The sequence below is a fragment of the Saccopteryx bilineata genome, chromosome 2 (genome assembly GCF_036850765.1).
Source record: "Saccopteryx bilineata isolate mSacBil1 chromosome 2, mSacBil1_pri_phased_curated, whole genome shotgun sequence".
Lineage (NCBI taxonomy): Eukaryota > Metazoa > Chordata > Mammalia > Chiroptera > Emballonuridae > Saccopteryx > Saccopteryx bilineata.
Window position 1 is genome coordinate 373,529,106 of NC_089491.1, and position 61,848 is coordinate 373,590,953.

The 61,848-nt window shown below is 46.7% G+C and overlaps 6 protein-coding genes across 6 annotated transcripts; all 6 read left to right on the top strand.

Moving 5' to 3' along the window:
- The first annotated feature begins 2,387 nt into the window (after positions 1–2,387).
- Positions 2,388–6,159, top strand: LOC136323583 (keratin, type I cuticular Ha4-like). Its single transcript, XM_066255428.1, has 7 exons — positions 2,388–2,855; positions 2,959–3,041; positions 3,554–3,710; positions 4,561–4,722; positions 4,816–4,941; positions 5,116–5,336; positions 5,712–6,159. The coding sequence occupies exons 1-7, from the start codon at positions 2,427–2,429 to the stop codon at positions 5,779–5,781; spliced, it is 1,248 nt and encodes a 415-aa protein (XP_066111525.1). The 5' UTR covers positions 2,388–2,426; the 3' UTR covers positions 5,782–6,159.
- A 7,163-nt stretch (positions 6,160–13,322) lies between these two features.
- On the top strand, positions 13,323–19,043 carry LOC136326992 (keratin, type I cuticular Ha3-I-like). Its single transcript, XM_066263674.1, has 7 exons — positions 13,323–13,675; positions 15,525–15,607; positions 16,387–16,543; positions 17,389–17,550; positions 17,644–17,769; positions 17,944–18,164; positions 18,917–19,043. The coding sequence occupies exons 1-7, from the start codon at positions 13,328–13,330 to the stop codon at positions 19,041–19,043; spliced, it is 1,224 nt and encodes a 407-aa protein (XP_066119771.1). The 5' UTR covers positions 13,323–13,327.
- A 6,826-nt stretch (positions 19,044–25,869) lies between these two features.
- LOC136323584 (keratin, type I cuticular Ha3-I) lies at positions 25,870–31,746 on the top strand. Its single transcript, XM_066255429.1, has 7 exons — positions 25,870–26,271; positions 28,090–28,172; positions 28,651–28,807; positions 30,196–30,357; positions 30,451–30,576; positions 30,751–30,971; positions 31,172–31,746. Exons 1-7 carry the CDS (start codon positions 25,924–25,926, stop codon positions 31,287–31,289), a joined length of 1,215 nt encoding a protein of 404 aa, XP_066111526.1. The 5' UTR covers positions 25,870–25,923; the 3' UTR covers positions 31,290–31,746.
- A 13,199-nt stretch (positions 31,747–44,945) lies between these two features.
- On the top strand, positions 44,946–45,498 carry KRTAP17-1 (keratin associated protein 17-1). The gene has a single exon (XM_066255431.1). It carries the CDS (start codon positions 44,946–44,948, stop codon positions 45,282–45,284), a length of 339 nt encoding a protein of 112 aa, XP_066111528.1. The 3' UTR covers positions 45,285–45,498.
- An 8,128-nt stretch (positions 45,499–53,626) lies between these two features.
- On the top strand, positions 53,627–55,447 carry KRTAP16-1 (keratin associated protein 16-1). Its single transcript, XM_066255432.1, has 3 exons — positions 53,627–54,081; positions 54,307–55,068; positions 55,159–55,447. Exons 1-3 carry the CDS (start codon positions 53,627–53,629, stop codon positions 55,445–55,447), a joined length of 1,506 nt encoding a protein of 501 aa, XP_066111529.1.
- Positions 55,448–60,700: 5,253 nt separating this feature from the next.
- Positions 60,701–61,666, top strand: KRTAP29-1 (keratin associated like protein 29-1). Its single transcript, XM_066255433.1, has one exon. It carries the CDS (start codon positions 60,701–60,703, stop codon positions 61,664–61,666), a length of 966 nt encoding a protein of 321 aa, XP_066111530.1.
- Positions 61,667–61,848: the final 182 nt, after the last annotated feature.

A 61,848-nucleotide genomic window follows, 5' to 3' on the forward strand; every position in this document is an offset into this window, starting at 1 on the left:
GAGAGGACTGCTTGGGCAGAGAGGCCACTGAAGGACTAATGGGGGACAAAGGGATTGGGGAACAGGGGCCCAGTGGGGACCAGAAGCAAATATTATGAGTGGGACAATGGTCAGAAATTAATCTAAGATTTCCTTCCCCTAATCAAAATCAGAGAAGCTTCTGTGCCCAGTGTTTTGCACTGTTTTTAGGTATTCAGGCACAGGAGTTAGACACCGAGTTGCTTAAATCTCAGCTCTGCCATTTACTGGCTGTGGCTTGGGAAGATGCCGAGCCTTTCTTTATCTGTGTTTTTATCTGTGAAGTGGGAATAATTTTATAGACCAAACTTATAGGGTTGTTGGGAGGATCAATGGAGAATTGTGCCGTAACACTAAGCACCTGTTTGGTACATACTAGGTACTCATGAAATGGTATCATCATCATCATCGTCATCATTTTCTTTATCATCATTATGGTCTTCATCATCACCATTATCATCACCATCATCCTCACTACCACCATCATTATTACGAAGACTTACACAGAAGTATGAGGCTGGAGGATTCCCAGAGGATGAGTAGAGCCCATTTCAATGCCAGGATAAGAAAGGAAACTTTGGGGGCAATACAATGCCATGAGAAGAACTTGTCCTCTTGAAGCACTACCCTAAACGAGAGAACTCAAACCACAAGATTAGGAACTTAGCAGAGAAGGTAGGGACCATGGACCATCTGCCAACTTCCTATTCTAGCCACCAAGTTGATGTTAAAATTTGCATTTTTGTTGATTAATTCATGCATATAGTTCTGTGCCCCTAGTGTTTGTAAGGTAAGTGAATGAGGTTTGATCACCATTGGGTTGGCATGGGCAACCTGTCTAGGTGTCAGTTCAACAAAATTGAATTTTCACAAAATTCTTCATCTGAGTCATCTGGGCCAACAAGAGGAAGGAATAAGGTTACAGAAATAATAATCACTATCACCCACCCCACCCCCAACAACATTGTACATAACTTGCACAACAAAACCATGAGGTGGGCAGCATTGTTATTATTTCAATTGAGGAGGTGAAGGAAACAAGAGTCAGAAAAGGGAACTCAGTTCTCTGAGGTCCTATCTTCGCTGGAGACATGAACCAAGGTCATTCGGCTGTGCCTTTGCTCCTTCTGCACTGCCTGTGAATCTGGACACGTCCTTCTTGTATGACTCACATTGTGTTCCACAATCTTTTGAGAATTCTTTCTTAACCATAATTTTGTTTCTGTGCCGAACGAAAAACAGAGTGACAGAAAATAGAAGGTGAGATGGGAGGGCTTCTTTCTTAAGATTCATTGTTGAACAGAAGGGAGACTCCCAAGGATTTGGAAGTGTCAAAGGGTATCTGACCCCAGAAGTGATGGAGAGACACACACTCATCTCAGACTGTGGCCACTTCTTAGGGATGATGGAGTCAAGCTGCATTCTTAAGTGCTGTGACTTGTTCTGGGAGCATTTCAGGTTGACAGAGCCACACCTCTAGGGATGTTTCATGCTCTCAAAAAGAGGATTAAGTCTTGGAATAAAGCAAGAGAAATTTTTTTACTTTTTCTATATATTTCTCTTCTTTCTCACCTTTGGAGAGAGTGTAGCTTCAGTGACTGTTGGTAAACTTTTCCTGAGAAGGGCCAGATAGTAAATATTTCAGGCTTTGCAGGCCATCTGGTCTCTGTTGCAAACACTCAACACTGCCATTGTAGAACAAAAGCAGCATAGACAATACCTAAACGAATGAACATGACTGTCTACCAATAAAACTTTATTTACAAAACGGCAGCAGGCTGAACTGTGGGCCGTAGTTCGTTCATCTCTGCTTTAGGCGCTATTCCTGCCCTTTCCACTGGTTTCATTTCCCAACCATAAACACTCAATTATTTGCAATCTTTCCATTATTGACAAACTCCTATAAGCCCCAGCTAATATTCTCACTGAGCAGAGCTCAGTTAGGATCCCGGCATCTGATCCTGGATGAGTTTCTGCCATAAAGACAAGTTAAACTGAACTCTGAAACATGGGTGCACTTGGGAGAAGAAGGCCACCAGAAGATTGTTTATTCCAAACTCTCATTCTTGGGAGTCTAGTGACAGAAGCTCCTGGGTGAGGAGTCCCAAACAGCTCCACCCCATGCCCTGGCTGTCTACCCGTCTGAGTAATGGGGAGAGCCATGTGCCGGGGTGATGATTCCGCCTCCTTTGAAGCCATCTGATGAAACGCTGATTTCACCAGCCGCCAGTACTCAGGAGGAACCCAGTGTGACACAAGATGAATGGAATAATTTTATGGGATGAGGAGGGACTCTGTGGAGGCATCTAACTAGCATATTTTGGAGAAAAAAATTACTTGAAGCATTAGGAAGGGAAACTATGCCATATGCCAAGCCCCCACCCACAATTTAAAGGTATAAAAGGACCATGGAGGAAGGAGAGCCTCAAAGCTTACCCACAATCCCGTGCCATCAGCTTCTCTGTTCTTCCATCGCCCCTCCCGGCACCATGCCTTACGACTGCTGCCTATCCAACTTCAGCTGCCGCTCCGGCTGCCCCGCCCGGCCCTGCGTGGCCCCCAGCTGCCACAACATCCCCCTGCCCGGGGCCTGCAACATCCCCGCCAACGTGGGCAACTGCGGCTGGTTCTGCGAGGGCTCCTTCAATGGCAGCGAGAAGGAGACCATGCAGATCCTGAACGACCGCCTGGCCAGCTACCTGGAGAAGGTGCGGCAGCTGGAGCGGGAGAACGCGGAGCTGGAGTGCCGCATCCAGGAGCGCTGCCAGCAGCAGGAGCCCCTGCTGTGCCCCAGCTACCAGTCCTACTTCCGGACCATCGAGGAGCTCCAGCAGAAGGTGCGGGGCGGGGTGTGTGGGCGGCACAGCAGCAGCTGGCTGGCTTTGAACAATAAGATGTGCTCATGTTCCAGTGGTCCTCACAGTGGGATCTTGTTTTCAGATTCTGTGCTCCAAGTCTGAGAACGCCAGGCTGGTGACGCAGATTGACAATGCCAAGCTGGCCTCTGATGACTTCAGGACCAAGTATGTTGAGACTTTTTGGCCGGGTGACCTCCAAGGTCCCTATGACTCATGGTTCTGTGGGCCTAATGTTGCCTGGAAGGGAAGAGGAAGCCATTTTCCCTTTTTGTTTCTCCTCTTAATGGCTGAATATATAAAATCAGCTTCAAACAGAGATCCAGATTCATATGCTCTCTGTTCTTCAGCCTCTACTGGTCTTTCTGGAAGGCCTTAAATCCCTGAATTCAGGGACTGAAATTAATTCCCAGAGAATGGATTGCTTTGGTGATATATTAACCAACAACACTGAGAGGAGAGAAAGACTCCCTCCCAGGAATCCCCATGGGCACCTCCTGGTGTTGGGACAAGTCAGGTCCTCCCCAGCCTATCTGTGCAGACCTTGAGGGACATGTGGAAGAGCAGGGATGGAGAACGGTGTCAGTTCAGAGGCAGCTAGGCCAATTCCATCCCGACAGAAGCTGGGGCAGGAATATGGGCTTCCTTCCCGGCTCTTCCTCTCCCCTCTGTGCGTGCAGGTACGAGATGGAGCATTCCTCTCGGCAGCTGGTGGAGTCGGACATCAACAGCCTGCGGAGGGTCCTGGACGAGCTGACCCTGTGCAGGGCTGACCTGGAGGCCCAGGTGGAGTCCCTGAAGGAAGAGCTGCTCTGTCTCAAGAAGAACCACGAGGAGGTGAGAAGGAAAAAATAACCCGGTAGGCTTCAGAGCTCATCCTTCAGCGTCAGGTACCAGGAGGCAGTTGCCGTCAGGATGCCTGGACTAACACGCTTCTCTGGAGAACTCAGGGTCAGCTCAGGGAATAAGATACCATGTCCACAGCACACAGTAGGGTGACCTGGGTGGCCTGGGCAGGGGCTGGAGATGCTGAGGAAGGATCTCCATGCTCTCTGTTGGTCACTGTGATGTCCTGAATTTGGTGAGGGGGAAAAAAAAATGAGACATGGCCACTGTCTTCAAAGACCTGACAGTCTAGTCCCTAGTCTGGGGAGACAGCCATATAAAAACATGATCTAATACTGAGGAGGCAAGTAAGTGCTTAGGTGAGATGCATGGGCAGCCCTTCTGGGAACAATGCAGTCTGCCTGAAAGGAAACTCTTCTCAGAGGCAGGTCATGGGAGGAGGGAGGAGGAGAATTTTAGTACCTGGGTGTTTCAGTCTGAGGCAGGAGGCTGAGCAGAGATATGGCAGTGGCAAAGCGAGGTATATTTCAGAACGACCCATGGATGGGTGTGGTGGGTATATGGTACCTACAGGGACATGACAGGAAATGAAGAGGGACATGTACATGCCCAGGAGTTGGGACTTAGTATTATAGGAAATGTGAGCTTGCTCCAGTTTCCTGGGAAAGGAATTGATGTGATCTCTATTTGGATTTATTTTAAACAATATCAGTGGCAGTCTTTGAAAATATCAGGATATTCTTTTTAGTGCATTTTTCGGGCAGGCTTGTGCTCACTTGACAATAGCAGAAAGACAGCAGGTCTGTTTCTGTGGGTTCACTCTTCCCCCTTCCTCCACCAGGAAGTCAACACCCTGCGCTGCCAGATTGGGGACCGCCTCAACGTGGAGGTGGACGCTGCCCCCACCGTGGACCTGAACCGCGTGCTCAACGAGACCAGGTGTCAGTATGAGGCCCTGGTGGAGACCAACCGCAGGGACGTGGAGGAATGGTATACCAACCAGGTGGGCATCTCGGCGCATGGCCACTCAGAACCCAAGACCCATTACGGCTCTTAGGGCAGGGCCTGATCCTGTGTGTTACCTTTGGTGTTTCAGACCCAGGAGCTGAACAAGCAGGTAGTATCCAGCTCGGAACAGCTGCAGACCTGCCAGGCGGAGATCATCGAGCTGAGACGCACGGTCAACGCCCTGGAGATCGAGCTGCAGGCCCAGCACAACCTGGTGGGTGTCGCTCAGACCTCCCGGTGACAAGGGTCAGGTCAGGAAATCAGAGTCACGGGGATGCCCTTGGGGTCCCAGTCTCCTTGACTCTTGAAGCTTGTGAGTTCTCTGGAAGGAAGCCTGTGGAGGCACCTGGTCAAGGAGCAGCTGTGTGACATCCCCGTCTTCCCACAGAGAGACTCACTGGAGAACACGCTGACGGAGACCGAGGCCCGCTACAGCTCCCAGCTGTCCCAGGTGCAGTGCATGGTCACCAACGTGGAGTCCCAGCTGGCGGAGATCCGCTGTGACCTGGAGCGGCAGAACCAGGAGTACCAGGTGCTGCTGGACGTGCGGGCGCGGCTGGAGTGTGAGATCAACACGTACCAGAGCCTGCTGGAGAGCGAGGACTGCAAGTGAGTATGAGGCAGAGGATTCCTGGGATAAAGTGGGTTGTGGACCACTCTCATGTTGGCCATATTTTCAACTCACCAAATAACACATATTAATCGAGTGTCTACTATGTGACAGCATATACGTAAGGTCAAAGGCACAGGGCATACATTCCCTGCCTCAGGGAGCTAACAATGGAGGGAATAATTTTCAAAGGATAATGTTTCACGTCTGCCCATCAAATGCAGACAGGCATTCTGGGACAGGGGGAAGGATTTGGTAACAATCACATTTGATTCTGACTAACTCGATCCACTGAGAATTTGTAGGTTGTTGCATCAACCCTTGGTGTTTTTCTACTCCCCTCCCTAATCTGGTCTACACCTGTGTTCTCCCAGCCTCCCCTGCAACCCGTGTGCTACCACCAACGCTTGTGGAAACTCCTGCAGGCCCTGTGGCGGCCCGTAAGCAGGTTCCTGTTAACTTAGACAATGGCATCCTCGTTGAAGATGACAACCAAACATAGAAGAGGTCCCCAGGTCCTGCCTTTGCCGGAGTTCAGGTGCCTTTAGAAACCTGTCGTGCCAGCTGTGATATTTCTAGACATGGAAATGCTTGCCAGATCCAACAAGCAAAGACACACCATAAAGTTCCAATGTCTGGAGAACTCCTTCCCATTGAAGGCTGAGTCTCTGCATCTGAAGATGTCCAGCTCCCTATAATTTGAGCTCCAGGTATTACTGTGGGGTGTTTCCTCTACCTGTCGTGTTTCCTGCTTTCCTGGCTTCCTTGGCATTCTCTGGAATGCAAGGAGGCTACTTCATTAACTTCCTAATAAACTTTATTTCCCTGGCATTGTAAATGTGTTTCTCATTCATATTCATACATTGTAAAGTACTTCTCATGGCTGTTTCATAAAAAAAACCCTTCATGAGGAGGATGGGATGAGTTGATGACTGACGCCAGCCATCATCTTCCACGGGTAAATATGGATGGGAGGGAGGGCTGTCCCCCTGGGAGGCTCCCGCCGAGGGAAGACCATGGAGAGAACCTGGTCTTCAACACTCAGACCCATCTTGCCTTTGCTGTGGGGTCCTTGGCAATTCTGAGACTCTTCTCCAAACCTCGCTGCTACCTCCCACGGTCACCCTCATCACTGTGAGAGTCTCTGCTTCTCTTTCTCCTACACTGTGAAGACCAGCTTCTGGACGAGTGAATTAAAAAGCTGTGGTACATATGCACAGCGGAATACTACATGGCTGTGAAAAAGAAGAAAATCTTACCTTTTGTGATGGCATGAATGGACCTGGAGATTATTACGCTAAGTGAAATAAGTCAGGCGGATAAAGACAAATATCATATAACCTCACTTATATGTGGAATCTAATGAGCAAAGTGAACTGAGGAACAGAATAGAGGCAGAGGCGGGGTCACGGGGAACAGCAGTCAGAGGGAAGGGGGGTGAGGGGACAGGATCAGAGAAAGTGAAGGGATTAATGAAATTACATATAATTATATATACATAACATGTAGATAACAGGACAGCAAATCCCACAGGGAAAAGGGAGGGAGTTAAGGGGAGGGGGACAAAAGGGGGATTAATAGGGGGCACGTGGTTGGAGGGTGAGGGTGTTATATTGAGTGGGACACTTGAATCCATGTTAACACAATAAATTGGCCCTGGCCGGTTGGCTCAGCGGTAGAGCGTTGGCCTGGCGTGCGGGGGACACGGGTTCGATTCCCGGCCAGGGCACATAAGAGAAGCGCCCATTTGCTTCTCCACCCCCACCCCCTCCTTCCTCTCTGTCTCTCTCTTCCCCTCCTGCAGCCAAGGCTCCATTGGAGCAAAGATGGCCCGGGCGCTGGGGATGGCTCCTTGGCCTCTGCCCCAGGCGCTAGAGTGGCTCTGGTCGTGGCAGAGCGACGCCCCGGAGGGGCAGAGCATCACCCCCTGGTGGGCAGAGCGTCGCCCCTGGTGGGCGTGCCGGGTAGATCCCGGTCGGGCGCATGCGGGAGTCTGTCTTACTGTCTCTCCCCGTTTCCAGCTTCAGAAAAATACAAAAAACCCCAAAAAACAAAAACAACAACAACAAAAAAACACAATAAGTTAAAATTAATTAAAAAAAAAAAAGACCAGCTTCTAAGGAGACAGCTCAAAGAGCAGCTGCTTTCTCCTCTCAACATCTCGGCTGCACCTGCACCACCAATATAGACACCTGTCCTTCCCTCCACATGAACCTTCAGTTAATTTCCTGCACAACCTGGTCCTCTCCTTATATCTCTGACTACCCGTCCACAGACTCCCAGTTAGCTTGGCTTCCCTTTCTGTCCCCAGTGGAGGAGACACCCAGATCCTTGGCTCTCTGTTTTCCTCTTTTCACATCCCTGTTCAGGAAGAACAAGCACCTCTATGCTGACTGATGCCCCAGTTTCATCTCACCTCAGCTCAAGGTCCAGGCCTTTGTTTGCTCACCAGACAGTGTCACTCGGCTTCAGGCCATCACCTCACACTTAATCGGACTAAAGCTTATCTTTGACAAACTGGTTCCTCTTGTACTCACTCACGCCCAGTACTTTGTAATCTAAAGACCGTTTGAATGCAGGCAGGTGTATCTCCTTACCTCCTCCCTCTCTTCAAGTTTACTCTTTCCTCTAGGTCTTTGCCCATATCTATAATCTTCTTCCATAACCTCTTTACCATTTTATTTTCTATAATTCCAAAAAAGGCCAATGTTCATTAAATCTCCTCCAACAAACACTGATCCTACCCTACCTCCCACTTATCTCATTTCTGAATTATTGAGAATCTCCAGTCTATCAACCACTAGCTGGATTACCCATTTAATGTGACGCTATCTGACCAACACAGCCACAGTCACCTGGTGTGTGTGCCAGTACCTTGCGGGGGGCTGAGAGCATCGAAATTAGTGAGTCGCAGTCCTGGCCCGGAGCGTGTTTAGAGTCTAGAGCGGATAAGACATAGAGACAACTGTTGCACACAAACCCCAGTGTGGCTCAGGAAAGAGGTAAGTAAAGAATGATGGATTTCCGAGCTATGAGGGAGCAGTAAGATGAGGTTCCGTGAAGGAGGGAGCACTCAGCCAGGGCTTTGAAAATCCAAATGTCCTGTTTATATAAAATTTGTCTACCTGTCTCATTGACTGTAGGCCCTTCAAGAGAGATAGTATCTTCCTCTGGTCAACACCTGGTCCAGACCATAGAATACTATACATGGCATAAACAGGGAAAGTATCACTAGTGAGGAATCATGAGGACATTAAAACGTTACATACTTCCCATAGTTCCAGCTTCCATAACCATGAGCGCATGTTAGCATAGTTCTGAGATAAAGCTTGATGGGATGTGTCTGGACAGATGAGTGTGTGCAGATCTGAGAAGAGGGGAAGTTCCCAGCACAGAGGTTGCCCGGTATGGAGATGAAGCAGGAGGTGAGTTTAGAGCCCCGCAGGCCACTTTCTAGCCTGGAGCAGAGGGTGAGTGTGGGAGTGGGAGATGGAACCGCAAAGCACTGAGGAAAAGTCACGTCTGGCAGAAAGAACTCTGAATGGTAATCTGTGAGATCTGCTTGGAAGGAACGTTAGCAGATGACAAATCAAACAGCTACCTGTAGGCTGCGTTGCTGTGAGAGGTCCCAGGATTTGGCGGGATTAGGTGACAAAGAAAGAAGATCAAGAAGATCAACCAGGAGGCTGGTAAAAAACAAGGACTGAGATGGGTGGAGGTGGGGGAGTGGGTGGAGCAAGGGCGGATGGATTTCAGGGGCACTGCTGGGCGTATGGAAACTGGCAGGCGGTAGGTAGAACAAGGGAGGAAGACGGGAGGAAACTTAAAGCTGATTGGATACCTACCATGGGTCCACATGAGTGAAGTTTTTGAGCTCGAGAAAATGAAACAAGACTGCATCTCCAGTGGAAAGAGCTGGAAAAAAGATGACTAGATTTGGGAGACACCAAGTTACGGAAATATAGTTAGAGCTGTAGGGGTTGCCAAGATTGTCAACGGGAAATATTAGCCTATGAAGGAGCACGGGGGAACCACGGTCAGAAATGACAGAGCAGGCCTGGGGCTCTCCGCAGTCCCTGACATGAGGTTCTGACTCAGTTAGCCTGGTTACTGAACACAGAAACGACAGCTGGTTAAAAGCAGTTGGAGAGGGAGGTGGGGGAGCAGCTGAAGTGACCCAGAAGTAAAAAGAGGTCAGTTTGGATGAGGGAATGGTCCGTTAGCATCCAGGTCAAAGCAGATGAGAATTCAGACAGATCCACTGGGAACAGCAGTGGGAGACCACTGGGGACTGTAAAGGGAACAGGGTCTGTGGGATGCTGGAAGGGGAGCCATATTTCAGTGGCTCTTGACGTCTGTCTCAAATCGTCAACTTGACAGTGACCTTAGTGCAAAAGTTCAAAACAACACATTCACACTAAACACGAAGCTTACTTTGCTTTATTCTCCGTGGACGAATGAAAATGCTTTAGCATCTGCTGCTTGCTTTGATCTGCGGGGCAGTCACAGAAACGGGTTCTCGTTCCTTCTGAATCCAGCTCTCCCAGAAGACTAGGACAATGAAGTGACACTGCCTTGAATCGTTTCACGTTCTTTTGGCTTTTCTATTCTAGACTGGGTAGAGTTAAAAACATACTGATGAACTTCGCATTTTTCTGACTTGGTTTGTCCCTTAAGACCCCTGTTGGGAATCCATTCTCAGTGGGAGTCCAGGACAGAGTCTAAGAGGAACAATGGTAGCTTGAGAGAGGGGGTGTGGAATGAGCCCCGAATCTCATTCTGAGATGTCTGCTCCTCTCTTTGCTCAGGACGTCTTACTACTGACCTGGCTCATTCTCTACGTCCTCTCCTGTTGGACCCTCATTGGACACCCTCTGTTAGCATCTTCTCAGAGCCAAAGCTACTGCGTTGGTTCTTGGTTTACTGTCACAGTTTCTCTCCTCACTGTACTGAGGCTGGTGGTTGATAACTTGGCAAAAGTCGCCTTTATGGAACAGTCTATGGAAGCCCTATATCCTGGTCTCATAAGCAGCTCTAACTGGCCAACATAATGGGCTGGTGTTGGTACTGACAGTGTTTCTATTCCTCTAATTCCCCAGTGGGTGACTTTTCATCTGTCTTGGGCATAAGTCAGATCTCCTGCTCTGATGTGCCTATTGATACTAGTCCCACTTCTCCTTGCCATTTGTACACATTAAAATACAATTAATTGACAAGTGGTCTAGTACGTCACTGCATTTCTCAGAGAACACAGTTGACATTCCTTATGGTGAGAGTGTCAAGTACCAGTCCCTGGGCATGAGGGAGGATGGTTTTGGCAGGAGAGGGGTGGCCTCCCACTGCCTTTAAAGTCCTGCCACAGGGAGGATGGCTGCAGCAGAAGGTCTGCCCTTTCTCCACCCCGTGGTTAGCTACCGCTGTGGAGTTGATGTGTAATCTTTCCCATGAAAATAGCCTTGGCTTCCATAATAAATAGTATCCTTAAATCTGCACAGCAATTTTGCTCACATCTGGAAACCAGTAGCCTTACCACGGCGTCTGCCACAATTACAAGGGCAGGTGTAAAACCTTTCTGTTTGTTAGGATTTGATTTGCTCATCATGTTTATGGAAGGGTCATTGACTACAGACAATGCCATTGTTCATGTAAAGGCAAGAATTTTCAATACACAGTCAGTGGAACAAATAAAAACCAATTTTCTTCCAGAATTCCTGGGAAGCTAATTGAAACTTGGCTCTTCTCTCTATGGACCCAAGTCCTTTCCACCATCATTATCTAATGACCATGTAGCTATGCAGTGGTCATGGACTTCTACTCAACAGTGGGAATAGTTGGGTTTTATAAACTCTGCCTCCCACTATTGAAGGTATAAAGATACCTATTTCTGGATTATCTCTTCTGACTGAGGTAGATGCTATATATAGTCATGGTTATAGAGAGTCCCATGGATATATGCACCAGTTTATAACTCAGCATGCCTTTCTTGTTCTTTAAAGAGTGCCACTGTCAAGATTTCCCCCTTTTGAAGCTTGGGGCATAGAAGAAGGGGAGAAAGGATAGAGAAAAGCTTATGAATCCAGCTATTTGCTTTATGTCATTTGATCTCCTGTCTAAGGGCTTCGGTCACTTTGGCACTTATCTGAAACTGACACACCCATTGCACATCTCTCTAAAGGCAGAGATTCAGGCAGGAGGGGCCGAGAGCTGTGGATCGTGAGCGTGGGTGAGGACGTCAGTCTCTTCAGAGCACACACTCAGGGAGACCACACATTTTCTCCAAAGCCGCTCTCTTTTATGAAAGTGTATTTGAAGCTCCATCTTGGAAATGACTTTTAGAATCCCCCAAGAAATCATACATGATTATTTCACAGTGACGATGTGTTTCTGACCTATTAAGGATGCTACTTAGTTTGGTTGTTTATCTCACTCACTTGGGGTTGGTTCCAAATGATATCTGGCTGATTCCAAAAACAAACACACTCTCAGGAAGATGAAGGTTTGCCTCTAATGAAGATAACAAAAGAAATGTCCCGGGCTTTGAGGACAAGTTTGAAGAAGGGATGACCTGAGTAATGGCTGTTGGAGGAATTCGCATGGAGCTTCCAAAAACAACTACTCGAAGGAGCAGCTTTCATATTTTGGGAACTGACAGATTAAACATAAACTCTTCATAGTTCTTACCTCTGTCTGGAATAGTACGAGGGCAGAATATCTGTTTGTCAAAATGTGTTGAGGGTCACAGGATGCCATCAAGCACGCACCAATGTGGTGGCTTTTCAGGGTCGTGTCCTTTGGAGAATGGGGCTCAGGTGTTTCTATGTCAAAGCAGCAGGGGTTTCCTTTTTCCTATCTTTTTTTTGGGGGGGGTATTACACTTTCCCACTTAGTAGATTTCCTTCCATTAGAATAAAAATGACCTTTTCTTCTTTGGCAGAGAAGAGTCTTTTTTATTCCTTGGCCCATTCTATTTTAGGAGGGGGTATTGCCTAGTAATAGTTGAGTCCCATTAAATTCGATCCATTTGTGCACTACTGCATCTCAGTAGTGAGAAGATCGGAGGAGAGAGAGAGGTAGTGATGGAGAGAGCTCGGCTGTTGGAATCAGAGAGCTCGGGTTTGAATGCTGGCTCCGCCTGGAGGATCTCGAAAGCCTGAGCAACTTCTCAGAAGCTTGGCATCCTTATCTACTTACCCTCTAGGGTTTCGTGAGGACTGAAGGAGACAATGCACATGAGGTGCTTAGTGCGGTGGGTGCTCCGTAAGGAGGAGCCATCTAGTAACTGTCATACTGTGTGTAAGCACATGGTACAGTCCTCAGGCTGAGTACGTCCCAAGATGTATTCTTGATGTTCTGCAGAAATGGAGCCTGGGGGGCTGCCTGCGGTTGCTGTTAGGAAGAAGCTGACACTGCCTCCATCTGCCCTGGATGGAGTAGCTCAGTGACATTGAACTGGACAGCCTCTTGAGTCCTTTCTGACCTCACCTTCCAGGATTCGTTACTCAACAGTCTGGTTTTCAGGTGGGCTTTCTGAGATGGTTTTCCTCACAGTCCTTAGTGGGAATGAGCTGGATGAGGCACACAGACCATTCCTTGTTTGGGACAACGAGGTACAGAAGTGTCCCCAATTTGGGGGGACACAGGGTCCAGCTGTCAGTCTAACTCAACAACTTGTGAATAAGTGCTCTGGCTGGGAAGGTAATAGGTTGGTCACTTTGAAGCTGTTCCTTAACCAACCACCACGATGGGTGAGGAGTCCTGACTTAGCAAGAAGCCAGAGTAAAACATTTTATGAGGTCAAGGACTCGTGTGAGGTGGCTACAAAACAGATGAAAACCCTGGTAAACAGGCTAAAAGGGGGGCGATGCTGTACCTGGTTGCCACACCCACTGCTGACAGAATATAAAACCCTGGGAGAGGACCAGGGCTTACACCGGAGAAAAGGAATCAGGCTGAGAAACTGACCTACAGCGCTCCGCTCCCTCCCAGCACCATGCCTTACAACTGCTGCCTGTCCAACCTCAGCTGCCGCTCCGGCTGCCCCGCCCGGCCCTGCGTGGCCCCCAGCTGCCACAACATCCCCCTGCCCGGGGCCTGCAACATCCCCGCCAACGTGGGCAACTGCGGCTGGTTCTGCGAGGGCTCCTTCAATGGCAGCGAGAAGGAGACCATGCAGATCCTGAACGACCGCCTGGCCAGCTACCTGGAGAAGGTGCGGCAGCTGGAGCGGGAGAACGCGGAGCTGGAGTGCCGCATCCAGGAGCGCTGCCAGCAGCAGGAGCCCCTGCTGTGCCCCAGCTACCAGTCCTACTTCCGGACCATCGAGGAGCTCCAGCAGAAGGTGAGGGGTGGGCTCCGCACTGCCTGTGTCGTGAGCTGTCGGTCCAGATTTAACGTACCCACTGCTGAATGGATTTAAGACTGTTCCAACTTAATGTTGAGAATGATGAAGACATCAACTTCATCAGTTTAGATACGACCCATCCAATAGTCTCAGAACACCTATCTGGAAAGCCCCACGAGGGAAAGATGCAGGCTGGGGGGCGGGCAAGGCGTTAGGCCAAAATCAGTCAGAGCAATCTTATGTTGCTTCTTACCTAAAACCAGAGTACCGGATTCTTCAGTTCTGTCGTGATATCCTGAACTTGTTTTCAGAGCCTACAACATTAAAACAAACAAACAATATGTACCCACGTTATTCCTTGGAGCTAGGAATTTCATTAGTGAAGTCCCAAATATTTAAAGCCTTTCAAAACTGTAGTAATAGACTGTGTAAAAAAAACAAACAAAAGAGCCCTCAACCCCAGGAACGTCACAGACACTGGGCTGCGCACTAGGAGAGAGAATTCTGGGCCAGACACGCAGGAGGAAGTGGGACTAAGTATAGAGTCAGCATACAGGCGGGATGTAATGTATAGGGTAAATCAAGGAGGGCTTCTGGAAAAGGCACCATCTGAGCAGAATTTGAAGGATGAACGCTATACCAACTGCACAGGCCCTTGATTCTCAGAGGGGATCTACTGTCCGCTGTTCTGACAAAGTGAATGCCAGAGAAAGGCCTTGTAATTTGAGGAGCATGTGTTCATTGACCCACACTTAGTACTCGGCCCGGTGCTAGAGTGAAGGAGGAAGAGTATCTAATAGCAGAGAGAGTTGTGGAAACGAATGACCATGGTGAAGGTGATGATAAGCGTAACCAGCTATGGGCAAAGTATTGTGAGGGCTCACAGAGGACATGATCCCCTGTAGGAGCTGGGGAAGGAGGGAATGTGGGCTATGCAGGGGATCTTGCTAGGTGGGTGAAGGCCTCCCAGGGCACCCCAGCTAGAGGGAGAAGCTTTGTCAACAAAAGCCTGTCCAACGTAACATGAGGGGGAGTGGAGAGAGGTCAGCCCAGCACATAGTGGGTCTGAGAGTAGGATAACCAACTTGTCCCAGTTGGCCTGGAATCTTCTGGGTGTAGCGTCTCAGGATCCCCCTAGTCCTAAGCAAACTGGGACACTGGTCCCCCATGTGAGGCTTGGTACTCAGCACACCCAGTTCCTACAGAGAGCCGACAGCAGACCCAGAAGAGAGACTTTATGACAGAAGGCACATTTCCCCTTGACTGTGTGTGTGTGTGTGTGTGTGTGTGTGTGTGTGTGACAGAGACAGAGAGGGGGACAGATAGGGACAGACAGGAAGGGAGAGAGATGAGAAGCATCAATTCTTCGTTGTGGCACCTTAGTTGTTCATTGATTGCTTTCTCATATGTGCCTTGACCCGGTTGGGGGGCTACAGCAGAGTGAGTGACCCCTAGCTCAAACCAGGAATCTTGGGCTCAAGCCAGTGACCTTTGGGCTCAAGCCAGTGACCTTTGGGCTCAAGCCAGTGACCACGCTCTCAAGCTGGTAAGCCTGCACTCAAGCCAGATGAGCCCATGCTCAAACTGGTGACCTCGGGGTTTCAAACCTGAGTCCTCCTCATCCCAGTTTGACGCTCTATCCACTGCTCTACCTCCTGGTCATGCGACTGTTTCAGTTTTGAAATGATCGGTTTCATGAATCCTTCTTTTATCCTCAAACTGAAAATCTGACAAGACTCTAAGCTAACTGGAAGACATGTGGCTGAAATAAAATAGCTTTTCATGTGAAGACACAAGGTACTCTCTCTTAGTATGTAACTCATTTCACAATCCATCCTGGCTCCAGATCCTGTGCAGCAAGGCGGAGAACGCCCGGCTGGTGGTGCAGATTGACAACGCCAAGCTGGCTGCGGACGACTTCAGGACCAAGTGAGAATTTCCTAATGATCAGAGAGAAGTCTAGAAAGGGGCAGGCTGAACTGCAAAGTGGTGGACTCTGCCCTACGAGCCCAGGAGCAGAAGCTGTCTGGATGCTACAGAGGGGAGGGGGCTCCTGCATTGGCTTAGCAGGGTCAGTGTGCCAAAGTCTCCTCCCTGAATGCCAAGATGCTGTGTTTTAAGTGTAGTGTGAGGGAGCTCAAGAAATCACCCACGCTTTCTCTTTTTCAACTTACTGTCTGAAAAGTGAATTCCACACCAATTTCTTGGTATACGTGAGACACCCTCAGCCCATTAAAACACAGGGGGCAAAATCCATTTCAGAGAATCAGTCAATTTTGTCTAGGTATGGCCATTACAATCATAAGAGCCTTTGCATTTTGTTGGGACTCTATAGTTGACATTGCAATTTTACCTATCTTCTCCCTTTACCTTCAGGCCAACCCATGAAGTGTTAGTGAGGTTCCCATTTTACAGACTGGGAAATCAAGGCTCAGAGAGTATGGAGTTTACAGACTAGACTCGCTTAAAGCAAGATGACAGGGCTTACTTGACAGCAGCCTGTGAATGGGACGTGTAAGACGAATGCAGTTACTATTAGATTAGAACCTTCTCTCTGGGTCTCAAAAGAAATAGGTCTTTTACTCAGCACGGTGATATTATTTCCCTTTCATAAACTTTGAAAAAATTCAAAATATAGGTCAGCCAAGTAAAGCCTGGGAAAAATTCTCCCTCTTCAAACCTCCTTTGACCTTTGGCTCTGTGCGCAGGTACGAGACGGAGCTGGGCTTGCGGCAGCTGGTGGAGTCGGACATCAACAGTCTGCGCAGGATCCTGGATGAGCTGACCCTGTGCAAGTCCGACCTGGAGGCCCAGGTGGAGTCCCTGAAGGAGGAGCTGCTCTGCCTCAAGCAGAACCATGAGCAGGTAAGGAAGTCCCAGCCCCCGACATCCCAATATTGAGAGTTCCATGACAAGGTGGGTCTTTGCTAAGCACCCTTGAGCTAACACAACATCTGCTAGTTGCTCCAAACATATCTGGGGGATTACTGTGGAATGAGTGCCAGCTGACCTATTTCTACTTTGGGGCTAGACCTGTGGCCAAAAGTCCTGACAATAATGTTTAAGGTCCTTTCCACTATTTGATAAGATCTATTATCTTCTGAAGAGATGCCAAATGAATGATTAAGACTGAAAGGAGATAGCAAACTCTTTGTATATGTGTCACCTGGATATTAGAACTCAAGCCAGATGGATGGATGAGGACAATGGGAGAAATGAAGGAACTCAAATAATGGTTGATTCAGACCTCCTGGGTGAATGTAAAACTAGGAAATCAGATGCTTGTCTCAAATACTAGATGTTTTGATGACAATGGAATAACCCTTAATAGCGAGCGTCTCATGGTAGCAGACATGAAATAAATGGGAGCTGTTAAAACTGGTTTCTCTATATTTAAGTAGAAACAATTATAAACCAGCTACCATGCCAGACATATCACCGAGAAAGAGAAAATCAGAAGAAAATGATAGCATCTTGGAGTGGGAAGAAACATTAGCAGTCATTTGATCAAGCAGCCTGACGAGCCAGCAGAGACAAAGGCAGGAAGCCTGCATCGAAGGAGGGTGCCTAGCTGGGCTTCGCATCAACTGGGCTTCAGCTCCTGAGACCTAAATTTCAGTGCAATCCTCTTCCAACCACATTAGACTCCCTCCAAGACAGTTTATTTTAAACTCTTTCTGTGGGTTCACTCTTCCCCCCTCCTCCACCAGGAAGTCAACACCCTGCGCTGCCAGATTGGGGACCGCCTCAACGTGGAGGTGGACGCTGCCCCCACCGTGGACCTGAACCGCGTGCTCAACGAGACCAGGTGTCAGTATGAGGCCATGGTGGAGACCAACCGCAGGGACGTGGAGGAATGGTATACCAACCAGGTGGGCATCTCGGCGCATGGCCACTCAGAACCCAAGGCCCATTACGGCTCTTAGGGCAGGGCCTGATCCTGTGTGTCACCTTCGGTGTTTCAGACCCAGGAGCTGAACAAGCAAGTGGTGTCCAGCGCAGAGCAGCTGCAGACCTGCCAGGCGGAGATCATCGAGCTGAGACGCACGGTCAACGCCCTGGAGATTGAGCTGCAGGCCCAGCACAACCTGGTGGGTGTCGCTCAGACCTCCCGGTGACAAGGGTGAGGTCGGGGAATCAGAGTCACGGGGATGCCCTTGGGGTCCCAGTCTCCTTGACTCTTGAAGCTTGTGAGTTCTATAGGAGGAAGCCTATGGAGGCACCTGGTCAAGGAGCAGCTGTGTGACACCCCCGTCTTCCCACAGAGAGACTCACTGGAGAACACGCTGACGGAGACCGAGGCCCGCTACAGCTCCCAGCTGTCCCAGGTGCAGTGCATGGTCACCAACGTGGAGTCCCAGCTGGCGGAGATCAGGAGCGACCTGGAGCGGCAGAACCAGGAGTACCAGGTGCTGCTGGACGTGCGGGCGCGGCTGGAGTGTGAGATCAACACATACCGGGGCCTGCTGGAGAGCGAGGACTGCAAGTGAGTACCCGGCAGGCAGCGCATGCCCTGTGCTGCCAAAGGATCAAAGAGGGACTTCGCGGGTCAAGTTTCAGAAGGCAGTGTGTTTGTAGGGACTAGTTCTATATTACAGCAGTGGGGAGTGGAAGGGATTTGTTGCTACCATTACCTGGTCTAAAAGTATTTTCTGGACCAAAAGATACTTGAGAGACTTGATTGTTTTCCCCACTGGCGAGCTTTTGGATGCTGATGGGTAAATAAAACTTTATACCTTCGAGGTTCTATTTAAACCAAACACTTAAATCCATTGTTTCATGGATTCCAGCCAGACCCGTCTGGGGCAGGCAGAGTAGGGACTGAATCATCATCATAAAGATGAGCATTTGAACATCAAAAGGGAAGATGACTCAATAACTCATAGGGTCCAGCACTTGTCACTTAACACAGAATCTTGAACAGTCTTGTGGATTTTTTGCAACTCTGAATGGTAGGTCTTACTCATCCTGTCTTATGGGAGAGGCTGAGACTTAGAGGGCTGGATTGACTTCCCCGCGTCTCCAGGGTTACGGAGGAAGGCCTGGGATCACACCACGTCTTTGTTCTTTTCTGCCTGTACTGTCTCGGACTTTGTAGGAGCAACTGGGACAGGCTTGGCTTCCCCAGATGTCAGAGAATGAATTCTACCTGTTTTCTTGGGTTGAGCTCCCTCTCTTTTCCTTTTTTCTTTTTAATTATCCCTTTCATACTGACAAGCTAATGATTCTGTGTCCCAGGCTGCCCTGCAACCCCTGCGCCACGACCAACGCATGTGACAAGCCCATCGGGCCCTGTGTCACCAATCCCTGCGCCCCGTGTGGCTCCCGAACCCGCTATGGGCCCTGCAGCACCTTTGGGTGCTAGACATCCTGGTGCCAGCAGGAGGACTGCACAAAGACAGAGGGACCACCGATGGACCAGCCTGTTTCTCTGACAACCACCACAGGACCCCACCCTGGGAACGTCATCAATCATGGTCTGGGAGAACTTATGCCCAGGGCGTGGCCGGCTCTGAGCCCAGCCTGATCCTCTTCATTCAAGGCTGTTCTCCTGTAGTTATTCTGTGAGCTGAACGTCTGACAGGTGTGGGTCTGAGATGTTTTGTGGTTCTCTCTGTTGCTTTGACCTTTCCCCTTGGCAGTTCCCCAGTCCCTTTGCACACCCCCTAATAAACTTTCCTCTCGCAAAGCAGAGATGATCGCATCATTCTTTTCCAAGTGTTCGCTCGATGTGTAAGTACTCCACATAAATGCACTTGAAAGCTTAGGCGTACTGTGTAGTAGAATCCTCTCCTAAAACATCTTCATCATTATTAATTAACATTCATTAAGCACAATGGACTCCAGCATGCTCTCAGGCCAGCAGAAAACCAGTGGGACCACTAAGGCAAGAGGCCTCATCTAAATATGATAAACATATTCATTATGGGACCTTGCTCAGTAAAATATAATGGCTACCATTTCTAGAAGGTTCCACTTTTTTTTTTCCAAGTGCTTACAAGAAGAGGGACAGGAGCTAACCTCCACTGAATAGCAATCAAGTGCCAGGAACTACACTACTGATTTTTTTTTCTTATTTGCTTAATAACAACCATGGGACTGACCCCAGAGCTCACTCTCCGAATGTCACTTACATGTGAGGTGTGACTAGGAGAAAATAAAACTGATTTCAAGCAAGCACACAGTTTGTTTGTCCTTCAAAATTGTCACCTGGGGACAAAGGACGCTAGTAGTACCCCGAACATCTCTTGAAACTCTCTCTTTGGGAAATACGGAAGAACTCAGAACAGTAGAAAGAGCCATCTTTTATATTTGAGTATTACCCCACAGATTTCTGAAGTGTTTCTCTTCTCATTTGAATGGTTTAACCGTTGGGACTAAATTTGGATTTTGAGGTTTTTCCCTCCAAAAAGATCTCTAGAATAAAACTAAGACACTGAGTGTCAATGGAAAGGTGACAGTTTTGCTGGTGCCCTGCTCCTGCTGGTGCCCACTGACGTCTGTTCAAGGTTACTCCAGACCAGGGGGAGTCAACCTTTTTATACCTACCGCCCACTTTTGTATCTCTGTTAGTAGTAAAATTTTCTAACCGCCCACCGGTTCCACAGTAATGGTGATTTATGAAGTAGGGAAGTAACTTTACTTTATAAAATTTATAAAGCAGAGCTACAGCAAGTTAAAGCATATAATAATAATTACTTACCAAGTACTTTATGTCGGATTTTCTCTAAGTTTGGCAGAATAAATCTTTATAAAACAACTTACTATAGTTAGATCTATCTTTTTATTTATACTTTGGTTGCTCCACTACTGCCCACCAGGAAAGCGGGAACACCCACTAGCGGGTGGTAGAAACCAGGTTGACTACCACTGCTCTAGATCTTTGAATGTTTATTCCACTGTTCAATGCCACCGTCCCAGTCTTTGGCCAAACTACTAGTTATATTTCCTTTCCTTCAGATGAAGTTGACACCATCTCCCCGGGCTGTGACCAATGCCTGCTCCAATCTTGGTCTTAAATTCTTGAACTTTCATACTCAGCTCTTTGAATGTTTACTCCCCTGTAGCTGATATTGTTGGAGCTCCCTTACGCATGAGACCCTGGGAGGCAAATGAGTGACACTCCACGCTGTGTACAGAATGTCCCAGAGCCAGGTGCATTCAGCCTCTCTTCCTCGCTCCTGGTCTAGATCTCCAGGTCTTGTACAAATACCCTTATCCAATATATCTCATCAGTCTTCTGTACAGGCTGGGACCACTGTCCACCAATACTTACCTGTGGGTGTCTTTTCCAGGGACAGGTACCTCTCAAACACCTTTGTCTTTGAGTTTTGTTGTCACTGCTGAAAAGTCTATTGCCAATTTAATTGTTGATAATCCGTTTGTTTTTTTATTTTATTTATCTTTAACTGTTTCGAAGATTGTCTTTTTGTCACCGGTGTTGTGTAGCTTCACAGCATCATCTCTAGGGGTGGGTCTGGTTTTGTTTTCCTGCTTCGGATTGAGGTGCTTCTGGAACTGATTCATGTTCTCAATACCTGTGGGAAGTTCTCAGAATATTGCTTCTGTCCTATTGTTTTCTCCTTCTGAATTATTTTTAGAAAATAGCTTTATTGACGTCTAACTCATAATATACAATATAATTCCTATACCATAAAATTCGCCTATATGAAGAATATTGTTCAATGATTTTAAATATATTGATGGAATTATGTAACCTTTACCACAATTTTAGAACATTTCATCACGCGCAAAAAGAAATCTTGTACCCAATCAGTAGTCACTCCCATCGCCCCCCACCCTCCAGGCTTAGGCAACTCCCATTGTCTCTCCATAGACTCGCCTATTCTGCACATTGTCTAGACTTGGAATCAAACAGTCTGTGGTATTTTGTGACTGGCCTTTTAAAAAAGATAGCAAAGCATTTTAAATATAACCCAGTAAGAGACAGTTCAGCTTCTTCATTTCTTTCTTTTTAAATCTTCCTGTAACAACAAGCATACATTTTTATTTTATTTTTTTAAGTTCACCTTTTCGTTAAGGGTACAGTCTTTTTGAGAGATGTGGCTTTTTTCTAAGGTCTGAGTTCCAACTGTCTCACAAAGACCAAAGGCCTTGTCTTCTGTCCCTCATTTCTCTAGTCTAATTTACCTTTTTCCATTTTAGACACTTCCACAAACTTGCCGTGTGAACTTTGGCAAGTTTCTCCCTGCTCTGGGTCAATGTTTTCTCCATTTGCAAAATGAAAGAGTGAGTGAGATGACTGTCTAGGACCCTGGTAGTGCCAGCATTCTGGGATTCTAGACTCCAGATGACTTAGACACTCTTTGCAGGAATGAAATTTTATCGTCATATATGCGTGTGGGAAATCCCGTCTGAGGACGTCGCTCAGTGAGGTGACCCTAATCCCCAGCCTTGGGCTGCGGGCTGACAGTCAGTTGGTAGAGTTTCTCCAAGGCTTGCTCCTCTTGGCCCTCTCTCCCCCTGTGGCTCAGCCCCACACATCAGTCAGTTCATGGGCTACCGGCCGTTTGATCCTATAGGAAGCTTAGTTTCCCTTCATCGCTTCCTAATAGCTCCCGTTTGGGATTGGCAAGCTCAGTAGTTACCACAGGGGTGTGAATGCCAATCATGACTAAGGCTTTATTTCAGAATAACAAGCTCAGGTGCACTTTAATGATTATGTTGGAATGGGAGCCTCACCTGGCTCTTTAGAAGACTTGTAAGAATTTCCTTTCGGAATTTTTAATGTCAATTTTATGTCTTCTTCTTGTGCAAAAGTAATGTATATGTTTTCAAAAATTTGAAGAAGGGGAAAAAACGCATTCATAATCCTGCCATTTAAAAGTATCCAGTGTCACCTGATTGCTGGTGGCACAGTGGATAGTGTGGTGACCTGGAATGCTGAGGGTCCCGGTTTGAAACCCTGAGCTTGCCCACCAGCTTGAGCACATACATGTCACATACATGTTTGTTGGCTTGAGCACGGGCTAAGTTCGCTGGCTTGAGCCCATGGTCACTGCCTTGAGCTCATGGCTGTTGGCTTGAGCAAGGGGGCACTGACAGTTGCTTCTAACTGTTGGGATATAATTGTATCATCATTGTAGAAATAATAATTGAGATCAGGGAGGCAACAAAGTACTTCAGTATTGCTGAATTCTATTAATTTTCATGCCCACACTTCATTCTTTTTCAACAAAGCATCTCTATGGATAACAAATTTTCCTTTTCTTTCTTATTTTATTTATTTATGTATGTATGTATGTTTTTAGTGTTGCAATGAATAGAATGTTTCTTTTATTTATGATATTATCTTCTTCAATTTATTTTTGTCTTCTTTTTCATTGTAAAAAAGTTGGTCATCTTATCTTTCTTTATATGCCTAATAAACTTTTAATGCCTAGTAGTTCCAGAGACTGTGTAAACCTGGCCTCGGATTCGTGGGCTACCAAGATGCACGTAAAGTTCTGTGGAAAGAGTGTGGGTTTGGGCTCCACACACCTGGGTTTGAATCCCAACCGTGCCACTTTCTATCTCCATAGGTTAAAGACCACAGATGACCTCAATTCCTTTCTGAGCCTCACTCTGATAACAGTATCTTCTCCATGGGCTTTAAGATAAATTATATAAAAGTGTCTGGCAAATAATGGATTTTCCATATCTGGTATTTTAAAATACTCTCTCACTACTTTTAGTTTCTATCCTGGGTAATGGCAGATCAGGTTGGTTGTGAAATTACTTAACATTTGTTCAGTGTGGTGATGGGAACTGGGGGTGTGGGAGGAGGGTCAGCAGATTTGGGTTCTAACCGTAAAGCCCTAAGGAAGCCATTTCTCCCTTCTGAGTCCCAGCTTCCCTGTTTGTAAAACGAGAGAGCTGGGTGAGATCATCATTAAGATCCCTGCCATCACTCTTGTTCCAAGGTTTTCCCTTTTTCTTGGACAATTTTGCCACTTGAGCTCTACCTTAAGAGGTGGAAGGGAGGAAAGGGACAGACAAATGCAAAGCAGTCTGGTTTGGGACCTGTACCTGAGGCTGAGGGGCTTGTGCCCTGCTGTGCGCACCTTGATCTGAGTTCTGCTCTGTCCCCTGTTAGGACAACAGCAAGGAGCCCCTCCTCTCCCTGGGCAAGGCATCTAGGCACATAACTGAACTCGTTCTTCATGGTCTCTCTTTAAGATTTTAAAGAAGTCTCATCTTAGGCCTTGCAAAAAAACAGAAGTTCTAGGCACAGACAGTTCCGAGTACGTCTACTTCTTGGGTAATTGTTCCTACATCACCAACTGTTATGAATTGTCAGATCCAAACAAGCCGGACAACTCTAACTGCTAAAAGCACACCAATTATAGTAAGAAAGTCTGTACTGGTAAAAGCAAAGCTCACCAGCTTTAGAATCAGGTGCTTGAACTGATGGCGGCAGGACTTCTCTGAACAACAAACATCTCAACTCAGGGAGTTTCAAGTCTCGGTTTACCACGGTTCAGTGTGGGGGTTATTTTAAGAACATGGGAGCTGTATTCAGTAGGCACACCTGTGAGACCCTGGAAGGGTCTTGACAATATGCTGGCCAACGTATCCGAGACCTGTATCTGTTCTGACCTTACAGGGCCCCTTTGCTGCAGCTGGTCTGACCTTCCCCTCCACTCCGGAGCTCTCTTCTCCCTGACTGTCTGTCATACCATGAACTGGCTCTCTTCATGTTCTCTTGCATTTCCCCATTTCCCCCCTGACTCTCTCTTTATCCTGCCCTCTGGTTGGGGAATTGGCCTGCTTGGCGCTCAGCCCCTTGTTGCTTTTCTCTTTGTGCCCTCTCCTGGGGCCCATTTCTCCAACACGCGCATCTGCACTGGCATTAGGTCCGTCATGAATCCCAGTCAACTCCGAGGACCTGTTGCACATTCCCCTGTTCCTTTAAATGCATGCTTATCAAGAATGAATCAACATCACTCCTCTCCTTAGAACCTTCAATGGCTCCCCATTGCCCTCAAGATAAAGCTTAAACTCAAGGAGATGTACATGGCCCCTCATGCCTTTAGGAAACTCTGCTAGTGAGGGAGGTACGCACACAAGAAATGACAGTTCCATGTTCAAGGTGAGACGAGAGCTTGGTGAGGAGGACAAGAGGATGTGTCAGAAGTTAGGGAAGGAGGCAGGTCAGTTATACCTACACAGCAGGGGAGGATGGAGAGAACCTGCTTCTCCTCCACCCTCATCTGTCTCTCCCTGGCTCACGCCATCCTCACTGAGCTTCTCCCCGTTCCTCTAATGCTGAACTTCTTGGCTTATTGAGGTTCAGTAAGGAAAAAGTTGGGGGTGGAGGTAGTTCATTTATTTAAGCAGTGTAGTATGATGGAAAGAACAGAGACTCATGTTGGCATCCTGGCTTCACAACATATTAACTTCTATTCTCTATATTTCGGTTTGCCTATCCATGTAATGGGAACAGTATCATTTGATCTTGAAGGGTCATGGTGAGGAGCGAATGAGATCATGCTTCTGAAAAGTGTCTAGCAGCACCTTAGGCCCGTGCAGGTGCTGAACAAATGCCAGCTCCTCCGGACCACGGCCCTGGTCTTGGCCACCGTTTCTCACAGTGCCCTGTAAAACTATGGGTCTGAGTGAGGATCTGTTATTTGGTTGATGGACATCATCATGGATAGAAATGGTACCCACAGTATCAGGAAACAGGGCCACTGTGAACCAGGCTGTTTTAACAGTCCCAGAGCGATCTACTCCTCTTTCTGAGAACCATGAAATTTGGAATCTGGCGTTTGGAAATTTGACCTAGAAAAAGATACACAGGCAGGAACTAAGATTTTCTATCTCAGCGAGAAGAGCCAGAGGCTTGTCAAGAAGCCAGGGCTGTGAAGCCAGGAAGCAAAGGAGCAATCGTGTCCCTGGCCCACCACACCCACTAATAAAGGCCAGGGCGTTCATGAGGCCACCTCTTTGAAGCCACTGGGAAGCTCCTACCCCACTGACGCACAGCGCGGAACAGGAGTCCTGGGTTTGGGAGAAGCCCGAGCAAAGACTTTTATGAGGTGAGGGACTCTTCTGAGGAAATGTAACAAGTTGAGGGGAAGGGTTTTGGACATTAGCAAAGTAAGCAAGAATTAAAGGGCTGCCATCCATGTCCACACCCTCTGTGGCAGGGGTATAAATGCTCCCAGGAGTAGGAGACCCACAAGCTCCCTGGAGAACCGGGACTCTGTCTTCAGCCGGGCGCTCCGCTCCCTCCCAGCACCATGCCTTACAACTGCTGCCTGCCCAACCTCAGCTGCCGCTCCGGCTGCCCCTCCCGGCCCTGCGTGGCCCCCAGCTGCCACAGCATCCCCCTGCCCGGGGCCTGCAACATCCCCGCCAACGTGGGCAACTGCGGCTGGTTCTGCGAGGGCTCCTTCAATGGCAGCGAGAAGGAGACCATGCAGATCCTGAACGACCGCCTGGCCAGCTACCTGGAGAAGGTGCGGCAGCTGGAGCGGGAGAACGCGGAGCTGGAGTGCCGCATCCAGGAGCGCTGCCAGCAGCAGGAGCCCCTGCTGTGCCCCAGCTACCAGTCCTACTTCCGGACCATCGAGGAGCTCCAGCAGAAGGTGCGGGGTGGGCTCCGCACTGCCTGGGCAGGAAGTCTCAGGGAGGGAATCTGAGATATGATTCAGAAACCAGAGGAGCTCTTAGGGTGATTGATGCACAGGGGGTTCAGCCTGGCTTTTCCATTTTCTCTTCTGGAGGGCCCATGTGATTCTAGGCCCGGGACTGTTAGGTCTGAATATTTGCATAGTGTTAGTCTATGTGGAGGTAGCAGCACTTTGCATAAATAAGCTGTAATTAAAAGCTGCCTCTGAAGGCAGCTGTGCTTTTGCCAAGCTCTGGAATTATTACCCTGGGGTGAGAGAAACCACTGAAGGGAGCTGAGGAAGCAGAACCTTCTGTAGAGACTGGACCATTTTTTTTCTCTCTCTCTCATCGGGATCTTTGACTGCTCCGCCCTCTTATTGCTGCGGGTGCCGAACTGCCTGGACTTCCCTGTCCTTTCCTAGACGCCTCTGGCTTCTCCCGGCGTGTACTTTCCAGCAAAGGCATGAAATGGTGGGCTAAAACCAGAGACAGTGAAAACTACTGACCAGGACATAGTGCCAAGCCGTCCTGGGTGGTCGGGAGGGCACGGCTGCTTCCCTGACCCGGTCCTCTCTCCCCCCCCCACCACCCCATCTGCTGGTTATGTGTTGATCGTCCCCACTGGACTGGAAGATTCTTGAGGGCAGGATCTAGTGCTTACTCATTTTTGTATCTTCAGCTCTGAGAACCACGCCAGACATCAAGGAAGTTTTAAAAGATAAATGCGCCCTGGCCGGTTGGCTCAGCGGTAGAGCGTCGGCCTAGCGTGCGGAGGACCCGGGTTCGATTTCCGGCCAGGGCACATAGGAGAAGCGCCCATTTGCTTCTCCACCCCTCCGCCGCGCTTTCCTCTCTGTCTCTCTCTTCCCCTCCCGCAGCCAAGGCTCCATTGGAGCAAAGATGGCCCGGGCGCTGGGCATGGCTCTGTGGCCTCTGCCTCAGGCGCTAGAGTGGCTCTGGTCGCAACATGGCGACGCCCAGGATGGGCAGAGCATCGCCCCCTGGGGGGCAGAGCACCGCCCCTGGTGGGTGTGCCGGGTGGATCCCGGTCGGGTGCATGCGGGAGTCTGTCTGACTGTCTCTCCCTGTTTCCAGCTTCAGAAAAATTAAAAAAAAAAAAAAAAAAAAGATAAATGCTACTTACTACCAGTTTCTTAGTATTGCTTTTTAGGAAAGAAAAAGATCATTTATCTACTGAGACTCTTCTTGCCTATAGGGGGGGTCCTCAGGTTACAACATAGTTCCGTTCCTCCGGTAGTGATGTAACCTGAATTTTGGTGTAAGTCAAAATACATCCTAGCCTAAGTCACTTGCCTATCCTAACACAGTTGTAAAATCATAATCTAGAACGTAAAAACCAACTAAGCCACAAAAATGGCTTAGGTAAGCATACTGGGGATGCCAACTCCCTCACACACCGTGTTACTGCGTATTCTTCTGCCGCGCACAACCAAACTATTTGCCCACGTGATCTGTAAGTAGGATGCTAACAGTGTAAGCCAAAACACTCACGTCTCAACTTTTTAAAGTTTTTCTGGGAGTGAGCATTGTAAACTCCAAACATCGTACGTCGAGACTGTCGTAACCCGAGGACCCCCCCGTATTTTGGTTTTCTTCTTTTCAAATTTAATGACTCAAATATTTATTGATCACATGGATAGTGTTTAATAATCTTATATAAGATCCACTGTGATTTTTTTTTTCATTCTGCTCCTTCCAGATAAATGAATTAGTAGGGACTGCTGCTGGCTAAATGTAACCAAGCTCACAGCAGAATGTTCTGGGCCTTGTAGATCCTGTGTGCCAAGTCTGAGAATGCCCGGCTGGTGGTGCAGATCGACAACGCCAAGCTGGCCTCGGACGACTTCAGGACCAAGTGAGTGGCACGTGGGTGGGTGTCACCCTCCCTCTGTCCTCTCCATCCCCTTAGCCTGTCTTCAGCACCAGCGAACAGCGACAAAGCTTCTCCCTGGATGCTTTCTCCGCCACCTCCTGGCTGGCCGGAGCTCCGAGGTCTCTCCCCCACATTCAGGCTCTCCCTCTGCTCCTCCTGCGGCAGCCTGCTGCCCTGATGCTCCACTCAGCCCAGGGTCCAATCAGGAGGCTCTGGGACGTGTCTTAATTTTGGCAATCTCGCCATTTTTATGGGCTTTTATCCCCTGAAGTCCACTGGCTCTTAATTTATTAAAATTTATTAGCAGTGGATTTTTCTCCAGCAGGCACTGCTCAGTATTAAAAATCTAAATGAAAGAGACGACGGCTGTAAAAAACTCAAGCCTCGACTCCCGGCTGTCTGACAAACCAAACCAGAGTCAAGGCCAGGCCTGCCTCTGACGCCCCTGTGCGCACCACAGGTACGAGACGGAGCTGGGCTTGCGACAGCTGGTGGAGTCGGACATCAACAGCCTGCGCAGGATCCTGGACGAGCTGACCCTGTGCAAGTCCGACCTGGAGGCCCAGGTGGAGTCCCTGAAGGAGGAGCTGCTCTGCCTCAAGCAGAACCATGAGCAGGTAACGTCCCCCCAGGGGCAACAAGACGGGCCTGGCGAAGGCCAGCTTCCAACCTCACAGGTGCGGGAGAGGCTCAGCTAGCCAGGGAACGTGTTCTCCAAACAAAAACGGATTGGTCAAGAATGGGTAATCGAAAAATCACTGATAGCAGATGAGGATGGCGACCAGGCAGCCTCTGCCCCAGGTCAGAGCAGGAGGGGTTGCAGGACTCTTCCATCCAAATTTCCCATTTCACACTGGAGACGCCAGACGAGCCTCTCCCCTCAGCCATGACGGCTGAGCTGGGAACAAAACCCCTCTCTTCCTTGTCACTTGGAGCTTTTCCTGCTAATCAGAATTGCCTGAGGGAAACACTGAAAAAAAAAGTTCACTACCACTGCTTGGTTGCACGAATAAAGAAGACTGATATTTCATGCAAGCCTTAAATTCCCAAACAATGCAAATGGTGAGGGTTAGTATTAATCAAGTGTGTGTGTGCCATTGTACTAAGTGGTTGAGAACTCCAGAAGTAGTTCTCATTTTATAGATGAAGAAATTGGGGCTTTTAGAAGCTTCTAGAAGCCACATGGTAAGTGGTAGGGATGAAACCTAAGTCAAACCTGACATCCACCTTGCCCTAGCACCACACAATGTTGGCTCCTTGCAGAGGTGAGCAGTGAAATGAACAGATACTTATTCCCTTCAGCAAAACCTACACTGGTGGAATCAGCAAATCACCAGTTAAGTTCATTCTATGCCAGGATGGCAGAGTTTGAAGTAAGCATTTTTTAATTTCTCTTTAGCCAAACTCTATCCTTGTTACCACTCGTGGTTAAGAATCTAACGTAAGAGGCTCTATGGTACACCAGCAAAAATACCGAACTTGATATTTGGGGTCCACATTGCAAATCGTGGTCCACGACATCTCCTCTCCCAATGAGGAGTGGTACGCTGAATACACGGGGGAAAGAGACCATGGACCTGAAAGCACTTTGTAAAGTGAATACATTTAGTCATGAATATAGAACCCAGTGAAGGAGAGGAACGGAGGGAACTGGGCTGTTGAAAACTTTCAAGTGTTGAATTGCATTCTTAGAGGAGAGGACCAGGATCCTTTGTGATACCTTCAATTTGTAAATCTTTAAAACAGCGGTTCTCAACCTGTGGGTCGTGACCCCGGCAGGGTCACCTAAAGCCATCGGAAAATACATAATGCATATCAGGTATTTACATTCCGAATCATAACTGTAGCAAAATTACAGTTATGAAGTAGCCACCAAAATTATTTTTTGGTTTGGGGTCACCGCAACATGAGGAACTGTATCGCAGGGTCATGGCATTAGAAAGGTTGAGAACCACTGCTTTAAAAGTTAATAAATATTGTTAAAATATTTTAAATCTTCCATCAGGAAGTCAACACCCTGCGCTGCCAGATTGGGGACCGCCTCAACGTGGAGGTGGACGCTGCCCCCACCGTGGACCTGAACCGCGTGCTCAACGAGACCAGGTGTCAGTATGAGGCCCTGGTGGAGACCAACCGCAGGGACGTGGAGGAATGGTATACCAACCAGGTGGGCATCTCGGCGCATGGCCACTCAGAACCCAAGGCCCATTACGGCCCTTAGGGCAGGGCCTGATCCTGTGTGTCACCTTTGGTATTTCAGACCCAGGAGCTGAATAAGCAGGTGGTGTCCAGCGCAGAGCAGCTGCAGACCTGCCAGGCGGAGATCATCGAGCTGAGACGCACGGTCAACGCCCTGGAGATCGAGCTGCAGGCCCAGCACAACCTGGTGGGTGTCGCTCAGACCTCCCACTGACAAGGGTCAGGTCAGGAAATCAGAGTCACAGAGATGCCCTTGAGGTCCCAGTCTCTTTGACTCTTGAAGCTTGTGAGTTCTGTGGGAGGAAGCCTGTGGAGGCACCTGGTCAAGGAGCAGCTGTGTGACACCCCCGTCTTCCCACAGAGAGACTCACTGGAGAACACGCTGACGGAGACCGAGGCCCGCTACAGCTCCCAGCTGTCCCAGGTGCAGTGCATGGTCACCAACGTGGAGTCCCAGCTGGCGGAGATCAGGAGCGACCTGGAGCGGCAGAACCAGGAGTACCAGGTGCTGCTGGACGTGCGGGCGCGGCTGGAGTGTGAGATCAACACGTACCGGGGCCTGCTGGAGAGCGAGGACTGCAAGTGAGTATGAAGCTAGTTCCTTTCCTGGAGAGCGGGTGAGGTTGTGGTGGGGATGAAAAGTCTTCTCAATGCAAATGAGTTTATAACTTCAAGCTTCTGGTTGGCTGCGAAGGAAGAAAGATATAAACAAAGTATGTTTAGTATCTTCCCATTTCTTCAGCTCATTTTACCCTAACTTGCCCCAATGCTTTTGTCTTCAGGCTCCCCTGCAACCCATGTGCCACAACCAATGCATGTGACAAGCCCATTGGACCCTGTGTCTCCAATCCTTGTGCCCCACATGTTCGGTGTGGGCCCTGTAACACCTTTGTGTGCTAGGGGCCCGGTGCCAGGAAGAGGAGAAGGGCTCCAAAATCACATCTCAACTCCACTTCATCCAAACATCTCCAACAGTGACCACTTTGGAGAAAGGAAGACACTTCACTTCTAACATCACCAGCTTCCAGGGTTCACTGCTAGTCTTCTGCTGACCTTCTGATTTGTCTCTTTACTCTGGGACATCAGAGTCTACTGGCTGTCTCTATCTTCTGAGTCTCACAGAGAACTCTGTAACAGGGTCAAGTAGTGCCTATTATCACAGCGACATTCTGCATACCGTGTTATGCTTTAACAGACACTCACCTAGGTGTGATTTTAAAATAGTTACATTAAAGATGATATTGCTGATCGGCGCACTATACCACTAAACATAATTGGGAGAAATCTTCCTTGTCACTCTTTTGGTCTTTGGAGGTGCAATAAAAGGTCCCTTGTTAGCCTCCTAATAAAATCTTATCCTGGCAGAAAACTGATCATTGTCCTTTCCGTTCATCAATTCCGTAAGAGGGTGTCTTGTATAAATAACAAGTAACCAGTGTTCTTCCATCAGATGAAGGGGTCATTCACCCCCAACGTGTGGTCTGTGACTTCCCTTAAAGGAAAAGTCTGCACTAGACGTCACCCACTGATGTAGATTTCATGTTCAGGACAGAGGTGGTGGGAAGGAACAGCAAATTCAGGGGAGCATCTGCAAACGTTTTCTGTCACGCTCTTCAGAGGGAATATGTGAGACAGTCACAGAAACAGGTCAACAACGGGAGGAAGTGCATCTGGAGAGAAAGGCCGTGCTTCTTGGTACCATGAAGTATTGTATGACCTGGGAAGAACTGGGAAAAATATACTCAGCCAAGAATTCCCTTCCTCCGACTCAATCTCCACATACTCGAGAGTCCCCTTTCTCCCAATAGCTATCACAATCAAGAAAGAACTATTTTGTGCCTGAAAAGTTTATATTAACATATGCAGAAATATATTGTACACAGATCCAGACCCTCAAGTCAATGTATTACAAATCATTAAACCAAAATGTTAAAAAGATTCATTTTCAATCACATTCTCTCACCAGAATGGAATTCTTAATATTACCTTTCATATCACTGAGTTATAGTATACTTTGGGAGCATCAATGTTTATGTCTATTTCATAATAAAAATTAATATAATAAATAATAACAGGTTATATATTCCTTTAAAATTTTTATTAGTCATGTATAGTATATCTTTTATAATATGCATAATGTTTTACAGATGCAGTATATATACATATTATAAAATGCATAAGAATAAGTAAACATATTATAGGTGTGCACTCCAAATTTTTCCAGTAGGGGTATAAAAAGAAATATTATGAAACCCAGAGGGTTGGTGAGCCTGTTCCCCCATAACCCCTCACTCTCTGTATAAATTGGGACATGTCATCTCAACCTGACATAAGGTATGGGTGGAAATTCTTTGGAACAACACATGTATGATTAAAGAGTTCAAAGTGAGATAGTTTTGTTTTCATCACAAAGGTCTTTGCACAATGAGAGACAAGCATGAGATTTATACACATGCATTTTTTCTGACAGGCAAATTCACCCCAGATAGCTACACTGTGTGAAATGGTGTGTCGGTCTGAAGCACTGAGTGGATTCCAACAGTCCCGTCTCCCAAGGTTGTTCTGGGCTGTCAGGAGAGAGCAAGCACCTACGGTCACCCCGGTGAAGCCCCGGATTCACAGAGCGCCCCTGTCCTTCTCTCTGTGTCTCCCTCTGCCCCCTAATTCTCTCCTGCCCTTGCAGCGTCTGCCTGAGTCATGGGCAGATGTCCTGTCCTCAGCTTGAGTGTCCTTGGTGAGTTAGAGAAAGGCTCCCTTCCAGGGTGGACACACCCACAGGTGCCTGGTTTGACCAGCGGCTCGTGAGCTGGTCTTCAGCTTCCATGCATCCCCTGCTGGGCGCTCTTGTCCCCGCACAACTCTCACAACTGCAGGGGCAGCCTTGAGACCACCATGCAGCCTGCTCAGAGCCCGGCCCTGGGCTCTATTCAATCCATTGTTCCTACTAGATTCCCCCTCTAGTTTAAATCACTTTGAAGAATTTTCACATTTCTTAACTGATCCTTATGGTGCCTTTTATGGCAGACAATTAGGAGGCAGACAATTAGGTGCTCAACAAATAATTAAGCCAACTGCCTGCCTGAAATAAATAACCCATTTAAAGCAGATGAAGAAATAGAGCACAGAGAGGTGGCTGGAATAATGGCACACAGCAAAAAAGGCTTTTGCTCATTAGGAGGATCCACACTTGAGTGACTATGAGAACAGGAAACATGTAGGCATGTCCTTGTCTTTTTCTAACGATAAGGGAGTAAGTCCCCTTCTCTTAAACTTGGCAATATGTTCTTTGAGGGCAGTGTGTCATTCCTACATTAACAACCATGACACTCACAGGATTAGTCACAAACTTCATTGTGAAAGAATTTTGGGGACAAGCACATGAGCTGAAGTACAACTTCTGAATGAAGCCCAATAGAAAACAGAAATTAAGTAAGGAACTTATGGGGTTTGACTGCACAAAGTTTGAATCTTTTTCAGTTCTCCTCGGAGGCACTGAAACGTAGACACGGAGCACCGCCTGTCACGCCCACGGCACAATGCTGCCCAGAGACCCAGCCGAGACCGGAAAGCTCTGGTCTCATCCTTGATGCTGCTCTTGTCTCTACAGAGGCCGGGCATCTCTTGCTGCAAAGAAAGCTGATCACAGGTGACAAAGTAAGATATACCTTCTAGAAAGTTTGGGGATTTAACTGAGAGAGCCAGGGTGTGTCTAAAATAATCTTTTTTTTTTTTTTTCCCTCCTTCTCTAGTTAAGTTGGGACCAATGACAAATGAAGACTTGGTGAAAAAGTGAACCTCTTGGTTGAACCAAGGAGTTCTTTCAAACTCACATGAATGGCATATCCAGTGAAATAAGTTGATTGAAAAATCCTAGTTAATCTTTATGCCTATATCTTTGAAAAAGCTGGGACTTGTATGTACACTTATAAAGACATAAAATGCTAGGAGAATATATATATAAATTCACGATGGTGTTTGTCTCTGGGAAAGAAGAGATAGGGACTGGAATGTAAATGGGTACAAAAGTCAAAGAAGTTCTGTCTTATCTTTAATGCTTCTTTTTAAACATTTACTTGATTTTTAAACACAGAGCAAATATGGAAAAGTCTTGAGGGCCACTAATCCTGAGTATGTTGGCATAGGGTTTAAATATGTTCTCTCCGTTCTTTGTTTTGTTTTAATGCCTAGTTGGTTTTTTTAAAAAAGTATTTTACTGTTATGAAAACAAAACAAAACACAGAAGAATTGGACGAAGAGCAAGCTAATCTCTACTTCAGCATTGATGGCTGTGAGGATCCTGGGTATCAGACCTTGGAGTCTTAGGGGCGTAGCTGTTTGCCCGATGGGAACAGACACACCCAGAAATAATGGGCGTAGAATAGGCTGAGTAACCAGAACAATCCGTATTCTTATGTTTGGTCCTGGACACCCACAGCCACAGCCACAGAGTGATGGCAAGTGACATTCGTCCAGGTCCTTGCAATAAGGCAGTCGTGTAAAGGTCTTTGTGATTTTCATACTTACGACAAGGAAAAAAGAAGACAAGTGAGTCAAGTCCACTCAATAAAACATCTGGCTGCTTTACTACAAGGAGTCTGGTTCTCCTGTACACGATTTAAACAAAATGAGTTATTTCCCTCTCTGGGATGGGCTGGGGAGCACCATGCTCACAAACAAGTATGAAAAGACTCTCAGCCAGAGAGGCATCAGTAGAGTAAGGGTACGGTTACCAGGGGTGACTGCACGTGGGTGTACAGGTTCTCTAAGGTATCTGTGTAGTGGAGTCATTGTCTTAGGAAACATCCCTGCTCAGAATGGTTTCCTCTTTCAACTTCAAAACCTAGATTTTTATTAACAACATCATCCAGCGCCATTCTTCTTGGTGTAGAAATTTTACCATAGAAGTAGATAGAAAAATGGAGGTTGTGGAGGGGATTAATTTTATGTGTCGACTTGGTTAAGGGATGCCCAGGTAGCTGGACCACATTACTTCTGGGTGTGTCCGTGATGGTGTTTCTGGAAAAGATGAGCATTTGAATCAGTAGACTGAGTAGAGAAGCTCCATCACCCTCACCAACGGGGAGGAATCATGTGTTGAGGGTCTGAAGAGAACGAAAAAGAGCAGTGATTTGCTTCTCTCCTCCTTCCTTCAACTTCCTTTGAATAATCCCCCTAGTTTCCTGTTTATTTGAGGGAGGGGGTAGGGACACACACACACGCAAAATAGATTGAGAATGCAATGTTTCAGTTAAAGGGTTATTAGTAAACCCCAGGAAATGGCTGATACCAGATAGAGCTTGGTTTTGTTGTTGGGAGAATGGAGAGGAAAGAGGCGGAGGACAATGACTGCACGCCATTAGCGTCCCACGGGGTAGGGAGAGGATTACCTTGGAGAAGAGAGACACTGCGCACCAACAGCTCTTACTCCTGTTGACTCAGACCCTCCCCTCAAACCTGGACCACTTTGTGACTGCAGAGGAAGTGGCACTGAATGACTTTTAAGGATCATTCATAAAAGGAAAAGCAGCTTCCACCTGCTTCTCCTAGGCTGCTGGAGACCCCGACACTGCACCACGGGGAAGCCCAAGCAGCCTTCACGCCTTTGCAGATGATGCACCAGACATCACAGAGCAGAGACCAGCCGTGCTCTGCCCCTTCAGAATTCCTGACCCGCAGAATCCGTAAGCTTAACCAAAATGTTTGTTGATGTATAACACTATATTTGGGTGTTTGTTATGCAGTAGGAGAGACCAGAACAAGGACTTTCTCTGGGGCCTCTGGTCAGTCTTCACCTTGGGTAAGAACCAAATGAAAACATCAGACCGTTACTTCTCATTTTCCAGCATCCATAAAACTCTACGGGAGGTCTAAACAGGGCTGACTTTCTTTTGTTGGCTGTCTTCCCAAAGACCACCTGCACAGATCTTTTCTAGCTTGTTTTCCAGTCCTTTAAAGATAGCAATATATTGCCTGACCAGGCAGTGGCAGAATGGATAGAGCGTCAGCCTGGGATGCAGAGAACCCGGGTTTAAAACCCTGAGGTCACCGGTTTGAGCGTGGGATTATAGACATGACCCCATGGTCGCTGGCTTGAGCCCAAGGTCGCTGGCTTGAGCTAGGGGTCAATGACTCGACTGGAGCCCCGTGGTCAAGGCGCATATGAGAAGCAATCAATGAACAATTAAGGTGCCACAATGAAAAAATAGCAATATACTGTATTATAATCTGTGTTTGAAAATTTCAGTATCTGATGCCTTTGTGGTCTGTTTATGTTCTGTTGTTTCTACTGGTTCTCACTCATGGTGCCTTGTTACCTTGTGTGCTTAGTTGTGAATGACTGTGAGTTGTTTATTGTATCAGTCAGGATAGGTTAAGTTACAGTTTCCACAGCAAGAATGAATTCCCAAATTTCCCAAGTCTTATAACAAGAGTTTATTTCTTGCTCATGCTCTAAGTCCAACATAGGCCATTAGGAAGCTCCAATCATCATACTTACACAAGACCCCAGGTCGACAGTACCTCCAACTCTAGCTATACTTTGATGGACCTGCTTGGAAGGGTGGCGATTTTCTGCAATGATGCGTAAAGCTTTGGCTTTGGTTGATAACATGTGAATGTGATTAACAAAAGCAAATCACTTGGTCATACTTGACTTCAAAGGAGGTAGAGAAGAGCACTCCTGCCCTATATTTCTGAAGGGCAGAGGGACAGAAATATTTGGTGAATCACACTAATGAGTACGACCTTCATTTTCCTTGGAATTTGTGGGACTTCATTGAGGTAGGATGATGGCGTGTCACTCCAGAAAGGACGGGCATTTGCCCTTGCTGGTCCACTCAGGCACCACCGGTCAGAGGCCTCTTTACATTCATGGCATGAAGTTTTGGAATCACGCAGGTAACGTGCAAGACCAGTGCCCTGTGGTAGGAGTGGGTGGGCTGAGGTTATATAGAGCTCACCATTATGCCAAGGGTACGGCCCTCTGGGGTCCCAGCTCTGTGGGGACTGGATCTCCTAGAGGAGTCTCTACAATGAGTGGGACCTGGACTTTATTTTCTGTTTCCATTCCTTGAGAGCTAATGAAAACTGTCATTCAAATTTGTTAAATTCAGAAAATGCCCTTGAGTGAGAAGCAGTTTCAGTGCCCAGTCACCTCTCTGAGTACCTACCAATTATTTAGTTCTTTGAGAATTTCTGGACAATTTGTACTATCTTAATCCTTTGATGCTTTAAGAAGATTCAGGTGTTTTGTTTTGTTTTTTTAGGGTAAAATAGCATATTTAGTGGTTTTCATGATGGCAGCTCAATTCAAATAACTTAACCTGCCACTTCATTTGTAATTAAATCTCTGGAGCTGTACTGTCCAATTTGGAATCCACTGGCTACATGTGGCTATTTCAGTATAAATACATAAACATTAACTTCAATGAAAAATTCAGTTTCTCCATCACATTAGCCACATTTCCAGTGCTCAGTGGTCATGTGCATCCGGAGGATTCCACATTGGGCGGAGCAGACGCAGAACATGTCCGTTTCCTGAAGCAGGTTCTACAGGACAGTGCTGTTTCCAGAGCCGCCCGAGCAAAGCAGAGCATGAGAAAGATGAGTGGAGAACGGCAGCGGGGACCCCACTCTCTCCCAGTTGACCCTTTTGACTGTATTGCACTACGAGGGGTCACCTCACACTTATTCATGATTTTGTTTATTCATTCATTTAGTAAATATTTAGGAGTGCCCACCATACAGTAATCACGGATGTACACTGGTGAATAAAATAGCTATGGTCTCTGTGGTTGTAAAACTTACACTCATTTGAATATATTCTTACTCTAACACTTACTTTAAGACCAAGGGGTAATTTTCTCTGGCTCCCTCAAGAAAGGCTGACAGAGGAAGGAGGATGGACTTCAGTAGCAGACAGATCCAGTTTGAATTCTAGTGCTGCACTTTCTAGTTAAAGTATTTGACCTCCATGAGCCTCAGGTTCCTCATGTACAAGATAAGGATAATAATACTTATTATATAGAGTTATCTTGGATATTAACCAAGAAAACACATAGAAAATGCTCAGTGCAGTACCTAGCACAATAGGAGGGGCTGATAATGTGACCCCTTTGCCAAGAGATGGTTAATTGGACACATGATTTAAATCAGTGCCATGTAATAGACAAAGCTTCTTACATCAAACCAAAGTTTTGTTGAGTTGCTTCTGGTAAAGCCAGAATCAGAACAAAACACCAGAAGTTGCCTATGTAATGTCACTTGATGAACACTAGGGGCCGCCAGATCAGATGCCATGCCCAGGTTTTTTTTTTTTTTTTTAAAGAAATGTAAACTCAAGCAGATTTTTTATTTTATTTTATTTATTCATTTTTAGAGAGGAGAGAGACAGAGAGGGAGAGAGAGGAGAGAGAGACAGAGAGAGAGAAGGGGGAGGAGCTGGAAGCATCAACTCCCATATGTGCCTTGACCAGGCAAGCCCAGGGTTTCGAACCGGCGACCTCAGTATTTCCAGGTTGATGCTTTATCCACTGCTCCACCACAGGTCAGGCTATGCCTAGGTTTTTAATGACTCCTGCTGTACCTCCCCATCTCGTTCTTTATTGCAGTGGTCCCCAACCTGTTTTTGGGCCACGGACCGGTTTAATGTCAGAAAATATTTTCACGGACAAGCCTTTAGGGTGGGACGGATAAATGTATCACGTGACCGAGACAAGCATCAAGAGTGAGTCTTAGACGGATGTAACAGAGGGAATCTGGTCATTTTTTAAAAAATAAAACATCGTTCAGACTTAAATATAAATAAAATGGAAATAATGTAAGTTATTTATTCTTTCTCTGCGGACCGGTACCAAATGGCCCACGGACCGGTACCGGTCCGCGGCCCGGGGGGTGGGGACCACTGCTTTATTGCACACTTAGCATTCACTTAATATGCACGCGAGTCCCCCAATTAGGAATACCAGGGCATTTTTGTAAAGCAGTATCTGCCTACACTTCAAAATAAATTCCTAATGGATAACAGCAATAAGTATAAAAAATGCAACTGTAAAAACTAAACTAAAATAAATAGGTGTCTCATTTGGGGATGGTGAAGTTTCAAAGTATAAAAGCAGCAGAAAGGAAAATGTGGTGGGAATTCCTATATAAAAAGCATTATATATGCATAAAGACACTATGGACACAATTAAAAAGAAATGATATCCTGGGACAAATTTTGCAACATGTGTGAGTGACAGAAAGGAAAGTTAATATATGTAGCTTAAAATAAGTTCTTATAGGCCCTGGCCGGTTGGCTCAGCGGTAGAGCGTCGGCCTGGCGTGTGGGGGACCCGGGTTCGATTCCCGGTCAGGGCACATAGGAGAAGCACCCATTTGCTTCTCCACCCCCCCCTCCTTCCTCTCTGTCTCTCTCTTCCCCTCCCGCAGCCAAGGCTCCATTAGAGCAAAGATGGCCCGGGCGCTGGGGATGGCTCCTTGGCCTCTGCCCCAGATGCTAGAGTGGCTCTGGTTGCGGCAGAGCAACGCCCCGGAGGGGCAGAGCATTGCCCCCTGGTGGGCAGAGCGTCGCCCCTGGTGGGCGTGCTGGGTGGATCCCGGTCGGGCGCATGCGGGAGTCTGTCTGACTGTCTCTCCCCGTTTCCAGCTTCAGAAAAATACAAAAAAAAAAAAAGTTCTTATAAATAAATTAGTAAAGATGAATGGCTTAACAAAAAATTGGCATGAGCAGCTAATTCCCAAAAGTAGAAATAAAAGTGGCCTGTGAAATAAATGCATTAATAATGAAATAAGTACAGATAAATACTACAATGAGATTTCATGATCAGACTAGGAATCATGACAAATCTCTTGACAAAGAAATAAGTCAGACAGAAAAAAGTCAAGAAACATGTGATCTCCCTCATAGGTAGAATATAAAACTGAAAGTTACAGATACAGGCAACAGTATGGTGGTCCCAGAGGGGATGGGGGGGGGAGTAAATGGAAAAGGGGGTCCAATTACGGTGACAGAAGATTTGACTTTGGGCGGTGGGCACATCATGCAACATATAGATAGATGATGTATCATATAAATGTACTCTCGGAACCTTTATCATTCTATTAACCAATGTCACCCCAATAAATTTGTTTAAAGTAAGCAAGTTTTGCTTTTAGTATTGGAAAACTGGAAACAGCTTAGATATCCAACAATAAGGAAGGTTTACATCAACATGAAAGTATAAAATGCTCAAATGTTTATAATATGTAATAATCAACATATTTATAAGCATCTTCTCAGGTTATGTACAATATTCAGCACATAAATCAATTTACACACTATCACCTTGATTTTGTAAAACTATGTGTCAAGATGAAACCTTAAATGCTCGACTGGTCTTACCTTTCTTCTGCAATTTCTCTCACCGCTGCTCTTTCCTCATGACTTGGGGCATCAGTGGGGTCTTTCTCATATTCACTGCCCCCGCGTAGGGTTAGTACTGTAGAAATGTAAAGAGAATGACTCAAGTCAATGCTTAGCTTATGCAATTTAAATAGACTTTTGCGGTAAAAAGAGCGACAGAGAAGATCTTTGGCCTCCTGGATTAAGTGAGGGAAGGATGCAGAATTTGTGGATAGGAAGGAGAACTCAGATATCTCAGCTGGCCATCGGAGGGAGGATGATGGTCAGGAACAAGAGAGGACCATGCACATTTCAGTGGAAGCACACCATGAACCACGGCCATTCTCTTTTATGCTATGATACTATCCAAGTCCACCAAACTCAGATACCATCTCCAGACAAAGGATGGAAGGGAGAAATCCCAAATGATTTCTGAATTTATACAGAACTGACTTAACCTCCCCCATAAACTGGAATGAAGTTTTGAAATAGGTTTAAACAGACTTAGAGAAAAATAGTTATACTTTCTAACATACCTTGGAACACGGATTTAGAATATTGTAGTTGATATATATATATGGACTTGTACATATATAATCTGTATGTATATATATTATATTTACATGTAAATATTTAGAAAAAACACTGAAAGGAAAATAAGAATATTAGAGGAGTAAATATCATTGTTGTGGGTTTATAGAAGATAAATTTAACTTTTTGTATTTTTCAGAAATTCCACAGTAAGCAAGTATGAAATTTATAATGTCAATATTATCATTACTATTTAACTACAGTGTTAAATGACAACCTGGGAACTATTTTTAACTCAGAGACAAGGTTTTCATTTTCTATTTCACAATGGATTCCTATCAATTGAAGAAAAAGACCAACAACCCCTCAGACAAGTGGACAATGAAAAAGATGATTCACAGAAAAGGAAACACAGATAGCATTTGAGCATTTGCAATATTGCTTAGTTGTATTAACGATAATAGAAATGCTAATTAAAACTGTTTCAAGGTCCTCTCTTTTCCCTATCAGATTGTCAAGGTCACCAACTTTGATAACACGTTGTACAGGTAAAGCATGGACAGGTATTCTCACACATTCCTGGTATGAGGATAAACTGGTACAACCTTTATAAAGGGTGGCCTGGCGACATCCATCAAAATGACAAGTACAAAAACTCATTTACCCAGCAATTTCTCTTCCAAGAGCTTATGGGAGGGATATATAAAGATATGCTAAGTTATAGTATAGCAATATTTAAAATATAAAGTTCCTATTTACAAAATATTGGAAATTAGAAACCAATGTCTTTCAATAGAGAATTGATTAAGTAAATGATTGGTACAATTGAATACTATAAAGAATTTTATATACTGATATGGAATGAGTTCTAAGATATCTTGCTAAGAAAGAAGAAAGTTAAGAACAGTGTGCATATTACACTATCATTTGTGTAATGAACGGTAAAATAGAAAATATATATTACATATATACATATACATCTATCTTTTTTTTTTACTTTTTTATTTATTCATTTTTAGAGAGGAGAGAGAGACAGAGAGGGAGAGAGAAGAGAGAGAGACAGAGAGAGAGAAGTGGGGAGGAGCTGGAAGCATCAACTCCCATATGTGCCTTGACCAGGCAAACCCAGGGTTTCGAACCGGCGACCTCAGCATTTCCAGGTTGACGCTTTATCCACTGCGCCACCACAGGTCAGGCTACATCTATCTTTTTGTATACAAATAATAGCTAATGTTTATCAAACAATATGTGGCCAGTCACTGATCTAAGTGCTGTATTTATATAGTGAATAAAATGCCATTGGAAGACTAGAATCTGCAGAAGATTTGGGTCCGTGTGTAAATCATCTAACCTTCACAGTACTTATGAAATTGGCACTGTATCACCGTTTCCATGTTATCAATGAATAAGTTCAGGCAGAGAGGGGTAAGTAATACTGGGGACAGAGGGAGGTGGGTGAGAGGCAGGGCTGGCAGGACACAGGAAGAGAAGGGAGACTGTTCACTGCATTCCTTTTGCACTTTGATCACATGAATGCATTGCCTATTATTAGAAAAGAATGAAAAGAATGTGTCTTCAGTGAATGTTGCCGTATTATACTTACCCAGATGTGTCCATCTGTGGATGTGGAGCGGTGGCAGGAACACCGGATCAGGAACCAGAACATTTGTGGTCAAGTCTATCATAAATGTGTCCTATCCCAGCCTTATCATCTTTTATATTAAAAAAGTGCTTGCGGGTGATGGTCATAGTGGCATTAAATTACATTGGTGTTTCCTAACATATTTGATAATCTGAGTCATCTGGGAAACTTTCAAATATATAGCTTTTCAAGCTCCCATGAGTATATATTCTGGTTTAATAGAACTGGGTGCAAGTTGGGCTCTGTGTTTTCCAAAAGCTCCCAACCCTAAACAGTTCTGAGTATAAAATCTTGTTTAGAAGCTCTGGGCCACATAATCTTTTGGGGTCCCTCTTACGTCTAAAATTCCACATCCCATGATGTACTGAGTGTCATGTCAGATCCGAGCAACCCATCCTTTCTCCCTGTCTCCATTCCCTCACCTCCTGGTTTTCAATTCTTCTAGCTCCTTCTAGAGGCTGCCTTACCTCCAGGCTCATCTAAAAAAATGGAAAAAAACAATTGAAAAGAAGGGACTGTGTCCCTTGATCCAGACCACCAATCCCACTGCCACCCTCACCCCCACCTCCCACTCTGGGCGCTGCCTTCCAGAGGGCTGAGCCTACAGGCTGCAGGGTTGCTACTATCCTTCCAAGAGGATGACAAGGAACCAAAGCCCAAAGGAGACAGGAAATTTAATACATCTCAGAATTTACACATGGACCCAAATCTTCTGCAGATTCTAGTTTTCCAATGGCATTTTATTCACTAGATAATACTCTGGGTATTTTGTACCCATATTCCTCATTCTGCCAGATGGTTTTAAAACAAGGACACAACATTCCCATTTTAATGCGGTGTTTTGGATGCTCACTGATCTCCTTTCTTCTTTCTTTCCTTCCTTCTTTTCTTTCCTCCTTCCTCCCTCCTTCTTTTTCTGTTCCTTCTCTCCCTTCCTCCTTCATCTCCTCCTCCTCCATCTCTTTCTCCTCTCCTTCATCTCCTCCTCCTCATTCTCCATCTTCTCCTCTTCCCTCTTCTCTACCATCTCCTCCTCCTCCATCTCCTCCTCCTCCTCCTCCTCCATTTTCTCCTCCTCCAACTCTTTCTGCTCCTCCTCCTCCTCCATCTTCTCCTTCATCTCCTCCTCCTCCATTTCTTTCTCCTCCTTCATCTCTTCATCTCCTCCTTCTCCATCTCCTTCCCCTGTTCCTATCAGTGAATGGCCTGGGGCTGGGGTGTTGCAGGTTCTGACCACTGCTTTTCCGGCCCCTTTAGAAAGAAGGGTGAGTGAGTGTTCAGTTCACTGCACAGCCCAGAGAAATGTGGTTCCCCAGCCTCTTGCAGTTTTATGATGAGTCTCTCTCCACTTCATAGGGCAGTTATTACTCATGATTGCTGGTCACTGACCAAGCCCAAACAGACGTGCGACACACTCCACATACCACACACACGCAAATATTTGCCTGGCTCACATGGCTGGGATGAAGATGTCTTTCCAACTGGGAGGAGCCACATGACCAGACCTTCTCAGCAGCCTCTGCCTGTGGCAGACGGCACAGGGCATCCAGCTTTTACCATTCTGGTCTCCCAAGGACTGGCATCTGTGACGAAAAGGGTCGGCCGCCCATCTACATCAGAGAAGATGTGGAAGAGGGGCACTCACCCCAGAGCCCGTCTGCCGCAGGCTTCTCTTTCCTCTGCCCAACCTGGGCTAATGATGGCTGGCCCCTGTGTGACCGTGATGACAGGTCTTTCGGAAGATGTATTTTTACCCTCTGGACAAATAGCAGTTGGGACGAGTAGGGCTTTTTTATGAGTTGAGGTACTCAGGGCTGGAAAATAAACAGGCAGCTAATGAGACGTTCTTATGGACACTGGCATAAATAATAACAAAGAAAACATCTGACCCTTGTGCCAACACCCTTGGGGAGGGGATATAAAAGCTGCTGTCCGGCCGGTGACTGCCAGACTTGGGGAACTCGGGCTGCGTCGCTGATCTGCGCCCTGACCAGCGGGGATCATGGGGTGCTGCCCAGGGGACTGCTTCGGCTGCTCCGATGAGCAAGACTGCTGTGAAGAGTGTTGCTGCCAGCCGTCCTGCTGTGGCTGCTGCGGGTCCTGCTGCCAAGGGTCCTGCTGCGGCTGCAAAGGTGGAGACTGCGGAGACTACGGAGGCGGCGGCTGCGGGGGCAACAGCTGCTGCTGCGGGTCTTCCTGCTGCAAATCTGGCTGCGGGGGTGGCGGATCTGGCTGCGGGGGTGGCTGCTGCGGGAGCTGCTGCGGATCCGGTTGCTGTGGCTCCGGTGGGTGCTGCGGCCCTGTCTGCTGCCAGCCCTCGCCTATCTGCGACACGAAATGAAGACCCCCTCCACTGAGGCAGTCCCAGGAAAAGCCTCCGTCTGCTCCAGGTGGAGACCTCCTGGTGTCCAGGACCTTACAAGACAGTGTGTCCTGCCTCCCGTGTTATTTGTAGAGGAGGCTTGTTCTCCAGCGCCCGCCCTGCCATTTCAAGGCCCCGAGAACAAGAGCCACGCGCTGGAGAGGCACTAAAACCGCGTGCCAACCAACGTGATCCCGGAAGCCACGAGGGCGAATCCCCGTGGCTTGATTTTCATGGAGTTGAATTTCTTGTCCCTGTAAGGCATCCTCTTATTCAAGGTGTCTTTGGGGCTGACCCCTCTTCTTCAGCTTTCTGCTGCTTTTGAGATGCAAAAATTCCTCCTTGTTCACTTCTTAATAAATTTGAGCACGCTGGCATAACCGAATTAGTTCTGCCGCCTCTTCTTTTGCCCCCTCTTGGGCACTGGGCCTGAAAAATTTACTCTGGCGCCCACAAAGGGCTTTTGAAATGCTGTTTGTGGACCACCTGCATCATAGTCACGGGGGGGGGGGAGTTAGTTAAAATGGTGATTCTGGGGTCCTCCCTGAGACAGCGGGCTGAGCGGACTCAGCATGGGAATCTGTGTTTCTAACGAGAACCCCGGATAATTCCTATGCACCAGAGTTTGAGAACTGCACGTGTAGACTAAAGCTTCCATGTGCAACACGAGAGCCACTTGGGGAGGCTTTAAAAATTGCAGATCACTGGGCTTGGCTGCTAGAGATTTTATCCATTAGCTCTCTGGTGGAGGCCCTGGGCCCTTCATTTTCTTATAATTAGAAAATATATTTTTCTAATTATAAGCAAAGTTTCGGGTAAATGCTGATGCTTGCCAAGTTGAAACTTGAGCAAGGTGCACGGCTTCATTCTGCATTATGGTACTCCTAGAATGATTCTGCTGGAGGCTTCAGGTTTGGTCGGAACATTCTGGCAAAGTCAGAGGAGGAGGCTTGGTAAGACAAGCTTGGTTCTGAATGGAAGGGATTGCTGTAGCAAAATCCTGACAGCACATGGGCTCCAGTGATGTTCTGGGAGGCCCAGGTCCTTCCTCCAGCCTCATGCTTCAGCAGAGTCTCCCGATTCTGGGTTAAGATTCTGTGTCCTGGAACCCACTGCGTTTCTTCTGCAGGAGGCCCAGGGACCAGAGGGGTTAGCACCGTCTGCTAAGTGGATCCTGAAGCGGGTGTGTGGGGGTTCAGCTGGGAGGTTAAAATTCAAAAGATAGTTGATTCAACCTTTTGCTGAATGTGACCTTGAGCTGATACACATGAAATATTATTAATTCTGCTCTTACTCTGGGAGAACAATATTATTTTTATTCCTACAAAGCAATGTTTTATTCAACATACAAAAATATATTTTTCTAATTATAAGCATAGATAGCAATGATTCCTAAAAATATAAAAAAATACAGAATACTTAGGGTTTATTACTGACATGTATCTTTCCATACTCCTTTGTAAGCATTTTTGCAAATAAAACTGGGATAATGCTGCTTTTACTTTTTGCCTTTAAATTTTTTTGTTTCATTTTTTTATATGCTAACTTTGAGATATACTACATGTAGTAAATACTCCCATTTTAGTGCACAGTTTGATTAGATTTGATAATTGTATATACGTAAGTAATATACCACTAGTGCACTCAAAATCTAGAACTTTCCATCACTCCTCAAATTCTTCAGTGCCTTTCTGTAGGCAATCCTCCTCACTCTACTACAGTCTCAGAAAACCTTTGATCTGCTTTATGTCACTATAAAATTTGCCTTTTCTAGAATTTCATATAAACAAAATCATACACTGTGAACTTTTACACTTAGAATAACACTTAAAATATTCGTTAATATTGTAGCTATCAATAGTTCATTCCTTTCTACTGAGTGAATAAATAAGATTATATGAATAAACTACATTAAAAATATTAATCTACTGAAGGACGTTTGGATTGTCTGCAGTTCTTTGCTATTGTGAATAAGGCTGTTATGAATATTCACGTACAAATTTTTGTCTGGACATATGTTTTCATTATTTTGGATGAATGCCTAGGTGTTGGATTGCTGGGTAAATAGTAAGTGAATAATTCTCTTCATAAGAAAGTACCTAAATGTTTTTGCAAAGTGGCTATACCATTTTGTATGTACTCCAGTTGCTCCGTGTCCTTGCTAACACTTGATATTGTCAGTCTTTTTTTTTAGCCATTCTAGCAAGTTTCTAGTGATAGCTCCTTGTGTTTTCATTTTGTTGTTGTCGTTGTTGCATTAAAAATACCAGCAGTATTAGCAATATCTTGCCTTAGGAGAGAATTTTAGATTTCACTCTGCTCTGGTTCAGTTTCAGTCTCTACTATTTAGGTCAAGTACTGGTTCTTTAAACCCCCAGAACAAAGCCATGGTCAGAACAGGAGCATGCCAAAGGGACAAAGTTTCCAAGAGGTCATTTGGCCTACACTGAGCAACTGTGATTAATAGTAGCTGCTTCTTTCATTGCTCATGACCATAGCCTCATAGAAGGGTAAATGGAAGGTAGTAATTTCTTTGAATTACCGATAGAGGATTGCCCTTCTTAGCTGTCCGCAGAGGTCCTCATTCATTCATTCATTCTACAAATATTAATAATGAACTGCCTATGTATCAAACACTACTCTGGGTGCTAGGTATACATCAGGAAGTAAACATAATTCTTCTCCTCCTGGTGTTTATATAACATCAATGGAGACAAGAGCTATAGAAAAGAATAAAGTAGGGATGGGATAGATAAAAGAGCTGCCTATTCTACTTAGCAGGGAAGGATTCTTTGAGGTGATGATATTCTAGCATATTGGATGATGCTATGCAATTTTTTCAGCTGAGAGCATTTATGTGAAGAATTTTTTTGGGGGGTGAGGAGCATTTCTAATTGGAATATCATTGCTGGTTTCACTGAGGAAGAGATGGTGGGTGGAGAGGAGAGGAAATGGAAAGGAAGAGATCAGGGTCTTGAGGTCTTCTCCTTGCCTTATCCTCTGCAAAGCTTTCTTTCTTTTTTTTTTTTTTTCATTTTTCTGAAGCTGGAAACAGGGAGAGACAGTCAGACAGACTCCCGCATGCGCCCGACCGGGATCCACCCGGCACGCCCACCAGGGGCGACGCTCTGCCCACCAGGGGGCGATGCTCTGCCCATCCTGGGCGTCGCCATGTTGCGACCAGAGCCACTCTAGCGCCTGGGGCAGAGGCCACAGAGCCATCCCCAGCGCCCGGGCCATCTTTGCTCCAATGGAGCCTTGGCTGCGGGAGGGGACGAGAGAGACAGAGAGGAAAGCGCGGCGGAGGGGTGGAGAAGCAAATGGGCGCTTCTCCTATGTGCCCTGGCCGGGAATCGAACCCGGGTCCTCCGCACGCTAGGCCAACGCTCTACCGCTGAGCCAACTGGCCAGGGCCTCTGCAAAGCTTTCTAAAAGTTCTCTTCCTCTATTGCCACATCTCAAAGGGTGGCACTCCCTATTACCAATCTTTCACTTTCAACCACTAAGTCTTGTATATTGTGCCCCTTTAAGACTTCTCATATCATTTCTGTCCTAAGGAACTTCCCAGTTCATATTGTCACCAAGAAGCTTTTGGGTAATAGGTCCAGACCCCTAATGGTTGGCCCACTTCCAGACTGGACCTCCTTCTTCAATCACATCTCCACAGTCAGGGAGACCTTTCCAAATGACAAACCTGGTCAAGTTACTCCCCTGCTTAAAACTCCCAGGTGTCAGTATAAAATCCAACTTATTACTGTAGTCTATAGGCTTTACATGGTTGAGTGCCTAGTAACCCCTCTAGACCTGTCACTATTGTTTCCTGTCCCCCTGAAATGTTCATCCTGACTATGGAACCAATTGCTTCTTCCAAAAAGTATCATGCTTTTAAGAAGCCTTCCCTAACTTACCCAAAACCACGTTGGCGTTTCCCCTGTGTGCCCCCATAGCACCTCATGCGTCCAAGTATTGTATCACTTGTATATATACTGTACCATAATTGCTTATGGATGTATCCATCTTTCTTCTAAACTTGAGCTCATTATGGCTGGAATTGCAACTCATTCATTTTGTATCATCGCACAGAAAGAACCCAAAGATGGCTGTGTTGAATGGATAAATACAATTGAAACTGAGCAAATAATTGCATAAATTATTGCATAAACAGAAGAACAATGAATGAATGAAAAAATGATTCAGCTTTCTAAAGCTGCCTTTGCACTGATGTTGAAAGCACATGGTGGAGGCAAGGCAAGGCCTCAGTGAGCAAGGATATAAGGCCTTGGTGTTTAGAATCCTAGGGTTTGTTTCTCACCTCATGTCTGTCTCAAGCAGTAGCACTGACACAATGATTTGAGAAAGCATTTGTGTTCTTCACTTTTGTTCACGTTGTCTTTGGTAAAAAAAAACACCTGTCTTTATTCTTTACCCTTTGGGTCTTGGATATATCTTTCTTTAAAGAGCTGTTAAAATCACCAGAGGACAATAAAGTATACAGATATTGTATTATAAAGCGGTACAACTGAAATTTATATTTATTAACTAATGTTAGTCCAATAAATTTAATTTAAAAAATCACCAGATGTAAGAAGAACTCTGGAGATCTTGATGTGGGGGTGAGAGGAAGGAAAAGAAACAGAAGCAGAGTGGCCAGTTCAGGTGTCTTCCAGGGACAGGTAGAGGCAGTGGTCTGGGGCAGGGCTGCTCGCAGAACAGGAAGAAGGACAGCATTATAGGCAGCTAAGCCTGTGACATGTGGCTTTGACAAAGTCTCCTTAGGAAGGTCTGTCCAGATAGGATGGTGAAGGGGAAGAAGAGCAGCTCTGGATTAGGGGCAAGCTTTATGGGATCTCTAGTAAGTGACAAACTTTTTTATTCCAACTCCCCTTCCTTTTCTTCATCTGCAATGGAGGAATAAGGTTCCCTGTCTGATGGGATTGCTGATAATTTTAAATTAGGCCACTGCTGTGAAGTGCAGTCATTTAAAATCCAGCCAGAGGCTTCTGGTCAAGATGTGGTATAGGTAAATGTGGTACCAGCTTCCTCCCACAACTACATCAAAATTACAACAAAACTACAGAACAACCATCATTCAGAAATGCCTGAAATCTGTCTGAGTGGAATTCACAACTAGGGAAATAAAGAAGCCACAGTGAGACTGGTAGGAGGGGTGGAGACAAGAAGGTTGTGGCTGGTCCCACAACTGCATGTGGAGGCTAAATATCAGGAGGAATACCTCAGCTGCAAAGGTCCTCCCCGAGATACAAGGGGTCCCTGAGAAGCAAGGGGTCCCAGGCCCACACCAGCCCCCCAGCCCAGGGTTTCAGTGCCAGGAAGAGAAGTACCCATAACCCTGGCTGTAAAAACCAGCAGGGATTGTGGCTGGGCAAGATGGAGGGCTGCTGGAGTCTCAGGCAATCCTATAGGACCTGCATACAGACTTACTCTGACTCACATCCTCTGAGATATAGAGGTGGGGCAGCAACTTGAAAGGAACCGAGGACATATGGGGAGGAACTGAATTGTCCAGCATTAGAAGAGCTGGGGGGGACAATGTTCTCTAAGACAGAAGTGATGGCAGAGGCCATTGTTTCTTTGCTGAGCTCTCTCCCTGCAGGAAAAGGTGGCACCATATCTGAGTATCCGTCCATCAGGCTAACACTATTAGCCCTGTCCTGGTGATTCCCTAAAACCCCACCCCATCCAACTTTCTGTCCCAATGAAGTCACTTCCAGTGGTGTTTCTATATAATCAGCCTGTCTTGGCTCATGATGCAGACTTTCCTAAAATCTCTCAAAGGTCCACAAACCCCAAATAAACATCCTCTGGCCTCAGTATACCCCGTACCTATTGTTAAGTACCCTGAAGCCCAGCACTAGCAGCAGCTGGCTCCAGTTTGCAGCTTGGCCTCTCCTGGGCACCTCCAAGCCCAGCACAGTTGGCAGCTATCTGCAGATTGCTTTGTAACTCATGCCTGGTGGCCCCTGGTAGAACATAAGTGGTGGCTGACCTTGCCCTGTACCTCCCAGGAGAACCCAGAGCCAATGCACCCAGTGGTATGCTTAAGACCATACTGATGCACCACCGTTCAACCACCTCCACAAATGACACACTCAAGGAGTGGAGTCATTGGGCAACAGAGTCCCATTAGATAATTCTTGCTTTGTTGGGTGGGCCATTGCAGAGCTAATCCCCCAAGGTGATCGGTGGTGACAGCTAGTCCTTTTAGCTGATTGACCTGGGGGTAAATCCCTCCCATTGACATGCCAATAGCAATCAAGGCAAAATACAAGAAGAAAGTGTACATGACCTACATGGGAGGCATACCTTGAGTGCCCTCCTTGTGTGAATGGGGAAGCTGTGCCATTAGACCCTGCAGAACATCTACCACATTAAGCCAATCTATAAAATCTGGGAACATAGCAGCTCTACCTAATCCATAGAAACAAACACAGGGAGGCTGCCAAAGTGAGGAGACAAAGAAACATGTCCCAAATGAAAGAACAGAACTAAACTCCAGAAAAAGAACTCAACAAAATGGAGACAATCTACTAGATGCAGAGTTCAAAACACTAGTTATAAGGATGCTCAACGAATTTAGTGAGAACCTGAACAGCATAAAAAAGGACCAGTCAGAAATGAAGGCTACACTAACTGAAATGAAGACTAATTTACATGGAATCTACAGTAGAATAGATGAAGCCAAGAATCTGATCAGCAATTTGGAATATAAGGAAGCAACAAAACACCCAACCAGAAAAGCAAAATGAAAGGAGAATAAAAAAAAAAAATGAGGCTAATGTAAGAAGCCTCTTAGACAACTTTAAGCTTACCAACATCCACATCCGGAGGTGCTGGAAGGAGACGGGACCAAGAAATTGAAAACCTACTTGAAAAAGTAATGACACAAAACGTCCCTAAATTGGTGAAGGAAATAAACATACAGTCCAAGAAGCACAGAGTCCTAAACAAGATGAACCCGAAGAGACTCTACCAAGACACATCATAATTAAGGTTAAAGACGAAAGGCAAAATTTTAAGACGAAGAGAACGTCTTAAAAGCAGCAAGAGAAAAGCAGTTAGTTATCTACAAGGGAGCTCCCATGAGACTGTCAGCTGATTTCTCAACAGAAACTGCAGGCTGGAAGGGAGTGGCAAAATATATTCAAAGTGATAAAAAGCAAGGACCTACAACCAAGATTACTCTACCCAGCAAAACTATCATTTACAATCGAAGGACATATAAAGAGCTTCCCAGACAAGAAAAAGCTAAAAGAATTCATTACCACCAAACCAGTATTACATCAAATATTAAAGGGTTGCCTTGAAGAAGGAGAAGAAAAGATAAAAATATGAACAATAAAATGGCAATAAATGCATATCTATCAACAATTAAATCTTAAAAATGAAATAAGTCAACAGGCAGAACAGAAACAGACTCATAGATACAAAACACATTCTGGCAGATGTCAGATGGGAGAGGGGCTGGGGGCTGGATAGAAAAAGTGAAGGGACTAAACCCAACTTGGTGTAGCACCAAATTGGTTGTTTCAGAATAGTCGTGGGGACATAAAGTACAGCATAAGGAACACAGTCAATAATATCCTAATAATATGTGTACTGTCAAGTTATATAGTGTCTAATCACTGGAGTGTACACCTGAAACTAATATAATAAGTTATGTCAACTGCAATTTAAAAATAAAAAATTATTTAAAAGAAAAAAAGTGAATATGATTCTAAAATAAATAAAATAAAATCCAGCCCAGACATCCCTTTTTCCACAGAGCTCATCACTGGACTCTCCACTAATCTCTGTATGTCTATTGTTAGGTTTCTCATTGCATTGCAATGAGTTTGCCTGCATGCTTGTCTACCCACCAGAGTGATATATATGAGAATGGGTGAGTAGGTCTCATGCATGGGCATTCCCTGTGTTCAGACTAGGGCCGGTATGGAGGACGAGACGATGGATAAATGATAAGTTCCGTTCTTCTTCCTCTGTTCATAATGCTCAGAAACGCAGGTCATTCAGCTTGGAGGTGAGGATGCTTATTTCCAGATGACCTGTAGCTCCAAGGATCCCAAATTTAACAAGTCAGTAAACAAACAGCTTCTTTATGGGTAGATAAACAACATCAGGTCAACAAACATTGGCATAATAAGATGTTCCTCTCAAAAGCGGCCCAAACAGCAAGGAGGAAAAGACGCAGGAGCTCAATACAGCATGTGACGATGGGGGATATAAAAATGAGGGCCCCAGAGAGCTGCCTCAGTCAGGTAGCAACCTCGCAGCACTAACCAAGTAGCAGAGGCACCTCCATCATGTCTGGAAGCTGCTGTTCTAGGAAATGCCCTTCCATGCCAGCCATCTCTCTCTGCTCCACTGCGGTGAGCAGTAGGGGGCCTGTCTGCTTGCCCAGTTCCTGCCGGAGCCAGACCTGGCAACTGGTAACTTGTCTAGATGGCTGCGGATCATCCAGCTGTGACCCACAATGCTGTCAGCCCTCCTGCTCCGTGAACAGCTGCGTCCAGCCCGTGTGCTGTGAGGCCACCATTTGTGAGCCCTCCTGCTCCATAAGCAGCTGCGCCCAGCCCGTGTGCTGCGAGGCCACCATTTGTGAGCCCTCCTGCTCCATAAGCAGCTGCGCCCAGCCCGTGTGCTGCGAGGCCACCATTTGTGAGCCATCCTGCTCTGTGAACAGCTGCGTCCAGCCCGTGTGCTGCGAGGCCACGATTTGTGAGCCCTCCTGCTCCATAAGCAGCTGCGCCCAGCCCGTGTGCTGCGAGGCCACCATTTGTGAGCCCTCCTGCTCCGTGGGCAGCTGTGCCCAGCCTGTGTGCTGCGAGGCCACCATTTGTGAGCCCTCTTGCTCCGTGAGCAGCTGTGCCCAGCCTGTGTGCTGCGAGGCCACCATTTGTGAGCCCTCCTGCTCCGTGAGCAGCTGTGCCCAGCCCGTGTGCTGCGAGGCCACCATTTGTGAGCCCTGTTGTTCCACGAGCAGTTGCTGCCAACCTGTGTGCTGCGAGGGTGCTTCCTGCCAACCAGTCCTGTGTATGCCCACCCCCTGCCAGCCCATTGTCTGCAAGCCCAGCTGCTGCCAGGGGGTCCTTTATGAGCCCAGCTGCTGCCCAACTGTCTGCACTGTGCCTAGTTCCTGCCAACCTGTGGTCTGTGAATCCGCTTGCTGTCGGTCAGTGTGCCCCACACCTAGCTGCTGTCCATCTGTCTGCTCTGTAGACAATAGCTGCCAGGCTGTTTGCTGTGACCCCACTCCTTGTGAGCCATCTTGCTCGGGGCCCAGCATCTGCCAACCTGCTCCCTGTGTGACACTGGTGTGTGAGCCTGTCTGTCTTCGCCCTGTCTGCTGTGTTCCGAGCCCTTGTGAAACACCTTGTGTTTCTACCACCTGCCAGCAGCCTTCTTGTTGTGTCTCCAGCATTTGCCAACCTATGTGCCCCAAGCCCAGCTCCTGCTCACCTAGAGTCTGTGTGCCTCGTCCATGCCAACCCACTGGCTATGTAATCAAACGCAGTCGGTCCATCGGCTGTGAGCCTGTTTCCTACCCGTCCACCTCCTGCCAGCCTCTCTGCTACCGCCCAGGGTCTTCTGCATCTGCCATCGCCCAGCCAACTTGCTCTCGGACTTTCTACATACCCAGCTCCTGCAAACAGCCTTGCACGACTCCAGTTTCCTACCGCCCAATTTACCGCACCATCTACTCTGGCCCCCTCCCGTACAGGCAACCGAATACGACGTCCATCTCTTACCGCCCTCCCTGCTACCGCCCTCCCTGCTACCGCCCTCCCTGCTACCGCCCTCCCTGCTACCGCCCTCCCTGCTACCGCCCTGCCTGCTACCGCCCTCCCTGCTACCGCCCTTGTTACTCTATCCTGAGCCGCCCGTCCTGTGTCACTTCTGTCACCTGCTGCCCGGTGAGCTCCAGCCTGCTTCGTGCTGACTCCTGCAAACGGGATTGCAAAAAGTCCACCTCCAGCCAACCGGATTGTGCTGACTCCACTCCCTGCAAGACGGAAGTCTCAGACGTCAATCCTTGCCAGCCCGCTGAGGTTAACTCCACCAGCCCAACCGCCCGGGAGGCCACAACCAGCCAGCCTGCTGCCACCAAGCCTGCCAACCGCTGAACTGACCTCAGCCTCACCAACGCCTGCAAAATGAACCTCTGACGAGAGAGAAAACTTGACTGCCCTCCCCAAAGCACATCATGACTTAGCTAGAATCTTTTTCTTTCTGCACCATCACTCCCCATCTGCTTAGGCTTCAAAGAACTCAACAGAAATGACAGCATCTTAATGGTCCAAGCTAAGCCCTCCTGGGCACTGAGCAGAAGACATTCTGGGTTCTGTGCTCTGCCGCCATCAAGCTTTGCCACATCACCTCAAGTCTCTTTCCTGGCATAATTTTTTCCCCCCAGTTCTCATGCGTGTGTTCCCTTGCTGTACGCACGCTCACTCCTTGGTGATCTCTTCAATGAGATAAGGCTACTTAACTGTCCAATAAACATAGCAAAGTTGAAGTGACATGCTGTTTTCATTGCTTTCTTGTTAATGCCATATTCTCATCAGCTGACTTGCTTCATTTCTGAGAGCACCTTTATTGATCCATTCATCCATCCAACAAGTTTTATGAAATAGCGGTTTGGTGCGAGGGACTATGTCAGGCTCTGGGAATGAGAAGACAAAACTCTCGGTTCCTGCGCTCAGAGAAGCTCATGCCGGTAGGGAGACAGATGGACAGACAGACAATGAACTATCCTCCATTATGCTAAATACCGAGTTAGAGATAAGCACGGACATTGTGAACTCAGCAGGGCATAATGGGAAACCAGGGAAGGATGCTTGGGGACTGTGATACTGAAGCCTTTTCTTTCAGTACAAGTAGGAGTCAATTAGTTAGAAACCAGGAAGGAGTTTTCCAGGCAGAAGAAATATATGCTTGTGAGCACACTGTTCACTAGGTGAGGCCTGGACAAAGGTGTGCTTTTGTCCAGAGGAGTGGTGAGCTCTGAGGTCAGAGGAGCTGCCCTGGTCGGGCCTGTATACTGGACAGAGGCGTTTGGATTAGGTGTGGGGCTGACATGAAGGCATCAAGGAGCTGTGCAGGGCAGTGACGTGAAGAGCACTGTGTTTTGAAATGGCCCTCTGGCCTTGCTGTTGAGAACTGCACAGGGAGCATGCTCTTTGATATAGGGAGACTGGGGAGGAAGCCAGTGGCTTTGGGGTCCCCAATGGGATGAAAACAAGTGTATGCAGGGACCATACTTATTATAAAAGAGGTAACCTGGATTTCTTGTGCAAGAGCTTTGCTTATGTTTTGCTAGGCCCTATAAGACAATTTTTTTTGGGGGGGTATAAACTCCATATATAGTCTCTTATAATCTTGTGTGTGTGTGTGTGTGTGTAACAGAGACAGAGAGAGGGACAGATAGGAACAGATAGGAATGGAAAGAGATGAGAAGCATCAATTCTTCATTGCAGCACCTTAGCAGTTCATTGATTGCTTTCTCATATGTGCCTTGTGCAGGAGGCTACAGCAGATGGAGTGACCCTTTGCTCAAGCCAGTGACCTTGGGCTCAAGTTGGTGAGCCTTGCTCAAACCAGATGAGCCCACACTCAAGCCGGTGACCTCGGGGTTTCAAACCTGGTTCCCTCGCATCCCAGTCTGACACTCTATTCACTGTGCCACTGCCTGGTCAGGCTCTTATGACATTTTAAGCATGGAATCTCTTCTGGTCACTGCTTTCACTTAGTACGCAGAATGAAGTGCTATCCTTTGTCCTCAAGGTGCAGCTTGGGCTATCCTAAGCATGAGAGGGCAGACCAGTGCTCTCAACTTTGCCACTACTGATATTTTGAGCCAGATAATTCTTTGTTGTGGGACTGTGCTACGTGCTGTATGATGCTAAGCAGTATCCCTGACCTCCACTAACTAGATTCCAGTAGCCTCCCTGGATTGTGATGAGCAAAAATGTCTCCAGACTTTGACAAACATCCTCTGGAGGGGAGTCTGTGTGCAAAAACCACCCCTGTTTGAGAAGCACTGGGTTAGACAATGGCAGAGGGAGAGAGTCAAAAGTGAGTGAAACTTATCCTGCCACTCGTATTAGAGTTGCTGTTAATTAGGCTATTCGGATTTTCTCTGTCTCCTCCTAGTGAGGAGTTGGCCAGATTTTAAATCTCTGTGCCAAGCACAGACTCAGTTTTTCATGTCAATCAGTCATTCTGTGAGGAGGCTTCTTCTCCCCTATTTCACAGGTGAAGAATAAAAGACAAACAAATCAATTGCCCATCAACAGAGACAAGAACATTGTGATATAGTCATGCAATAGATCAGTACATTGCAGGGAAAAAGACTAGACAATGGCTACATGCAACATAAGTGAACATTATCAATGTAATGTGGATTGACATAAACAAGCCTCAGAGAACACATAAATATCTAACATTCAAAACAACACACACATAGATGTATTTACATATATGAGTAAACATGCGTGTATACATATATAAAAATATATACCTTATATTATATATACTGTGATTGATATATTATATATATGTATGTATTTTATATCTATATTCATAAGGGGCTGATAAACATGAAATTCAGGATAGTCACAGCTGGTAAGGAACATACAAATGGCAAAAACCCAGTTCTGTCCAAAGCCCGTGTTGTTTACGTATTGCTGTATTTCTTGATGTGATCACAATAGCCCTTGGTGACTCACTAGATGCCCTTGGTACCTTGAACCACAACAAGATGAAAGTTGTCTCTATTGAGAGATATTTTTTTAGCTTTATTGAGGTATAATATAATTGACAAAGTTGTAAGATATTGAAAGTGTACAGTATAATAAATTGATATACATACACCGTGAAAGGATTTCTCCTACCTAATTAATTAACACATCATCACCTCACATATTTATCATTTTTTAAAAATAAGGACGTTTAAGTTGTCTCAGCAAATTTTAATTATACAACCCAGTATTATCAACTCTAGTCACTACGTTATACCCATTAGATCTTCCGAACTTATCTTATAGCTGAATGTCTGTACCCTTTTACCAAACTCTTGAAAGGCTTCTTTAAGAGGAAGGGAGGCAAGAGAAGAATTAGAGAAAACTGGATGTAAAATGGATTTCTTTGAAACAATAACAACGGTATGTTTGGGTAAAGGATATTGGTATGGCTTTTAGAGTGAAGTTGACCTGGTTTCTCAAATAATATATTTAAGTTCCATCTTGATGACATACTTTGGTTAAGACCAAAGGTATTTTCTCTTACAAAATGAGAGCTTTGGGATGTAGACATTCAAGAATAAAACGCATGTCAGGGACCCTTGTAGTTTGCAAGATGCTGACATAAGTAGTGATGAGATGAGGGCAAAAGAAGTCACTGAGACTGGGATATAAGAAGCAGTGGTGGAGGGAAGGCACTAGACCCACAGTGGGCAGAGTCTCCCAGGCATCGGTCAATCAGAAAAATTTCTCTTTTTAAAATGAGAACGAGGGGGTGGGTTATAAGGAAATGGCATTTTGTATCTGGTACTTTGAAAAGTATCTTCCAAGATTTCCAGGATTTTCCATAGTTGTGAGGCAGACAGTAAGAACAAAAATAACCTGAGCGACAGCAATGCAGTTGATGAACTTTTGGTACTTTGAACCCTGGGTCATGAGCTAAGGGGTCCAACAGAGTGAGTTAGTAGCAGATCCAGAAGTCTAGACCAGCCCAATCTGGCTCCTAAAACCATGGTCTTTCCACTCCACCATGTATCTACCTTGTGAGCCAGGCCAGGACGTGGATCCATGCGGGATGAGTTAGTCAGCTGGTAAGTAGAGCCAGGACCAGCCCAGAAGAGGGGAAGAATCAGAAAAACGCCTTGCAAATAAATCCCTCTTGGAAGAGGTTGATTTAACATTGAGACAACTATGCCTGACCAGGCGGTAGCACAGTGGATAGAGTGTCAGACTGGGATGCAGAGGACCCAGGTTCGAGACCCCAAGGTCACCAGCTTGTGCGCTGGCTCATTTGGTTTGAGCAAAAGCTCACCAGCTTGGACCCAAGGTCGCTGGCTCGAGCAAGGGGTTACTCGGTCTGCTGAAGGCCCATGGTCAAGGCACATATGAGAAAGCAATCAGTGAACAATTAAGGTGTCGCAACGAAAAACTGATGATTGATGCTTCTCATCTCTCTCCGTTCCTGTCTGTCTGTCCCTGTCTATCCCTCTCTCTGACTGTCTCTGTAAAAAAAAACTAAAAACATTGAGACAACTTTGCAGCAATGTCCTCACGTCACTTCTGGTTGCTATGTTTTTAGATTTAAAGAATTCAGATGCTGTTGACTTCATAGTATACGTTTAACCTTTCTTGATGAAACATTTGGCAGTTTTAAATTTCCAAATTAAAAGATTGTCTTTGGGTGTATTGATAAGCAGAGGTAAGTATGCATAGCAGTTTAATCTAGCTGATGGTTACAGTCACTGGAGTGCGCAGATGACCCCCAGCACGGAGCTGGAGCCACCTGTCCGTTAGCAGGCTTCTCTGCACAAATGTCAGCCCTCTATCACTATGTTAGAGTCCCCCCCCCCCCGGCTCCTCCAAAGTTGGAACGGCTAGTAGATAGTTAATTTCAGAGGTTTGGGGTTAGCCCAACCTAGGTTTGAATCTTATTTCTACCCTTTGTTGCATAATTTTGGAAACATGATTTAAATTCTGCGTTAGTTTTGCTGCTTTGTGAAGATAATTACACCTACTAACTTAGGGCCATTGCACAGATTCTATGAAAAATGTAGCCAAGGACTTGGTACATAGTAAGTATGCAGCAAATGAAGCCACTACTATTGTTAAAGTTGGATTTCAGGAAAGCCAAACAAGAAGGTCCTAGAAAGGATGTCCTGGGATGCACTGTCTGCTTGTCTGTTCACCGTCTCTGACATCGTCCTCCCTTAACTGGGTCAGGCTTCATTTCCTGATTGAATGGTGCAGAGCTGCCTTCCTGGTGGAGGAGCGAGCTGCTTTGGCTGGGCTGAGGCCTGACGAGAGGTCAGTGCTGAGGAAGGCTGGCTTCGGGGAGGCTGGAACTCAACCTTCAAGGCGACAGCTCATCCCAGAGCACGAGCAGCATCAAGGAACCCAAACTTAGCAAAAAAACTCTCCACTCAACAGACAAGTTTTAAAAGTGGGGACATCAACCAGGCTCCTGAAGCTTGCTAATCAGATGTTTGTGTGCAAACTGGTAGAAACAATAACAAGGAAAGATGCTATCTGTCAGGCCAACACCCCTAATGAAGGACTATAAAAGCCCCTGTGTAGCAGGTGTCTTTCAAACTCAGTATACTGAGTTTGTGCCTTCCCGGCAAAGTTAGCGCCAGCACCATGGAGGACAGCAATTGTCCTGGAAACAACACGGCCACTCCAGCTGTGTCCACCATCACCATGCACCCAAATGGTGGCAACTTCCGAAATGGTATCTGTTTGCCTAGTTCCTGCCAGAGCAGAAGATGGCAACTGGTCACATGCCAAGAAAACCGTCAGCCACCGGGCAGTGCCCCACGTAGCTGTGAACCTGCTCCTTGCCAACCTACCCGCCTTCCAGCAACTTCGTGTGTGAGTTTGGTTTACCAACCCCTCTGCTCCTCCACAGCCTGCTGTGAATCCAGCCCTGGTCAGCCTCCTTGTCTGGGAAGCTCATGCCAGCCCTCCTGCTTGGAACCCGCCAGTGGTGAGGGGAAGTTCTGTGAAGCCAGCCCCAGTCAACAGAGTTCCTGCCAGGAACCTGTCTTCATGTCCGGATCATGCCAGGTAGCTTGTGGCCAACCAGTCTGCTGTGACATTAGGTCTGGCCGGCCATCCAGATCTGAGGTAACTTCCTGTCTTGAAACATCTTGCCCACCAAGCAGCTATGCAGCTAGTCCATGCCAGCCAACCTGCTGCCAAGGAGATTCATGTCACCCAATTAGTGGTAGAGATCAGCCCTGCAAAGCAACTTATTACCAGCCCATCTGCTACATTTTTAAGACTTGCCAATCAGTCCCCTTTCAGCCACCTACTCGTGCGTTTGGTTCCTGCAATCCTACTTACCGTGTGACCTCCCCTTGCCAACCACTGCTCTGCCAACCTTCCATATCCTTTATCTGCCAGCCAGTGGCTAACTGCCAGCCCCCTTGTCCTGTACAGAACTCTTGCAAACCAGCTTCCTGTGGCACCATGCTTTCTGGCCAACCAACTTGTGGTGGACCCACTTCCTGCAACCAAAGTGACTACAAGCCCCCTTCCTACCAACCAGCCTGCTGTGTGACAGGGTTAGGCAAATCATTCAGTGGTGGCTCCAGTTTCTTCTGACCAACTCTTCCACATCTCTGCAAAGCCAGCACCTGCTTGCCGACTTCCTGCCAACCAGCCATGAGTCCAGCTTCTGTAAGGCAGCTTGGTTGATGGAGCAGTCTCCACACTTCCTCCGACATCTGCAGCTGTCTGCAAGTGTACAGCCATCCCACGGTGCCGGCCTCTGGCTGAGCACAAGC

Excerpts from the sequence above, each read along its gene's own strand:
- LOC136323583 (XM_066255428.1), top strand. The coding sequence starts at position 2,427 with ATGGAGGAAGGAGAGCCTCAAAGCTTACCCACAATCCCGTGCCATCAG. Across the intron at positions 3,711-4,560 it reads TCAAGAAGAACCACGAGGAG|GAAGTCAACACCCTGCGCTG; the intron begins GTGAGAAGGAAA and ends TTCCTCCACCAG. Across the intron at positions 4,942-5,115 it reads TGCAGGCCCAGCACAACCTG|AGAGACTCACTGGAGAACAC; the intron begins GTGGGTGTCGCT and ends GTCTTCCCACAG.
- LOC136326992 (XM_066263674.1), top strand. The coding sequence starts at position 13,328 with ATGCCTTACAACTGCTGCCTGTCCAACCTCAGCTGCCGCTCCGGCTGC. Across the intron at positions 13,676-15,524 it reads TCGAGGAGCTCCAGCAGAAG|ATCCTGTGCAGCAAGGCGGA; the intron begins GTGAGGGGTGGG and ends TCCTGGCTCCAG. Across the intron at positions 15,608-16,386 it reads GCGGACGACTTCAGGACCAA|GTACGAGACGGAGCTGGGCT; the intron begins GTGAGAATTTCC and ends CTCTGTGCGCAG.
- LOC136323584 (XM_066255429.1), top strand. The coding sequence starts at position 25,924 with ATGCCTTACAACTGCTGCCTGCCCAACCTCAGCTGCCGCTCCGGCTGC. Across the intron at positions 28,173-28,650 it reads TCGGACGACTTCAGGACCAA|GTACGAGACGGAGCTGGGCT; the intron begins GTGAGTGGCACG and ends TGCGCACCACAG. Across the intron at positions 28,808-30,195 it reads TCAAGCAGAACCATGAGCAG|GAAGTCAACACCCTGCGCTG; the intron begins GTAACGTCCCCC and ends ATCTTCCATCAG.
- KRTAP17-1 (XM_066255431.1), top strand. The coding sequence starts at position 44,946 with ATGGGGTGCTGCCCAGGGGACTGCTTCGGCTGCTCCGATGAGCAAGAC.
- KRTAP16-1 (XM_066255432.1), top strand. The coding sequence starts at position 53,627 with ATGTCTGGAAGCTGCTGTTCTAGGAAATGCCCTTCCATGCCAGCCATC. Across the intron at positions 54,082-54,306 it reads AGCAGCTGCGCCCAGCCCGT|TTGCTGCCAACCTGTGTGCT; the intron begins GTGCTGCGAGGC and ends TTCCACGAGCAG. Across the intron at positions 55,069-55,158 it reads CCGAATACGACGTCCATCTC|CTACCGCCCTCCCTGCTACC; the intron begins TTACCGCCCTCC and ends CCGCCCTGCCTG.
- KRTAP29-1 (XM_066255433.1), top strand. The coding sequence starts at position 60,701 with ATGGAGGACAGCAATTGTCCTGGAAACAACACGGCCACTCCAGCTGTG.